The sequence below is a fragment of the Oxyura jamaicensis genome, chromosome Z, assembly GCF_011077185.1.
Source record: "Oxyura jamaicensis isolate SHBP4307 breed ruddy duck chromosome Z, BPBGC_Ojam_1.0, whole genome shotgun sequence".
Lineage (NCBI taxonomy): Eukaryota > Metazoa > Chordata > Aves > Anseriformes > Anatidae > Oxyura > Oxyura jamaicensis.
The window spans coordinates 8,813,688-8,883,299 of record NC_048926.1 but is presented as its reverse complement, the minus strand read 5'-3'; the positions used below and the strand labels follow the sequence as shown (position 1 = coordinate 8,883,299).

General features: G+C 51.1%; 2 protein-coding genes across 2 annotated transcripts in view; one reads left to right on the top strand and one right to left on the bottom strand.

Moving 5' to 3' along the window:
• UBE2R2 (ubiquitin conjugating enzyme E2 R2) overlaps nucleotides 1–9,266 on the bottom strand; it is a 52,317-nt gene extending 43,051 nt beyond the window's left edge. Inside the window, exon 1 of the mRNA XM_035310043.1 lies at nucleotides 8,974–9,266. Coding sequence (XP_035165934.1) covers nucleotides 8,974–9,150 — 177 coding nt within the window. The 5' untranslated portion in view covers nucleotides 9,151–9,266. The remainder of the gene's footprint in view (nucleotides 1–8,973) is intronic.
• Nucleotides 9,267–24,744: 15,478 nt separating this feature from the next.
• On the top strand, nucleotides 24,745–54,124 carry NOL6 (nucleolar protein 6). Its single transcript, XM_035310556.1, has 26 exons — nucleotides 24,745–24,766; nucleotides 24,857–25,069; nucleotides 25,965–26,081; nucleotides 26,350–26,529; nucleotides 27,139–27,307; nucleotides 27,609–27,743; nucleotides 27,867–28,030; nucleotides 28,184–28,304; nucleotides 28,497–28,555; nucleotides 28,682–28,783; nucleotides 29,293–29,408; nucleotides 29,777–29,954; nucleotides 30,334–30,456; nucleotides 30,902–31,050; nucleotides 31,763–31,838; nucleotides 33,759–33,899; nucleotides 34,182–34,299; nucleotides 34,524–34,678; nucleotides 34,907–35,070; nucleotides 35,499–35,651; nucleotides 36,580–36,677; nucleotides 38,498–38,622; nucleotides 38,768–38,857; nucleotides 44,321–44,518; nucleotides 52,412–52,513; nucleotides 53,740–54,124. Exons 1-26 carry the CDS (start codon nucleotides 24,758–24,760, stop codon nucleotides 53,887–53,889), a joined length of 3,405 nt encoding a protein of 1,134 aa, XP_035166447.1. The 5' UTR covers nucleotides 24,745–24,757; the 3' UTR covers nucleotides 53,890–54,124.
• The last annotated feature ends 15,488 nt before the right edge of the window (nucleotides 54,125–69,612 follow it).

Genomic DNA, 69,612 nt, shown 5'->3' with positions numbered 1-69,612 from the left:
CCCAAATACCCCAAGACAGATTAAAAAAAAAAAAAGCCTGACAGCATCACAGTAGTCTGTTGTAGCCAAGCACACTTAGATGCCTCTGCCATTGAGCAGATCTGACATTAACACAGCTGACCTCACAGTACACAGCATTTCCTACCTGGACAGCAAGGAAGATTTCAAGCATATGCCAAAAATTGTTGAGGAAATCCTTACGTGCTATTTTATTGTATCCCTGTCAGGCCTGAGAACAGGCAGTGCCATGCTTTGGGATGGTTACAAACAGCCCTTAGCCCAACCTGGCCTGCCTCACCACTCAACAACATGCCTGCACCAGCCAGCTTAGCTGCAGCCTCCAAGGATGTTCCTATTAAGCAGCACAGCTTTGTTAACTGCCAACACACTACTTATTTGTCCCTTGAAGGCCAAATATGGTCCCCAGTTGAAAAGCCCCAGCAGAAGCATATTGCTCACAACACAGAAATGAACGGAACATCTACACACTTAGTAGGCACCAGATAATCTTACAACTTGGATGAAAGTTCAGTTTGTCCAAGATGAACATTATGCGGGCTGCTTCAAATCAGTGAAATCCAAATACTACCTCTAAGAGTGCTAGAAGCCAGACTTACTCCATAACATCCAGAAGAAAGCAGCCAAAGCCAGCAACCTATTGATCTCATCCCTCATCAACAGCAGCCAATACAACTACAACCTCTTTCCAGCTGGAGAACAGCCATAGATATACAGGTCCAAGATGCAAACTGCGCTGTTATTGACACTTGAAATGGAGCTCCAGAGTGACTTTCTACAATGACCCTGACTAGGCTAGTGTTTAGCTTCTGATGAGCTTACCCATAATCCTCTGAAGACCAAAACAAACTTTATTAATGAATTTTCAAAAATAATCCAGCCCGTTTCACAGATGTTCGGTCTTGGTGAAGCCTATCTTACCTATCCAGCTTCCCCTAGTAGTGCCACTATCACCATATTTCGGTCCAAATGCAGCCAAGCTCGTTCCACAGAAATGGAAGACTGCTCCCAGCAGGAAAGGAAAAAATCAGTTACATTTCACAGAAAGCATATTAGTCAAATTTTGAAGCACATAAGCCTTCAGGTTTCTGGCAGTCATTGAAAAATGGAAATCATTCCATATGTTGGTCTCAAAGCTTTCATTTTTATATGCTTCATACAGCAATATGAAATGCTTAATTTCATTTAGAAGTTCACTAGTCTTTCATAAGGGAAGTGACAACAGGTCCCCTATAGAGGGCTGTTTAAACATGACTGTGGTTGACTCAAGAAACAGCTACTTGATGCTTACAGAATTATACAGGAGAAGAAATGTTACTGTCATTCACAGAATTTTAACACTGAAGCTTTCAGGAAGAGTTGAGCCTCAATGCCTTTTTTGCTTAGCATTTTGAATATCTCATGGCCACAATCTGCTTTACTGCCAGAAAGCCATAAAAATTGGGTTAGGCAGATCCAGCAAAAGTGGCAGTATCATGACGAACAGACAAGATTCTATAACTTATCCAAGAAGCACCATGCACCTTCATCTGAACCATTTGGGCATTTCATTACTACATGAATGAAAAATCAGCAGGGATCCAGATAATAGCTACAAGACATCTCAAAGGTCCAGAAGAGATGTTAACCTCTCAAGTTATCCTGCTTAATGCACTACCTAAAGGCATTCAGCTACTAAGTGGGTGGACGGTTACTATTCTGCAAGAGAAATAATCAGGAGCAACATGATGAAATCCAGTTTCCTCCAATACACTCTGAGAAGCTTTTATTTTAATAAAAGGGGAGTGCTTTTAGATATAGTTATTCTAGCCCCAAGATAAAGCAAGCACTCACACACCAGTGTAGTTTACATCTATGAATTAGAAGTGTAGGCCAGCGAACTTGACAGAAGAACAAATGCACCTACTCTGAACATGCTGCAAGCTGCGGCTATGCCACTGCATGGCTCTGTTTTGACAAGGCCAGTGTGCTGCAAAAGAGAATCTCGTTCCAGCCCCTGCTTGTTCTGACAGTGAAAGGTCTCCAGTTGTAGAAGAATATAAGAATAATTTAAAACCAAGAAATTTTGCATAGTGGGCATCTGCCACAAAAGAAGTGAGCTAACAGCCAGTTAAACACTGGTCTTTCCACTATTCCAATACCCTGCTGGCAAAGTTTTTCATCTTAACCTTTCCAAAAATTTTGCTACAGTTAACATGAAAATGCACCTTTTAGATTCTTGAACCAGGACATGTATCTTAGCTAGATAAGAGCCACGTGGTATCACAAAGGTGTCTCCACACCTATGATCTCAAAGTTGCAGCTCTGCAGTAAGAGCCCTTGACTTGAAGCTCTAAATGCCTTGTATGATTTTAAAAGAACAAAATAGACCAGTGGGAATACCATGCCATGCTTTCAGTACTAAGACCTTAAGGAGTAAGACAGCCTGCCTGCCAGCTCTCTTTGTTAATCACAATGATATCTGAAAGCATGATTCACTTACAATAGCCCCTGTATGAACCCCTTGTTCCCTGTGTGATATCCTCAACTAAAAAAAAAAAAAAAAAAGTAAGTTTCAGAAAGCCCTGGTTATATCACAACTCAAGCAGAGATCCCAAAGTACCCTACTCATAACCTAGTTCAGTAACTTTACCATTTTCCCCCATTTTGGCCAAATCCTAATGCATTTCAATTATTTCAGAAAGTTAGACAGGCTAATTATTGCTGCTACTGCTACTTCAGGGGCAAGCACACAAGGCCACTGTTAGCACTGTTGAACTGGCCTGGTTGGACTGGACATTCCCAGTAAGTAGCCACTGCTAAAGCTTTGTAAGATTAACAGCAATTCCTCTGACTGATACTGCTAGATACAAATGAAGTACTAGAACTGTGGAAGCAGCGAGCTAATTTTGTGAATACTCATATGTCTGTGCATGTACATCTGATCACATATAGCCCAAATTATAAATAACAAAGCCTCTAGTCCATCCACAATACCGTCCGTCTGTAACTTGGTTATATTTCCAACTGTAAGTCAGCTACATTCAAGTTCAACAGCAAACCTCTGCCAATTAGTCCACACCATTCATTATCACGAATACCTGAGGACATCCAAAAACCACACAGCCAAACTGCACGTCAAAAACACCTGAGTTAAGGTTCAAGAAACATTTTTTTCTGGCATTTCCTACCTTCTAGATAGGAAATAAACATCATGCAGTAGACTTAAAATGCTACTAAAAAGGAGATACTCAGTGTGAATCTATCCCCCTGTAAGATAGTGGGCAATGCAAGTGTGACTTAGAAACAGCAAGCTAAGAACATGCTTGAGCTTCTGAGGAGTTACAGAAGTAGTCTCACACTCAGACACCCATTGCACAGTGTCATTGCATACTGGAGAACTTAAGGATTTAATAGCTGAACAATGAACTAAGAACACACTCTTAACACTATAAAATCAAAAACTTCCACTAATCCCCAGAATATTAACCAAACCTAAAACTACCTATATGCTTTTAATTACCCTCTTGAACAGGCTGGCAAGAACTTTTCAGAGACACAGTTCTTTGAACTGCTATCCAAGAAAAAAAATCATGTTGTATTTTACCTTGTCTGAGGATCGCTCTGTGCAAACTCATGGAAATAGAGCCAAACAATGGAAAAAAATTGCAAGCCAAGAGCACTCAATCTTTCCAAGTGGAAAGCTTTCCATTTTCAGTCTCGTGGCAGAGGTGGGCTGTGCCACAGCTTTTCCTGTTGCCATACAACAGTGCCTAATTGCACGTAAGCTTGTATTTTCAGATAGCAACAGACTGGCAAATCATTATCTGCCTTCAGAGCATACACAAGAATCCCACCTGGCTGAGAGAAGCCCTAAGGGAAGAACTAGAAGCTGGCTGCCATCATTACCTTGCCTGCTGCCTCCTGAGGAGAGGCAGCTGCCCTGAAGAAAGTGGTCTGGAGGGGTCTATGCAGCCCACAGGTTTAGCCTGCCAAAAATCTACATGCAACAGCACAGCAAGAGTCAGTCAGGTATTTCTGAGGCCTTTGAGCCAAAGATCTTAACTGTGCTTAGTGTCAGTGAACCAGCATCAGGAGCAGCATCTTCCCTCCCTGCTTGCAGATGGCTTAGCTGTTCTTCCACTTCGGGGACCGCCAGCTCCACATGGGAGCTCTCGAGACCTGCAGCAGCAGTTGCACGTTCTGTTTGTAAGCAGTTCCATGCCCCTTAGTTGCAAACCTCTGCTTATTAGCATCAATGATACCTAAAGGCAACAAAAATTGAAAATTAAGTATACCAAGAGAAATTCTCTAGGAGCTCGCAATTCAGAGGCTTGTAGAAGTCAGCTTCTGTGCAGACAGTACCACATGTTTTTTTTTCTTGGCATCAAGTAATATTTTTGTGAAGTTAGAATTATGTAACTGGTAGAACATTTAAATGCTCAAGAAATTTCTATTTGCTTAATTTCAAGCTTTCTGGGCACTGGCCTACAGGACCAAATTTTTAAACATGGTACTCGTTCTTGCTATCAGCCAAGTGGGAGAAAGTTCTGTATTGATCTCCTGCTCTGAAAAAATTATTCCCACTATTGCAAATTGCTTTGAATTCAAGCAAATCCCTTGGAAGAAGCTGAGATCCAACAATACAGAACTCAGCACATGGTTAAAGACTTACAAAAACCATGGAAAACAATGCCTCAGCCCCCAAATTACTTGAGAAAACTAAGCATAATGCTTGCTTTCCCCCCACACCAGCTTATGTGTCAAGACTTGCTCATTCAAGTAGCAAAAATACCTTCTGAAATAAATTGCCTTAAGAAAAGAACTATCAAACAGCAACTCTAACAATACAGTTAATTTTGCTTGTTTCCTTTCATGTTAGGTATACTCATTTTCATCTACCCAGCCCAAATCACCTCTGAAGGAGCTTTTAATATTGACTCTTGCTCTACATTAAACATGCCTCTCAACACAGCATACTTGGTCAAACTGTGCTTTTAGGCAGGGCTACGTGATTAACAGGAAATTTTACACACAGAATCTGTTACCTGCACATTCACTGAAGGGTTTGCTCACAGCCTAAGCAGAATACTGTTCAACTATGAAACGAGAAGACTTGCCTTTCTAAGAGACAGAAGTTGTGCTGCAGAGATACAACTGCAAAACGTACAGAGTTTTAAGTAAGCCACCAGGAAGCATGTTCCAATAGTTCTGCTAGTGTCCTGAGAGCATCGCTTTATTAAAACCCTCAGAGGTTTATCAGTCCCCAGGCTTTGAAGCTAAAGCATTAAAGTATGACATTGATTTCAAAGCAGACTGAGGGACACATTACCCAGAGACCAACTGGCAACTGATATGGCAAAAGTTTCACCATACAAAAGCCTCAGCCACTGATATCTATCACAACTAGCACCTATCATCAGACTGCAGCTTAATAACCTCTGTTGTACTGCTTAAATGCAGCAGATGCAAAAAAAAAAAAGTGACTTGGTGGCACGAACAAACTGTTTACATGCAGTTCTGCAGACTACAGCGCAATCTGCTCCTCCACTACACAGTTATTGTCTGCAAAGCCAGAGAAACATATTCCCATAATTTCAAGAGCAATTCACAACTACTACACAGCTCAAGAGCCTGATACAGAGATCTGTTCCATTACACCATGTTCTTCCCAGCTGAAGAAAGAAACAACTCCATCTATGACCCTGGAAGGAAACATTTTATTCTGAGAAGTCTTTCCTTTGTCATTCAAAAAGCCTCAAGAGCTGAGTCAGCTGTGAGGAAATCACACCTTGAATATGCAAGGTAGACCCACCTCTCTCATTTAAGCAAGTTCTGAATAAGTCAGGGACCAAAAATCAAGTTCACCTACTGCAATCAAATTCCTGTAGCCCAATACAACCGATTTAGGCCAGAACACTGGCAGAAGCTTTGGTCCAACTGACAGACAACTCCTTGGGGACAGGAACTGAGGGATGGACAATTGCTCTCATCCTGGGACCTCTTTGGAGGACTTAACATCACTATGTGCTACTGTTATCTCTCCAGCAGGGAATGAGAGGTAACTGGTACATGAGATAGCTCAACTCCTTCCTCGAGGGTAATGTGGAATTTAAGCCAAGGGTTGCCCAAAACGTTATTCCCAGTCAGACTAAATAGCCACAGAAAGTCACTAGATAAGCCAGAGAGTGATGGGGAGAAGATAGCCGTGTAGACACACGTGGACTCATGACACAGCCTCTGCTGCAGATGTGCACCTTCAGCTAACTGCATAATGGGCACGTGTGGTTCAGGACTGCTCTGTCCCACAGCAAGCTCCACATGAAGCAGTCGTTTCCAAAAGCCTGCCCTACTCCCCCAGCTGAGAGGTCCTGAGCTAAAGACCTGCAGTAGAGCTAAGCAGAATAGAGCAGCTGATGATATAAGCTTAGTAAGAATCAGTTGTTAAAGTTTTCAGAAGTCACTGGTTTTATTATGGTCCACACTAAGGTATTGATAATTTAAAAGCACTAAGGTGGGCACGTTTTCTGCTTAAATTTATCAAATGATACAGTTGCTGGATTAGCAACTGAAACTAGAGTCGGTTGAAATGTTAGACCAGCTTTGAACAGCAGCAGCTCCTCTCAAAGAGGTGCAGAGAGAGCACTTCGCTCATTTCAGTTTATTCAGCTAGTCCAACAACCCATAGAGAAAGGTCGCATTTCTCCAAGAATAAACGAGGTGCCAAAAGCTGATGTTACCAGTTCTGAAAGCTTCATGACCATGAATCAAGCATTTGTATTCCCAATCAAGCATCACTAACACTTCCTTTATTAAAGTCACTTTAAATGCAGGTTTTCCTCAAAATATTTGAACTTAAGTTTAATCAAAAGATTTTGTACTTTTCTTCCAGTCCCTGCCCTCAAACTACACCTCAAGCAAATGGAAGAAAATTCCCAAAGCCTCATTGCCATGAAATTCTACACAATTACACAATGTAACTTCTTATTTTTGCTATTATTTCAAATTCTACTTACCTAATCTTAGAAAACTAAATATATAGAACAGGATAAAGGTAAAATATTTAAATTATCAAGCCAAGAAACCTTAAAGATAAGTCAGATGCTGATCTAAAGTAGCCTTCACCTCAAATATATGAGTATGTCATGATGTTAACCCCACCAAATAAAGTTTCAGTCTTGCCAGTCTCATCTCTAAATGTTCACTAAGCCAAGGCTAACATACCCCAAGGCTTGCCTTAAAGCCTCAATTCAAAGAGAAGTCAGGAACTTCACGATCACAGCAACGGGAATCCTTCTCTCTTGGGAGAAAATTTGGGTCTAAGACTGCTTTTTGAGGAACTGAGAATTCAGGATGCTACCAAAACAAAACAACCAGGCACGGTTCCTCATAGAGAAGGTATCAGGAACTTGGTATGACAGGCTCAGGTCACACTGCCTGAAGAGAATTCTCTGCTGCAGAGGGAAGAAGGCATTGTGACCACTCTCAAATAGGAGAATAGTTCAGAGTAAAGGCCCTACAGTTCAAGGACACCAAGCAGCAAAAGAGCCATCGCAGTCACAATTCTGGGGTCAGGTAACACCGGCACTCGTGCCAAGATCTGCACTTGCTAGAGGCACATCCTCAAAACATTTCACTGTCTGCTTCAGCTTTCTTTCCAAGAACAATTACAAACGCATGGGCCAGGCGACTCCTAAACCAAGTATTTTGACCCCTTCGTGATGTCTCTGAAAATAATGATGACTAATCCACGTGCAGGAAGAGGTGGCCAGTCCATTCCAATGTAGAAATGGCCCAGTTACCAATCCAAGACTGCAGGGACTTCCTGACAAAGTAATAATGGAGGTGAGTCTAAGAATATACATATCACACCTACATGAGTAAGCCAGCCAACTCATTACAAAAGGAAAGCCTCGTGCCAAAACCTTCCCTTCCTTCCAAACAATGAGGCCGAACTGAACGTGACTCAAATCCATTATTCCCCAAGCTACAGGTTATTTTGGTTTTGTGGGACAGAGTGCTTAAACCCTGGTCCAGAGAGGCCAAGAGGCACCAAAGATGCACGTTAGCTATGCAAAGAGATCCTCTGAGCTTTTGTTTGGTTTGACAGAAGCCAAGGGGCTGGCTAGCAGGACAGAGAAGATGTTAAAGGTACTGCTAAATTGATAACTCCTGGGAGATACAACACAAAGGTGCAATGGTTTTGCCAGAGCCCAAGTAGCCAAGAAGCACAAAGAGAGATGCCCAGCACAGTGCATCTTCTGCTTCACCAAGGCTTTTGTTTCTTTAAGGAAAACGTGCCAGCCTTCTTTAAGTCCTGTTACTTTCGGGCAAGGAGGTGCCAGATTTCTTGCTTTCTGTATTTACAAGAGGGGAAATAACAACCACAAAAGTTTTTTTGGACTAACAGAAAGATTGAGAGGAATTGAAAGCGGTTATCTACCTTCACCCACAGAGTGCTGCCGCAGAGGGCCGTCCTCTGAAGTTTGGGGAGGGAAGGGAGGACAACCAGGGGGACAAAACCCCCCACAGCCCAAGGCACAGCGCTGCAGCACCGCCAAGGCCCGACAAAAAGCGCAGCCTGGCAGGCCGGCACCCCCAGCTACCACCCCCCGCGGGTGACCACGGCCGGGGAGGGGAGGGGCGAGGGCTCACCTCGCCACGGGGCCTCTGCTTTAACTAAAAATATGGGGAATGGGTAAAAATAATGGGGAAAAAAGGCAGAAAATAAAGGAAAACAAGGCCGGGAGGCCGCGGCTTCGCCCCCCAGCCTCATCCCAACCCCCCGGGGGCGAGGCCCCGGGCCCCAAGGGCTCCCAGCGGCCGCCGGGGGGCGCGGCCCGGCCCCCCCGAGGCCCGGCGGGGGGAAGGCCGGGACCTGCCGGCGGCGACAAAGAGGCCGGGCCGGGCCGGGGGGGTGTCGGTGCCGGTGGTGCCGGAGGCCCCGCGGCCGGCCGGCCGGCCGGTCGGTCGTACCTTGAAGTACCCCCCCTCGTAGAGGGTGTTGGGCGGCCCGAAGATCGCCACCTCCCAGTTGTAGAGGTCGGACTCGTCCACCAGGGTGATGCGGAAGCCCTCGACCGGCTCCTCCTGCAGCGACTTCAGCTCCAGCATCAGCGCCTTCTGCGAGCTGCTCATCTGCTGCTGGGCCATGGCGCGGCCCCCGCCGCCTCCCCGCCGCCGGCCTCTGCCTCCTCCTCCTCCTGCTGCTGCCGCTGCTCCTGCTCCTCTTGCTCTTGCTCCTGCTCCTGCCCCGCCGCCGGGCTCCGCCGGGCTCCGCCGCTGCCGCCCCGCTGCCCCCCGCCCCGCCCCGCGCTGCCGGCCCCCGCCGCCGCCGCCACTTCCTTTTGTGACGGCGCCCGCTCGACGCTGACCTCAGCGCGCCGCGACACGCCCACTGCCCCTCGTGGCCACGCCCACGCCGCTTATAGCCACGCCTACCCCTGTAGTCACGCCCGCCCCCTTGTAGCCACGCCCACCCCACGTAGCCACGCCCCCTCCCCTTGCAGCCACCCCTTCCCTCTGTACTCACGCCCGCTCCCCGTACAGCCCCGCCTCGCCCGCTGTAACCACGCCCCCACCCTAGTTCTTAAAGGGACAGCACACCCCCCGCCCCCCCCCCCCCCCCCATCTCGCCTGTGTCCCCAGCATGTCCGCCATGTTCTCGGTGGTGGCTTCTGGAGGGGGGCGGGAGCGGCCATAGCAATGTGTTCCCCAGGCCTGGTGGGCAAATGGTGCTGGGTGACAGCAGGAGCACCACTGGGATAGGGACAGGGTGGCTGTGGTGGGTGGCCACCGTCCTGGTATGGCTTCTCCAGGACGTCCTGTTCCGTGGTGCCCCATGGAGCTGCTGTGCTGAAGGGGACATGGAGGGTGGTGGTCCCAAGGCCATTTTCCTACAAAGGCTGTTGGGCATAGAGGCAGTGGTCCAAACACGGAGGTGTTCTGGGAAGCGGCCAAGTCTGACCCAGCACCCCATAGCAATCCCCAAACACCCAACAGTGACATCAAAACAGCACTCCAGTAGGCATCGGCACTGTTCTCACATAGCTCCACAGATGCATGAGAAAATAGTTGGGTTCCTTCCTCCCATCCACCCAGGGAGGAAAGAAACCTCCAGGGACAAGGTGGTGCCCACCACAGCCCCACACATGGTGCTGTGAACACAAACGCAAGGTTGAGACCTCAGACGGTGCCTGCGAGCTCGTATTCCTTAGCAAGTCTTTATGGAATCAAAGAACAAAGTGGTGATCCAGAAGGAGGACAAACAGCACAGCACAACTGCAGATGGCACAAGTCTGGGTCTCACTTCTGGAAGCGTTAATGCATGCAGCTGCCTGTCGGCATATGGGGCCACTCAGCTGCTTGCAGCGTGCCTGGCACAGATGCACGTGTGAGCTGGAAGTCTTTCCTTGGCCAAGACGAGAGAAATAATGAGGAGGTAACACGGTACTGACAGGGAAAAGTCGATGCATATTACCTGATATGGAATTAAAGGGGTTCTAACGAGGCTAATTTTAATAGTAAAATGCTATGGTGAGTTCTGAATTATTTGGAATGTCCCCAAAAATGTCAGTTACTAGAAGGCTATTTCTGCTCTCTGTGTACTTGCGGTCAAATAAAAACTGGATGAATGAAAGTAAAAATCATATAATGCCTTGATGTAAATCTATGGCATTGGATTACATGGAGTCCAGGGATGAAATGGTAGAGAACCTTGAGATGCTGCAATATAGAGAGATCGAGGAGTGTTTACTTTAGAGATGAGATTAATTAAAAAGATCAAAGCAGTCACAGGCACCAAGAACTACACGGCACTCGACAGGGACTGTCCAGAAAGTGGGAACTGAAAACAGGGAACAGTTACTTCACTGGACCATGGGACTCAGTGCTGCATGACGTTACTCTGTCCAGGACTCGGTCCTTTGTCCATTTCTGCTAGGCATTGCTTTCAGCATTCTGCACATGGCAGGGTTTCTTCACCTTGTGGTGGCCCAAGCTCCTTGGACAAACAGCTTGGAGAAGCTGTGCCTGACCATCCCTCCACCCCTGTGTAGCTTCAGCCCTCTGCCTTTCCTCCACCAAGGGTACAGGCCCTTGCAAAATCCCATCTCACTCTGGAAACTGTCCCCGCCAGGACTGGCACAGGTTTGCAGAAAGCTGTTTAATTCTGCTCTCAGGCCTTCAGCCTGTGGGCTGGATATCTGGGTCAAAAACACTTCCACATTGCTTGAGTGGCTGCGAAGCTGCTTGTTGGCGGAGCTCTGCAGAGGTCAGGCTGTGTTGTGCTGGGGGTATTTTCTGCCAGGAGCTCGGTCACATATTATTTACATTTTGGGTTGATGGAGTTAACATTTTGACAATACAGGATCAGGCTGACTGGCAGGACATGTGGGCCAGGAGCCAAGTGCTCTCCAGGTGGTAGGTGCTTCCTTCACTGTTGACTCTGGCCACCTTCTTAGTGCCTCAACATCTGGGCCACATCTAGAAGGGCTGCAGGCACGGTGCCCTCAGCAGTGAGAGAAAGTACTTCAGCTCTGCCTGTCACGTCCCATCCATCTGCAATGAATCTCTGGCTTCATCCCACCTCTTCCCAACCCAACAGCCCCCCTCCCAGCTGCCTCATTACATCTCCCTGCACCCCAAGCCCTATCAGCCCCATTCACGCCGCTGTCCCCACCTCCCAAATTGCCAGGTTTAATGTTATGGACACTATCATTCCCAAACGCCTCAGCACCCACTTCCAGCTGCCCCTCCACATGCCCTGCTTTCACTGTGGATGAGTCCAGGGAAGCATCCAACCCAGAGGGCCATGCTGTGCCCTTTCCCACTGATATTTCACCACAAGGATTTTCCTGCTCTGCTCCATTAACACCATGTCCCAGCTCCTGAAGAAACATGGCTTTGCACAGAGGACAATATAGGGTTGATCCAAGCATAGGGTTGAGCCAAACCCTTTTGGGACTGTGCTTGCCACTATTTCTGTGATAATTGAAGGAGCTTTCCTTGCAGCCAGCCTCCAATGCAGGCTGAAGCAGCCCAATGGTGGGAAGGATGGGAGAAGCAGAGTTTGTCACTATTCAGGAGTTACCTCCACCTGCTGCCTGTCTCGAATGTTAACGAAAGAGGTAATCATGCAAGGCAGAAAGTAAAGAAAACCCTGGTGTATTCAATAGGGCAGGCTGAAAATTTTCCCTCAGGCTTTCTTTTAGAGGGAATGCTGATCTTTTTCTCCCAAACTTTTTTTTTTTTTTTTTTTTTTTTTTTTTTCCTGAAGGAACAGCTTTGCTCTTTGGCCTTGGAAAAGGTGAAATAGGGTCTGGTGTAGGGAAGTGTAGCTCTAGGAAGGAAACCTCAGCAGCAGGGGAGAAGGCTACACGTTCCATTTAGCCAGCTCCCAGACGAAGAGCTGGTCTCTGTAAACTGGACCTCGGATGCCACTGGTGCCTTATGTAAATCTGAGATGAAAACTTCTCTTCAAGCCCTTTCTGCTTTGTTCTCATCATCTATTTTTAATATCTCTCTTCCTCTTCTCTTTTCTCCTTCCTGAGCACCACGTTCATGAATGATGACAAAATGAGAGTTAACTCCTCTGCTTAGCAACAGCAGAAGTCTGCCACGGGAGCTTTGGGAATGCAAATACGGCCTTGGTGTCACACTGGAGGGTTAGTGCCCCGTGAGCTGGCAGAGAGAGGGGACACGAGGTGGGATGACAGGGCAGGCCCCACCTACGCTGCTCAGGTCCCAGGGCACAATCAACTCACACGATTTTCTACAGAGCTTTATCCAGTTTATTTCCTGAGTGGCTCTGAGGATGATACATCTGCTCCTTCCTCCAGGGAAGAGGACCAGACTAGGCTAAAACACGAAGCCATCTCCTCTCCTGCTGCCTCCTCCGTGCTCCTCTGCTCTGGCAAGGCATTGGCAAGGCCCCTGGTGGCTCTGGGAGCCCAACCTGGACTTAACACCATTAGATGGATGCTGCTGTGACAGAGAAGATCAGGCAGGGGTAAGAGCTCTGCTCTGCTGCCCTAAGAACCACTTGTAGCCCCCCTGGGAGCCATTTGTAACTCAGACTAAGGACTTGGGGACTGCAAGACTTGAAAACAGTGCAGGACACCTGGAGGTCCACCTTGTTGCCTTCCTGCACCAAGGCAGTATCCGCTTGTCCTAAGCAAGCCCAGACATGTTTTTCCAAACAGTGCTTCCATATTTGCTCAACCTGCTCCTTCAAACTCCACAAACTGGGGGTCTGCTTGCTTCTAGGCTCACCTCACCTCCCAGTTAGCTTCCTTTCTTGTCGTTTTTAGGTCTCCCTCACCTCAACTTGTACCTTGTTTCTTCTCATCCAGGTCACTGTGGGTAAAAATAAGACAGTGAGGGGACTAGATTATTTCCTCCATCTCTTCCCTGAAGTGCTGTCCGCTGGTGCAGATTTCCAGCTGTGCTTCGCAGACTGGTTTCTCTGTCAAGGAGAAATCAGTGATGGAGGAATATGGAGGAATATGGAGGCATCATCACCTACATAGGGCCTGGGTTTGGAGAGCAGGTGCTCAGGGGAAGCGACTGTGAATCTCTGAGGATAAAAGCCTGTCCACAATTCACCTTTTGGCTCTGTTTCACCTAAAAATGGGGCAAGCGAATCCTCAGGCAGAACTCATTGCAGAGATGAAGAGATGCTTTCAATGGGCAGTCAGCAGCATCTGGGTTAACAGGAGCCTCATGCATCAAAGTAGCCACCAGCAGGGAAATGCAAAGTTCGAAAGATTCAGAACAAAGCAAAAGAAAAAATGAAGGGAAAAGAACATCTTCAGTATTTTTTTTAACCTATTTGATTTGCCCTTTCTCCTGCTTGTTTAAATTTGAATGGAATAAAGTTGCTTTTTTTTTTTTTTTTTTTTTTTTTTTTTTTCCCTTTCTAGTCTAGTTTGTTCTTTTAAAATGGATGAAGTCCATCACAGGGGTTTGATAAAAGAGTGCCATGAAAATGCCTGCTGCTGCTCTCATTCAGCTGATGAATAAATTATAAGCACATTACAATGCTATTTCAGCTGTGATTCCCAGGCCCGGGGGTGGGTGCGTGTGTGACGGCTGTGACCTTATGCCTGTCAGACGGTGGTTTGCATTTCCAAAGAGTTTGTGTAACCCACTGTTTGGGTTATCTTACACCTCCTGTTCTGGGCTTGGTGTGCAGAAATAACTGAGTCTTCTGGACCTGCTGGCTGTGGGGACAGTCCTCCAGCTGTGGTGGCACGTGTTGTGGTCCACAGAGTTTCCTGATTTGATTTCTGCCCTCCCAGGCAGCCAAGTGAGGGATGAAACATTTTGTTGATGGGAATGTAGTTGAGGTGTCCATGTGGGTCAGTTTCTGTGCTGGGGGCTGGCCTTTAAGGTTCCTTGAGGAAGGACTGACCTTTCCTCCAGGGCAGGTGGCCATCAGACCTGGCTATCCCTGGTCCTGGGGATGAGTGATCTGGCCTGGGCTGGGAGAGGAGGGAGAGGGGCCAGAGTCCATGGGGTAGCTGCTTGGTGTGCTTCTCAGTCTGTCAGACCCCACTTCCACCTTCAGAACAGCATCAGTCCCACGCCTGTGCTGCAGCACGGCAATGCACCCAGTATCCCAGAAGTTACAGAAAGGTGTGGGCAGGATCAGCTCAACAGAACAGCAGGTCAGGATCCAGTGCTGGACTTCCCTCCAGTTTAATGACCTCTGGTTTTCTTTGAATATACCATGGCTTTTGCTTGGCCATCCATACTTTATCAGCTGCAGAGCTTGAAGCTGATGGCAGCTGCAGAAGCAGGAGGTGAGAGGGGTGGGTGTGAAGGCACAGAGGGGAAGATGGGGTCATCTTCTGCCAATAGCTCCATGAAAATACAATGCCAGTCAGGCTTAGCTGAGAGTGCACAGCTCAGGTCCTGCCCAGGACCTTTTGGCCTTTTCATGACCATTGTCACAACAAATATGAACAGATTCAGAAGAAGGAAGGCAAACTGCAGCATAAGCACCAAGCCCCAGGCACAAGCAGCAGTCTTGGGTGGCCAAAAGTCTGAGAGACTCCCTTGGGCAAGGAGGTCCAGAGATGGGTCAGGAGGTGTTCCCATAGAGACTCCACCTCCTAATTCCTGAAATGAGAGGTATCTCTAAACAATGTTCGCAGGGCTCATGTGGCAGATGCAATATCTCACTTGTATGCATCCATGAGCAGGCTGTGAGCTCTGGAAAACACTGTGGGGGGTGTAAAGCCCTGCTCAGAAGCATTGGGCTGGAAATAGAGGAAAATCATTGCAGTGGCCCTGCACACTGCCCTGTGCATCCATGTGTGGCTGGGAGGAGGCTGTACGTTCCCGCAAGAGCCTGAATCACCACTAAGATAATTAATGCAAATTTCCCAAACAGGCGAACAAGTCTGGAGAAGCCTTGCTGCCTGGCCTGAACGCGCTGAACGGTGCAGTCATCTTCACCCCAGGGCCTGCAGTCCCTTGGAAATTTGGGAAGAGCTTCTAAAGGGTCTGGAAAAAACAAACAAACAAAAACAAACAAACAAACAAACAAACAAACAACAACAACAACAAAAAAAAACGGCCAGAAAACCACTGGTCTGATCTCACATGGCCTAAACCCTCCAGTGTTGTCCACTTGGGAGAGCAGTGCTCACGCACCCTCCTGGAGATGGGAGGGCCATGAGGGATGGGGGCCTCATCACAAGCTTGCAAGGCCAAGGGCTCAGGAGGCAACAGATGGAGGTTGAACCCTTGGCCCCACCAGCTCCCCTGCACCCCAAGTGCCCTACAAACACCTGTTGCTGGTGGCTGTAGGGGATATGGGGTGTCTGTCCAACTTTCTCCACCAGCACTTTGGGCTCTTGCAGACCTTGGGGACACCCCTGTTATGTCCCTGCCCTGTTTGTCTGGATGTGGCTTGGGGATGCTACAAGAGGGTCCCTGGGGGAGCTGTGTGTGGAGCAGAAGGTGGCTGTGCCCTGTAGGTGCATTGCTACCTCACTCCCCATCTACAGCTGCCCCCAGGGGCAGGTAAATCTCCTCCAGACTTGCTTTCCTGCCAGGACATTTCCATGAATTACCACCATGGTTCTCCATCCTGCAGGAAACTCTTTGGCTGCACCAACTCCAAGCTGTCAGTGCATGGCGGGTTTTGCACATCCCATGTCCTTGGCCCACCTAGCACCTCTCAGCATCCTCAGGGTCCTCTTCCTGGCCTGCAGGATGGGTTCTTCTTCGTCTGTGAACCTCTGCTGTGGATTCAAGGGCTGGCAGAGTGTGGAGGGAACCAGTGCCAGGCTGCATGCCCAATCTGGCTGCTCACTGGGACCGGTCCCCTCCACAGAAGCACCCACCTTTTAAAGGAGGAGAAGGCTCTGATGGTGCCAAGACTATCAGGGTGAGGATTTTATCTCAGACAGCTTTGTTTTATCTTTGCATGGGTGTCCCGAGGGTGCGGAGGAGGGAGCCAACCCAAGCCTTTGCATCCAGACTCTCATTTCCGCAGCCCAGCTGCTGCAAGCCCCAGTGCCCTTGTTCTTGCCTCTGATGGAGGCTGGGGAGCAGGTGAGAGAGGCCGATGTGTTCCCTCGCGCCGCAGGGGAGGCGTTCAGCTGGCGGAGCTGGCTGCAGCCCAGCCCTGGCTGGTCCGCACTGTTCTTGTCTCCGAGAGCATCGAGGGGCCTTTCCTTGCTCTTGCCCTGGGGAAAATAAAACACCTCTGAATGTACTTGCTGGCTGGCAGGAGGGACCCAAAAAAAGGCAAGCAAACTGAGCGGGGGGTGAAACTGCACCGGGCAGGGGCTGCAAAGAGGGAACCATGCGGAGCGGCGAGCATCTCGCAGGGACCGAATCCCTCCTGCTGCAAAGAAGCAGCTAAAACACTGCAAAGGGCACACAACTTGGAGAAAAGCTTTTCTCCATCTCAGATGTGCTCTTCTCTTGGCATCCATTTTTAATAGAGTCCCCCCACCTTTTTTTTTTTTTTTTTTTTTTTTCCTTCTTTCTAAGTGCAATGATGGTGAGCATTGCCAGGGCACTCAGTTCCTTCCCTTGGCAGCACAACACGTGCTCAGCTTCAGAAAAGCAGAGATTTCCCTAGAGTGAGACATATTTTCATCTACCTGATCAATTATGAGCAACAGAAATTGGGGGGGGGAGAGTTTGGTAACATCATGCCGTGCTTGTCCTCTAACGGGATAATGCTGTTTCTTCCAGAGCCATCTCCAGCTGAGCTTGACATAGTTATACGACATTTTGCTCTTTTTGTCTTCATACATGTGAAAATATTGTCCCATTCATTCTTCTGTTTGCTTCTGCCGCCTACCCTCCATTTCATTTACCCTCATCAACATCACATCTTTCTTATAGTGTAAAATATGTATACATGCATGCTTCTCTCATGTCCTCTTGCTGGCTAAAAATTCATGGTAGCTGTCAAAGAGTCTGATACAAAGGCACAATGAAAATACCTTCCTATTACTCTTAATATTCTGATGATTAATAAATAATAGTAATAAGAAGCATTTGTATCATACCCTCATCTCCAGGCTTTGACTTCTGCTTAGCCCTCAAGTGCTCAGGCACTTGCACTCAGCCGCCTTGGTAGGTCCCTGCCAACTGAGCCATTCAATTCTATTCGATTCGATTTGATTCGATTCAATTCTATCGTGTTCTGCAGCACAGGAATGAGAGGGGAGATTTGGAAATTCCCACTGCCAGGTCTCGGGCTGGCCTCCTTCTGCTCTCACCTTATCTCATGGCCTTCAGGCTCAATGTGTCTGCAGCTGGTGCTCTATCAAGGCCCTGCACTGAGCGATTTCCCCCATCGCCTTATCTCTGGAGCCTGTCCGAGTGGCTTCCACGGGCGCTATCTCCTCTCCCCACCCTTCGGGAGATGCTTGCACAGCTCTGCAGCCAGATCGTGTCCTGGGCCACTCTGTGGTCCTGGCCCTACTGCTGGGGTTTTGCTGCTGCACAAGAGAGTCCCTCATCCCTCAGCATCCCTTTGCTCTTCCAGCTCTTCACCCCTCACAGAGCATCTCTCTGTCCGCATGCCCTGTCTATTTGGAAAGGCTTCCCTTGGTCATCCCCATGGGCTCTGTGCCCCACACAGCCACGCTGGGCTGAGCTCCAGGGCCAGATTCATGCAAGTGGATAACAAACTTATCAGGACCGACGTGGTGTTTCAGTACTGGGCAACTGGGACCGCTTCACTGCCTGCAGTTACCTGATCCCGGCTCCTCTTACAGAGGCAGAGAAGTGGGGAGGGAAGGGAATCACAACCAGCCCCCCAAAAATCACCTTAATTTCTTGGCTATAGAAATGGTCCATCAAAACCAGTACATGGACAGCCATGGAAGGATGTCAGCAGATGTGATCCTTCCCCAGAATAGTTCCCTGACCTCTGACAATTATCTGTGACTCAGAGTCCCTGAGTCAGGAGGTGTCTTTGTATGTAATGGTCTTCAGCAGATTTTTCTCCTGTGAATTTATTTGCTTATTTTCAAAGTTGAGTAAATTTTAAGCATTTGCAACATCCTGTGGCACACAGCTTCCCAGTCTAATGGCCTGTCTGGGTGCAAAATCATTTCCTTTGGCTTGCTTTGATCCTGCCACCTACTAGGTTTTTTGATGCCCTTAGCCTCACACTGGAGGAGATGATGACCAGTCCTTTTCTACCCAAGTGCTTTCTGCCCTTCATTATTTTACAGGCTCTACTATGTTTCCCATGCACATTTTTGGGAGACAGGAGAGTCCCATCCTGCACAGCTGTCCCTTCTATGGATGCTGAGACCTTAAGCTGTTAGGATCACCTGAAGACGGCTTCCCTTTGGTCTTCATCCCTTTCATGACAAGCACAAGTCTCAGGTGCACTTCCACAGATTGCCTAAAAGATCAATCAAAGGAAAATGCCCCAAAATGAGATGTCACCACCAAGGTGACTTCAAATTGTCCCCTGTCTGTATGTACTCCCTTGGGTGCTACTGTGGTCCTAACCTAGACTGCAGGACTGGGGGAACCCTCTCTTTGTGTTTGCTCACACACGAGGGATGCAAAAAAATCCCTGAGTGGCAGCAGAGCACACAGAACAGTGGCACTTGCTGTCCTGGGGGCTTTAGGGTTTCTGTGGGGAACCTGAGCGAGAGCCCAGGACAACAGCCTCCACACCCACAGGACTTCTGCCAGCTGTTTCTGCAGAGGCAGAGCTTTCACGCCTGGTCTCTGCTAGCACCCTCTTGTGTGGAGTCTCCAGTGGCTAGTAATGAGTCTGGTCCGACTTGTGTCCTTCTTCTCCTCTCATTTAAGCCACCTGATCTCATAAAGCATCTCCAAAATGCCAGCAGCTGGGGGTGAACCTGCCCCCTTGGGTTCAAAGCCAGGAACGAGGCGGGATCTGGCAGGGACAGGCAGCGTGGTTGCATCATCTCTGTTTCCGTGGGAAGTGAGAGCAGAATGGGAGCTGCGAGGGAGCCGCCTGACTGCCCGTGCCAGCCCTGGATCAGCTCTCCTGCACCCTGGCAAACCCTGCCACTGCTCTGCCTCAGTTTCCCCACGGGGTGAGCGAGGAGGATGGACCCCAGTGGTCTTGAAGGGCCACTGGGAGCTGGGACAAAGACAAAAAGAGGCAGAGTGGTTAAATCTGAGCTAGATGTGCCTTCTGCTAAGCAAGTCATCATCACCCTCACCCTGCCAATGTTTTTGCTTCTTGCCCAGGTGATCCCTTTGCCCTGGCACCGTTCGCTCCAGCTCAGCCCCATTTGCCCTCCTGTCCCCGTGACAGCCAGCACCACATGAAAGGGGGGAGGGGGGGGGGGGGGGGGGGGGGGGGGGGGGGCACCGGGTGCCTTGGCACTGGGAGGTTTAAGCCATGGATAAATAAATACCACATTAGCATGTTCCTGGCTCTCTCCACTACAACCAGTCTCAGGAGCTGCCTTGGAGATTGATTTTTATTTTTTATTTTTTTAATGGAGCAATATTCTGCTGGAGGGAGATTGCCAGGGGCATGTTGTGGGATCATGGCAAACAAACCATCGCTGATAATGCATTGCACTAGTGTGAGAGGTCCGAGCTTCACAGGTCCCTCCCCTCCCTTGGTGTCCCTGGTGTGATTTTTGGAGGCTGCAGGTTGTTTCTTGGGATCAGAAAAAAATAAAAATAAAAATAAAAAATAAAAATAAAAAAAAAAAAAAAGAAAAGGTTTCTCCTTTTCTCCTCCCTGTTGCTATGTGTAAAGCCCACAGCAACAGCAGGGAAATCAGGCAGACTCGCTCTCTAGCCTGTCACAGAAAGCAAGCCAAAAGCAAGCAGAAAATAAAAACAAGGACGCAAAATCATCTATGCAAAAAGCAAACCAGCAATTTAAAAGGAGGCAGATGCTGCTAGTGTGCTATGAAACATGTGAGCTTCACATCAGCTCTCTGTGCAATTCAGGTCACCCAAGTTTTGCGATAAAGCTGTCAGAGCTGCTGGCTTCGGGCAGTCACCACCAGTACGTATGGATTATTTAAGTCCTCTCTGATTTTATGACCTTTTAGGGGATTTTTTTGTTTGTTTGTTTGTAAGTGGAGCATGCAACACACTCTCCCAAAGCACAACACACTCGGGAAGGCTCTGGATGTTGTGGGATCCTGGACCCTGGTGCTGGGGACCTCGTACAGCTCTGGCACTGCTGATGCTGAGATCTGCAAAGCGTGTGCTCCAGCAGAGCCGGCAGGTCACCACCCTGCCATGCCACGTGTGACCACTGGTGCTGGTGAGACACAGCAGGGGACCAGTACCCTGTCCTCCCCATGGGGACCTGAGCCCTTCAGCCTGTTATGGGAGGGGGACCCGGGGCTGGGCACTTGAAATGACTTTAAAAAGGCATTAGATATGACTTCAGAAAGAAAAGAGGCCTGTTTAATCCTACAGTGAACTGCAGCTTCTGCTGGGGTGAAACAGACCCCACCTGTCCCCAGGAGAGGAAGCAAAGCCCTTGGGTGGCCAGACCATGGCTTTCTGTGGCCATGGCATGGCCAAGGGGGTCAGGCTGGATGCAAAGCTCTGGTGGGGAGTGCCCCGGGGCAGGAGCTGGCTTTGCCTGTAGGAAGCGTGGGACATCTGCGGGCGATGCTTCCCCCAGGTCCCAGCCCATTCGGTGTTGGCGGGGGCCCCGTCCCCTTTCTTGATGTCACCTCTATGTACCTGCATGCTGGTGGCAGGAAAATGTGGGCACTTGGGTCCCCTTAAAAAAATAAAATAAAATAACCTTAGGAACCGTGGCCACAAATAAGCACCAGGCTTTTTGTTTTGCAAAGCGTAAAGGTATGGTGGGCATCAGCAGCCCCCTTTCATCTCCTGCAAATCCCCCTTTTTGGACACCAGAGATTCCTGGTGTGGATCGGTGCTGCCACTGCCCTCCTCGCAGCCCAGGGGAAAGTCACCGTGAGAGGACAGCCCTGCTCCACCGGCATGGGTGAACCCAGCGAGAAACAGGCGGAAACAGACATAACCCAAATAGGCAGGGGGGGGAACTCAGCCCTAGTTATTGGTCCCACCAGTGCTGTTATTTCATGGGAGGTATTTCTGGTACCTCCTGCTTCTCCTGGCGTGTGGCAGGAGGCTGTGTGCCCCTGCGCAGTTCCTATCTGGGTGGAACAAAGAGATGTGCTGTGGTTGCCCTGGGAAGGGCTGGTGGCCACGGACCTTCTGGGATTTGGGGTAGGACACAGCGTCAGGTATTTGGGTGACTGGGCCGAGAACAGGTGACGATAGCCAGGGGCTGTCGTGGCTTCTTTAGTGCAATTTAGCTGTTTTTAAGGAAGTATGCATGTTGTCTGGGGGAGTTCTGTCATTTGTAAGATGCCATGCTGACTGCGGTGTCCGGACAGCTGCTGGTGACGAAGGATTTCCCCAGGGGCATGCTGACGCTGGCTCTCCATCCACCTGCACTTCCTAGGAAAGCATCAGCTCAGGGATACCACACCAAGGAAACTGCCAGGCTCCAGGGGATGCAGCCAGGGGACAGATCCTTCCCATTCCTGGGTGTGGGGCCGGGGCTTGGCCAGACACAGGATCCCGTGGCTTTTTGGGCAAGTGGGAGGTGGTGGTGGAAGGCGAGCAGCGCCTGTGAGGGCGGGCACAGGGAGTGGCATGCTGTGAAGTAATTTTTGATGATGATTATTAGTATTAGCATTTAAGAATGGGGCGTAATTAATGACTCGCCAGGTGCTGAAATACTTTGTTAAATAGCCTCTTGCAGGAAAGGCGTCACCGACACTGCTGCAGGGCTGGCTGGGCCACCCCAGGACAGCATGTGTGTACGTCTACGTAAGTGTATATGCGGTGTGTGTACGTGTGTGCTTTCAAAGGAAGGCTGTTTTGGGGCAGGTGTTACAAGGGGATGCCGAGGCACTTCCACTGGTGACACCCGTGGGCATCCCAGACGCACACCCAGAGCTGCTGCTCGCTCCCTGATGGCACAGTCCCTCGTCCCCTGTTGCTCTCAAGAGATGCAACAGAGCTTCTCAAGAAGCACAGAGATGTGACCTTGTGGGCAGTGATGATTAAACGAGTTTTACCAGCCCTCCTAAAAATCCTGAGCAGGGCTGTAATTACCCTCACCCTGAATCAGAGGGGGCCCGACCCCACAGGTATGCCCACAGCAGGCAGAGGTGTCAGGAAGTGAATCGTGGGGTTAGGACACAGTGAAATAGAAATCTGGGAGAGGAATTGAGCTGGACCAGGGGACCCTGGCACATCAGGGATGGGAGGGAAGGGGAGGAAGGAGCACTCCTCCAGATCTGTTTCTTTCAGGAGCACAGAGGATGAATTCCTGCTGAGGCAGGAGCTGACGCCGTAATTCACACTCAGCAGAGTCACGGGGCCAGTCCACAAGAATTACTTGCAAAACTGGCTGGGATTTAGGCATCCGTGCTAGCTGGAAGTCATTCTTTGCAGGTGATGTTGGATCCGAGGGAGTGCGGGGGAGCACGTGCACATGGATGGACAAACAATGTTTGTGTACTCACCATCGGGGCAAACCCAGGGGACCTGACCTGGGCTGACAAAATGGAGGAAGATGTGATTTGGTGTTATAATAAGCAAAAAATGTCTCTGACAATGGGCATGTGAGGGATGCAGCCCTTTTACCAGAAGGAAATGATGCCCTGCTCCAGGCAGGGACTCAGCACTGGGGTTTGCTGGGCAGAGATGCCATGCGGTGGTGGCAGGAGGAAGTAGAGCTCGGCAAGGCAAAAATCGGGCAGCTGTGGGCACTGGTGGAGGCCTGAGTCCCAGATCTGTGACCTCCCACTAGGGGATGCACATGGGATGGGCCTTTAAATACCCTGACAGCCCCAATCTAGCTGGACCTGAGGTTTGGAGCTGTTCCTGCAAAGGCACTATCTTAAAGGGAATATCTCTTCTGCTCCAGTAACCCACTTGTAGGCTGCAGCCAGCCCAGCCCAGCTGCCCTTGCTTCCCCAGCCTTGCAGGAGCTTCCCCACGCAAGCTGGGGTCTGCAGTCTTGCCTTGTGCTCTCTGCAGGTTACACGCAGGATGCCCACCCTGACAAACTGTGAAGCAGTGCACCCCTGGCTGCTCAGAGCTCGTCCTACCTGGGAGCACACTGGCAATGCTGCCTGGCTCCTTTGGGAAACGAACCTATTTTCTCTGTGTGTTGAAAACTTCAGGCACAGTATTTTTGCAGTAACTCAGTCTGGTCAGAAATCCTCGTGCCAGAAGCCATGCTCAGCTCCTGCTGAACCACCTGAGGCATCACTGGGTAGGACAGGGCTGTTACACCCAGCCCGTCCTCACCGACAGAGCAAACCATCTGCCAGGCAGAGCACTGCTCAGGGTCACCCCTTGTCTTTGATTTTGGGGCTGTTTGGGGACCAGGCTGCTCAGGTGCAAATGTTACGGGGCCTCCTGCTCCAGGCTGGGTTGAAAACCGCCGTGGGCTGACATTTACGAGGAAGGGCTGGCCGTTTTGCCTGGCAGTTAGGAACAGGCGGAGAGCTGCAAACACCAGCTTGAGCGCATTAGCAGGATGTACTAGGAGCACAAAACCAATTATGTGAGAAAAACACCAAAAACCCTGTTCTGAGAGAACTTTGGAGATGGACAAAGCTTCTAAAGGAGGCAAATGGAGGGCTGGAGCCCGCCTGGGGCTGCCCCATCCCACGATGACCATTAGGACCGTGGCAGTGATGTGACGGGGGGTGGTTTGTTGCAAACTATGTAAGTTTATGAAAATTTAAGGGTGCGCAGGGGCATTAAAGGTTTTAATTTAAAGGCTGGACGTGGTGGTTGGGGACTAGCGGGTGACTGTGGGGCAGGGCGATGGCTGGAGATGATCCTGGAGGTCAACCTTGAACACCTTTCGTGACTCTGTGGTTCCCCCGTCTGAGGGGCAGTGGTGTCTCACGACCAGACCACGACATCCCCACAGCTCTGCCCTCAGCCCCGTCAAACTCAAAAACAAACAAACAAACAAACAAAAAACAAACAAAAAAACCCTTCCCCACTTTGCCCCCCCAGCCGCCAAGCGCGCCCAACTGCCGCAACTCCAACCCCCGAGCACGACCCGCCGCAAAGCAACGATGAGCCCCCGCCGCCCTCTCAAACAAACTTACTGGGGGGCGGGACGGGGGGAGGAGCTGACCAATCGGGAGCCCGGAGTGGTGCGTGCGGACCAATGGGCGGGCGGTGGGCGGGTGCTAGCGGGGTGGGCTGCGCCACGTGGGGCGGTGGGGAGAAGGAGGCGGCAGCCATGATGGCGGTGAGGGGGCGGCATGAGGGGGCCGAGGGCGCCCGGTGGGGCTGTGCTTGGCGCCTCGAGCCCTGGAACCATGCTGTGTTCTCTCCGCAGGGCTTTAAAGAGCCGGCAGAAGCTGCAGAAGCGGAGCAGGGCTTGCAGCCTCCCGGGCGAGGCGCTGCGCGCGGTAGGAAGAGGCCGGCCCCGGCCGCGGTCCCGTCAGGGAGGCTGAGCAGGGCCGAGCTGTACGAGCCGCCGAGCAGCGAGGAGCTGAACCGCCTCAAGGAGACGGAGGATCTGTTCCACTCCAGCCTGCTGCGCCTGCAGGTGAGATCTGCCTCTCCTTAGGGCCCGGGGGGGGGGGAGTTTGAGGGGATTTGGGAGGATTTTGGGGCTGCACCGGGCTGTGAGCAGGCTGCGGAGCCCTGCTGGCCTGTCCCTTGCAAGAGGAGGGCTGGGGGACAGCAGGCATGGGGTGGGGACAGAGCCTAGGCTTCCTGAGGCTTAAAGCATGTTCTTGGGATCTCGGCCGCAGTTGTTATTGCCACCCCATCCCACGCCGGGCTTTTTGCTTCATTTACTGCTTTAAAATTGCACGTTTCTAGCAGGTGGTTGCAGTGTGTTGGGAGCATGAGTGCTGCATCTTGCCGTGTGGTGACTTAACTGCTTGTCAGTGTCAGGGGGTAACATCGCCACGTGCACCTGTCTGCTGCAGGTCTTTTGAATGGGACAGGAGGGTTTTTTGTGTTCTAGGAAAACAAGCAGCCTGTGTTTGGAGGGGGTGCTATCTAAATAGCATCTGGTGGTCTTCACATCTGTGGGTTTTGTCAGGAGCAGCTCTGATTTCCTGACTGCTTCGTGATTTTGGTAGAAGGATCTCTAGGACCTCACCCATGATGTGAACCTGCAGGGCTGCTTCTCGGAGCTGGCACTTTGTCATGCAAAAACCTTTCTGAGAGCAATGCCCATGACTGTCATAGCATTTTTTTCGTGGTTGGACCTGACACAGAAGTCAGTGGAATGGAGCTGATTTACATCTAGCACTTCACAGGAGAGGGCAGGAGCTCCTGCCTGTGGGCTGACTGTTCTCCCGGCTCTGAGATGAGTTTTTGGAGAGACCCAGGCGTTGCCCAGCTCAACTTGCTGCCTTCTTTGCCTTCTCACCATCAGTTGTGCAGTTCTTGTGTTGTAGCTGCTTTTCACGGTCCGCTTTCCCCTGCAGATTGAAGAACTTCTGAAGGAGGTTACACTGAAGGAGACCAAGAAGAAGAAGATCGATGCCTTCCTCCATGAAATTAACGGCCTGCTGAGCGCCATCCCAGAGACCTCAGGAAGTGACGTAGGTCCCAGGGGGCTGGAGAAGGCAGCGAGGCCCCTGTGCGGAGCAGGCTCTGCTGATGACAGAGCTAGTTCCCCATGGGAACCTCCCGTAGGGACAGAAAAAATACTGCCTTGCTTTGTGTTGGAGGGGTCTTCAAGGTCTGTGTGTGGGTGCCTGCCAGCTCAGGCACCCTGCAGCTGCCTGCAGCGCTGTGTGGGAGGAAGGGTCTTGTTCTGTGCCCCTCTGCTCTTGGTGATGCTGACAGCCTTCTCCTGCCTGTCCCCAGCTCACCGACCAGACGTGGCTCCCCGGGGATGTGAAGGTGCCGTTCCTGCAGGTGCCTTTTGATGTGAAGGGCAAGTTCCGCTTTCTGCCGCCGGCCCAGCTGAGTGTGGTGGGCAGCTACCTGCTGGGCACCTGCATTAAGCCTGAGATCAACGTGGATGTGGCTGTCACCATGCCACGGGTGAGTCTGGCTGTGCCTGAGCTGAGCCCCATCTCCTCCTGTCCCCTGTGGTCCTGCCCCTCTCCTCACAGTTCCTGACACAGACACGCAGTGTGGCAGCTTCTGTGAGGAGTTGGGATGGGAGGCTTCAGTGCTCACACTGTTTGGAGTTTCAGTGGCTTTGGTTTTAGCTCCTCGTGACGATCTTTGTGCCCTCTGCCTGGGCTGAACTTCTTCCATGTTGCTGGGGAAGCAGGACGTGGTCTGGCTTTGAGTGCCATTGCACTTCTGTCCCTGCTGGCAAGCCTGTGCTAGAGGGAGGCTGACGTTTGCAGGCTGTTACCAGCCTAGAGCTCCCTCCTCTTGCCATCCAGTGTGGCTCGGATCACAGAGAGGAGCCATGTAGCCTAACAGGGCTTTGGGAAGATGCAAAGCCCTGTTAGGCTACATGGCTCCTCTCTGTGATCCTACTGCCTGATGAACCAGCAACAAGGAAGCGTTCCTCACTGACCTGGAGCTCTCTCGGGCCGTAGCTGTGTGTTGGAGATGGGGGAGCTGTATGTGTGCCTTGGGCTTAATCAGGCTCTTGGGTGCAGGAGAGCTGAGATTCCCCTGTCCCTCTCCTTGCAGGAAGTCTTCCAGGACAAAGACAACCTGAACCAGCGCTACCACCGCAAGAGAGCTCTGTACCTGGCCCACATTGCCCACCACTTCTCCAAGGAGAAGCTCTTTGGCAGCGTGAAGTTTGCCTACATGAACAGCAACCATCTCAAGCCCATCCTGCTCCTCAGGCCCCAAGGTAGGGCTTTCCCCTTCCTCCAGCAGAGGGATCCTTGCACTAGGTGATAAATTTTGGAGCTTTGCTCCCAGTTCTACTTCCCCTCATCACTCACCCGTCCTCATCCTTGAGGTTTCTTCCCTTCCTTTGTTTCTTGAGCCTCTTCCCCAGCTTGGCTGGACTTCCCAGCCTTGCTGGCTTTCCCAGCCTCAGGGAGCAAAGCAGACCCTACAGAAACATGGCTCTGTCTGGCACTGTCCTTTCTGTCCAGTCTCCTCACCCCTGCTCCCCGTTATCTTCTTCCTCCCCTTGGTGCCTACAGGTAAGGACGAGAAGCTGGTTACTGTCCGACTTCACGCCTGTCCTGCCCCGGGTTTCTTCAAGCCGAGCCGCTTCCACCCTAGCAAGAACAACGTCCGGACAGCCTGGTTCATGGAGCAGAGCGCCCCCAAAGAAGGTAGGGCCTGGGCTGGGGGAACACGAGGCTGCTTGTTGCACCTGGAGCTGGGCTCGCTGCAGCCCTTTTCTGCGAGTGGGAGGTTTGTGGTTGGATCCAACATGTTACCATCTCCTCGCACAGGAGCCCCTGAGCCGCCCACCCCACACTACAACAACTCCATCCTCTGCGACACGGTGCTGCTGTCCCACCTGCAGTTCTTGTCTGCTGCCTCCACCGACTTCCCGGGCATGAAGGACGGTGTTGCCCTTCTCAAAGTGTGGCTGAACCAGAGGCAGCTCAGCAAGGTAAGGGCTGGGCTGGGCTCTGTTCGTGTGGCCACCGTGCCCTTGGCCTCTCCCCCCTTCTGATGGAAGGGGACGGTTTTTCCCCACGGGGTGGTGTGGTTGGCTTGTGGTGCCTCGCTGAGCTCTTGTTGGCTCGGACGCTTGTTTCCACAGGGCTTGGGGTGCTTCAGCGGCTTCCTGGTCTCCATGCTGGTTGCGTACCTGCTGATGAAACGCAAGATCGTCAGGGTGATGAGCGGGTACCAGGTGCTGAGAAATGTCCTGCAGTTCCTGGGTGAGTTTCCAGGGGCTTCTCTGGGCAGGGGCAGCCCGGTGTCAGCAGAGTCTCTGCACGAAGCCTGAACAGTGGAGGAGCTATGGCTCTTCTCTCTCTGTTGCTTGGCCCCTGTGGGGGATGGACAGGAGTGGATGTGAGAGAGGGGGATGAAGAAGGCGATGTGACTTGTTCCTTCCTGTTTGCCCACAGCCACCACTGACCTGAGCGTGACGGGGATCAGCCTCGTAAAGGACACAGATGACTCCCTGGTGAGGAACTGGCCATGCTGCTGGCACTGCTGGGCAGGGAAGTGCCTGCTGTGGGACGGCAGCGAGGTGATAGTTGGTGCTCTGGTGTCTGTGCTATGGCTCTGAGGGCTGTCTCTGCTCTTCCAGCCTGCCCTGGCCGACTTCCACCAGGCTTTTGAAGTGGTCTTTGTGGATCCCTCCGGGCTGGTGAACCTCTGCGCGGATATGACTGCTAGCAAATACCACCAGGTACCGGCAGGTTGTCAGGGCATCCTAGGATGCTGTCTTAGGAGTGAGCTGAGGCACGCAGAGTGGTTGGGTGCCTCAGAGAGGGCTGGTGGATGCGTGGAGGGGGTTCAGTTCTGCATTTCAAGCTTTTAACACCTCTCCTTGGCTCTGAAGCTTAGGAGTGAATTTTAAGATTTGGATTTACTGCTGCCTTAACTGTTGCACCTGAATGGTGGAGGAAAGTTCTTTAACCATGTATGGGCACCTTCAGGTGAAGCCAAACAGTTGTTCAGCGGGGGAAAAAAATGTTTTGGAGCAGAAAAACCCACTTTGATGGTAGGGACATCAAGGAGGGGTGTCCAGCCAGCAGCATAGTTGGCAGTCAAGTGACCAGCAGATAAGGACAGAGGCCATCTTGCCTCGGGTTGTGCTGGGGACCACAGAGCTGGGGGGCACTGGTGACCGCTGTTGGAGGGATTTGCTTTCCTCCTCCCCTTCTGTTCATGCTCCTGCTTTGTCTCCTCGCTCAGGTCCAGTTGGAAGCCAAGCGCTCCATGGAAATTCTGGATGACAGGATGGTGGATGGCTTCCAGGCGCTGCTCATGACCCCGAAGCCCATGCTCAGAACCTTTGACCACGTCTTCCAGTGAGTCTCCTCGTGCTGCTGGGGTGGTGCTGAGGGAGGTGGTGTCTTCAGGGAGGAGTGGGCTGCTTCTAGTTTCTGACCGGGGTGGATTTGGACCTGTTCAGCGGGAGTTGGCCCTGCTACCTGTGGGATAGATGTTGGTGCCTCTTCCATTTGCCCCTTCCACTTTTACTGCCTAGATCACTTCCCAGGAGGAGGGTGGCAACGCTTTGGCCTGAGATGCCAAAGTGCAGTGCTTCTTCTTGTAGCCCCCATCCTGTGCAGGGGACCCTCTGCTCCTTCACTTTACCGATCCTCTAGCATCTCTCTCGCAGAAGGGATTTGGTGGAGGAGGCAGAGGTGGGTGACTGGCTATTCTCTTCCTGTAGCCTGAAGCACGTCTCCAAGCTGCAAAGTGCCTGCAAGAAGATGGAGCTGCTGAACGAGCTGATGGATCGTGGTGGGAACTACGTGGCCGCAGCCCTTCCCTTTGTTGTCTCGCTGCTGGCCCGCGGGCTGGCTGGAAGAGCGCTGCTTGTGGCACACTCCTTGCCTCAGACCCCTGAGGTAACACAGTGGGCTGTGACACTACATCCTTTGCTGCTCGTGGGGTCTTGTACATCCCTTGTGGCACTGCTGGGTGCAGGGAGAGGATTTTCACTCACGGGAGGAGGTGGGCCTGTCCCCTTTGTGTGGGAACGTAGGATCTGGGGCATGAGGTGTGGCTGGGAGGCTTGGTCTAGGCAGAAGTCGTGGTCCAGCAGTAGGGCAAGGTGTAGGCAACTGGCTTTCTCACCAGGAGGCCTGTTAAGACATTCCCTATCTGTGCCCATCTTGGCACCTCTCAGCTGCATGTCCTGTGTAGCACGAGGCTTATCTACCCTGGCAGAAACTGCTCCAGCAATGTCATCTCTCCACGTGCTTCATGTTCCCTGTTTCCTCTCAGTGGCCAATCGATGCTGAACCCCCAAAGCACAAGGATGTTGGGCCCCTGACGTTTGGGCTCCTGTTTGTTCCTGAGTTTGCTGCCAGCACACTGGAGAAGGGACCACAAGCGGATCGCCCTGAGGTGAGGGGAGTTCCCTTTGTGTGGGGTGGTGGTGGGTGGGGAACACTGGTGGTTTTGGGGATGCCACACGTGATGCTGGGTGCCTGCTATGGAGAAACCATTATGGGTCAAGGATGAGGGGACTGCTGAGCTGCTGGTGCTGCTTGTGAGATGTTGGTGATAGGACATCCTGGCCCCTGGGATGCTGCTTGGTCTGGTAAGGGTGATGGCTAAGCAGGGATGAGTGCAAAGGGACTGGGTTGTGGAAGAAGCAGTGGGAGACCTGAGCTTGTTGCTCTGCACACCCTGGGGCTTCCATTCGGTTAAGGGAACCGAGAAGTGGAGCAGACCTGGTGCCCTGCTGTGACTGTAGATGGTGCTGGCAGTTACAGGACCACTTTGGCCAGTCCCTGTGGTGGTGGTGGCCCATGTCCATGGACTGTTTTAGCCAATCTCTCCCTTTTAGGCTGTGGACTTCCGGACCTTCTGGGGGGAGAAGTCTGAGCTGCGGCGGTTCCAGGATGGCACCATATGCGAGGCAGTGGTGTGGGAGGCCAGCACTGCCTGTCAAAAACGCCTCATCCCTGAGCAGATTGTCAGGCACCTGCTGAAGCTGTAAGTAGCACTGAGCAGTAGCAGGGGCTGAGTGATGTGTGGCTGTGTGGGGGGCTCCTGCTGTTTTCCCTGTTCTCTGCCATGTCTGTGGTAATCCCATTGTCAGGCTTGTGCTTTGGGGGGAGCTGTGGGTCACTTGAGCTCAGTGAAACGTGGACTCATTTCAGCATTGTGGTCTGGATACTGCTGGCTGCTTCTAGGAGAAGATGCAAGGAGGCAGTGATGTCCTGCCTTCATGTCCCAGCATCCATCTGAATATTTGTTGTTGGCAGAGCTGCGAGGTCTCAATGGCTTCTCCTCCCTCGACATTTCATGAAATGGTCTGACACCTTGTGGTAGCTAACAAGGTTGGGTCTCCCAAGAGCACTTACCATCAAATTTCAGACCTGCTAAAAATGAGACCTTCTTGCATAGGAAAAAAACACAGGGATTGCCTGGGCCTCTTATTCTGACTCAAGGAGGGGTTTTGCAAGGAAAGGCTGCGTTGGCAGCTTTACCTCTGAATCCAGTGAGGAATCCTGTGAGGCTGCACATGTTGCTGTGCTGCTTTGAGTTGATAATTTGGGCATAGGAGGAACACAAAGATACAGGACTGTGGCCTTTCTGTGTGGAGGGATTGGACTGACCCTTGCCTGTGGGCACGGCCAGCAGTGTCAGGGTAGATGGGGTGAGGTGCCCCAGCTCTAATGCTCAGTTGTGTCCCTTCATATAGGCACGCTGATATTCCTGAGTCGTCCATCTGCTACACAGGAGCACTGCTGGACTCCGTGATCAAGAGTGGGAAAGAGGTATGGTTGCTCCCCAAATGCAGGGAGCATTTCCTTCTCCTCTCAGGGAAGGGAGGTATGGGAAGAGCTGTAGGGAGGTCATCTCTGCTGCCTGGACCTGGGGCACCTGGGTGCTTCCCAGGAGATGGCAGCAAGTGTAAGGAAAATGTCCGTCTTCAGGCTCTCAGACAGGCCTTGTGGTTGGTCTGCAGAGTCCTTCCTGTGAACACAAAGCATAGCTGCTGGAGTGTTCTTGCTCTGGCAAGCTTCCACACTTCTTTCTCCCCTGCAAGCATCCCTCTGGCCTCCTCTCTGCTTGCGTGCACTACATCTGCATCATCTAAGGGTACATCACAGTACCACTGTGCTCTGGCTGCACCTCTTCACCTCCTGCATCCTTCAGGGCACTGGCCAGGCTCTCCTGTACCTTCATCCTGCAGATCCACCTGGGAAATCCAGGAGAAAGATCTTTCCTGTCCTGGTGCAAAGTCCTGATGATGCACACCTAGCGCTCCCTAGTGCTGCAGCTGATTGTGCACTTGGAACAAAGAATGTCACCGAGACAGAAAAAGATGGGTCTTGTAGGCTGGGAAATGTCTCCACCTGTACTTCTCTCCAGCTTGTGGAAGCTTAAAGCCTGGAGATGAGCTGTGGGCACTTTGGCACCACTTTGCTGGTATTTGGTTAAACCAGGGACTTTCACCTGGTTGTTACATGGAGGAGGAAACTTTTCTTTCCCCTTCTGAGGAGTTCAGGGGAACAGATAGGACCAAAAGAGTCTCTTGCACGGGGACCATTCCTAAGTCCAGCTTGGCGATGTGAACTTAGCCTCAGCTGCAGTCTGGGCAGAGCCACTTGTCAGATTTTGGACAAAATGCTAGTTTGCACAGCTTGCTGTGTAGTGAGGCAGCAAAATCTCTGCACCATGTGCCTGCAGGCTAGCCTGGGATGAGCAGGGCTGATAAATCCAGTGGTGAGAGGATGCAGTTTTCAGATCCTGAGGGCCTTTAGGAATCTGATTGTAACCAGTCCTTGCGGAATGAAGTAGTAATTTGCTCTTGCATGCAGGGTTGTGGGTAGGGGCATCTCTGCTCTTCCAGCTGCTCATGTGCAGGCAGCTCGGGGAGCCTGGGGTGGTCGAGGGATGTGGTGGGTGAGGGGAGATGGATGGTGCACCTAGCTCTAGGGATAGGCAGCCTCCGCTGGACCAGGTTTGTCATTTGTGGTGTGCCCTGCAGAGGGTGCTGCTGCTCTGCTGTAAAGCCTGGGCAGGCCAAATGCACACAACTTGATTCAGCTGTGTCTGAACTGAGCTGTTTGGCATCAGTGATGTCTCTTCCTCATTTCAAACTTTTCTCCTGTGATTCGGGGTGGTGGAAGCTGCAAGGGCAGCAGCAGTTCTTCTTTCGGGGCTTTTTAGACGTGCTCCCCAGGGTTCATGAGATGATCTGGATATATTCTGTCCTTGCTTTTGCCATGCTTCGCAGCTCTGCCTTGGCTTAGGGTGTAATCAGAGCAGCTTTCTGTTAATTGCCGCCTCTGCTGACATTGCAATAACAGACGAGGCAGCAGCAGAGCTCTCGCCTTGTCAATGTGATCTCTTTACCCTCATATCACTCCTAGTTTCTCCCTTTCTAGGCAGAAAGTTGGTAGTAGAGCTCTTGTGCAAGACACTAAGGCAGCAGCAGGAAATCATTTCACTTCTCTCTTGAAATGCATCTAGGATGCCTGCAGCTGCTGGGGAGCTGTGGGCAGATTTGCTTTGGTCTTTCCTCTCTCATTTACCTTCCTGTCTTGCTGAACGCCTGTGCCAGGTGCTGCTCTCTGGGACAAAAGTCCCAGCTCCTTGACCTCAATGCTAGCTGCAAGCGAGGCAGGGTGGGCACCTGTGCTACAGAAGTGGGAGAGGCAACTGCAGAGGTGATGTCCGTGTGTCCACAGGAATCGGGGACAGGCGAGGAGGCCATGGTCAGCGTTATCTGCTCCTACGATGACCTGAGCCGCAAGCTGTGGAACCTGGAGGGGCTGCCGCTGACGGTGACGGCAGTGCAGGGCATCCACCCGGCCCTCCGGTACACTGACGTGAGTGTCCCTGGGCACGGCCCACTGGGGGGTGGTTTGAAAGGGGTTTGGGAGAGTCTCTGGCCCTGTTGGGGTTTGGAGCAAGAATTAGTGTTTTTTTTCGTAGCCACTGAGAGCCCTCGGGGTGGTGCAATGCCTCTTCTCTGCTGTCCCACCCCTAGGGCTGAGCACATAAGTTGCTAAGCAGTTTGTGTTGGGGCGGGAGATTTGGGGGCTGGGGTGTGCAGTGCCACGGGGTTTCTGCTCCCTGTTCTCAGTGCCCTGGTGGCTGCTCTCTCGCAGGTCTTCCCTCCTATTCCCATGAAGCCGATTTATTCCTTCCATAAACAAATCAGGACCAAACGCTTGCTGCTTCCTTCGGAGGTGAAGCCCTGCCCAGCCTACATTGCCCCTCTGAAAAGTAAGTGGGGAGAGATGTGAGCAGGAGATGATGGGGGGGGGGGGGGAGAAGTGGAGGGAAGCGACGATGCTGAGTGCGTCACTGCTGCATTTGTGTCCCGTTGGTGGGACCAGAGCTCCAGCTCCTCCTGCTCCCCCGCCATAACCTCTAGACCCAGCCACCCCCAGCGAGCACCCCGTCTCTGTGTGGGGCTCACTGACCTCCTGTTGTCCCTTTGCCTCCAGTCATCTGCCACATGGAAGGCAGCGGCCGCTGGCCACAGGACAAGGAAGCCATCAAGCGCATCAAGGCAGCTTTCCACCTCCAGCTGGCTGAGCTCCTCCAGCAGCAGCACCAGCTCCTCTGCAGGCCCGCGGTCACCCACACGGACGTGTACAAGGTAGGGGGGCGTGGGGACTTCCTCCAGAGCTGTGGGCTGAGGGTGATACGGTACTGGAGGGCTTCAGGGGGGTTATGGAGGTGATCAGAACCAGGGTTCGGGTGCAAGGCCTAGCAAGAAGAATGGGAAGACTGCAGTGATGCTGGGCTGCTGCTGCCGTGTTCCTGGGGCACAGCAGCCTGGTTGTATTGCAGCCAAGCCTGACTTGTGCTTCCCTCCCCACCCCAGGATGGCTATGTTTTCCGTCTCCAAGTTGCCTACCACCGAGAGCCCCTGATCTTGAAGGAGGTGGTCACCCCAGAAGGGATGCTGAAGTACCAGGACACAGAGGAGTCTCAGCAGCTGGAGCTGGAGACGTTGCATCGGCCCTATCTAACCAGCTCCCTGCACGGGTATGTGAGGCAGAGGGTATGGGACAGACAGAACGGGGCCAGGAGCCCGTGTGGAGATGCCCTTTGATGATGGAGGGTGGTGGTGTGGTGTGGAGCTTGCTGTGGGAAGTAGTTTTTCAGCCTGCCTTGTGAGCTGGTGGGGGAGGAGAGGGGAGAGCTGGTTGTCCCTGTTGTTACATCAAAGGTCACCAACATGGGGAGACAAACACCAAAGAGCAGTATGAATAGAGGGGAACGTGTAGCAGCATTTCCACTTTTTTCCCTCTGAAATCTCAGCACCTACAGAATGCTCTGTGCTTGTGGTGCCGGACGTGCTTTTCTAGCAGGTGTTTATCCTTGTCTTTTCTCCCACTGAATGTGAAAAGGGTGTTTTGGATCCTGGGGTATGTCTGTTGAACAGTCAAAGGTATTTATCTGCCTTCTTGCAGGCTCCAGCAGCAGCACCCCGTCTTCGGCAGCTCCTGCCGGCTGGCCAAGCGCTGGGTCAGTGCCCAGCTCCTGAGTGACTGCATCTCTGAGGAGTGTGTGGACCTTCTTGTGGCGTCTCTCTTCCTCCACCCAGCCCCCTTCATGCCGCCCAGGTGAGGATGAGGAGCACGAGCTGGCCTGGTGGGGACTCGGAGCCTTTTTCTTTACCTGGGGTGAAGGAGGTGTGGGGTGGCCTCTGCATGCTGGTGGTACAGCTGCTGTGTTTCCTGAGAGTTGTCAGGGCTCCTTGTCCTGGGGGTGATGGTGGGAGAATTGGGGTGAGGGCTGTGTGGTGGCCGCCAGCACTCTGGCCCTCCTGGGTTCCCTGGGAGGGAAGTTACAGCAGTGCTGGTGGCTGCGGCTTGTGTTTGTCCTGGAAGGAACTCCCGAGGGAAGGGCAGAAGGTCAGTTACTGAAAGCTGAACGGAGCAGTGTGTTGGTAAATAATCCCTGGGGGTCAATTGCTTGCTGGCCTCTGGCAGGTGGGCTGGATATAGCTCGGAGGGAGTGAAATGAAGTTAAAGGCTGTCTTTGTGCTCTGTGTGGAGCCAAAAGGTTACGCTAACCTGCACTCAGGATCCGGCTTCCTTCCCCAAAAGAGGAGGGAGTAACTGCCTGATGCCTGGAAAGCTTTGTCTCCTAAAATAGCCTTCCCAGATGTCTCACTTTGCGAGCACGTTGTGCTGCAGCGAGGCAGGCACAGAGCGAGCTTGGCCAGCATTGCACAGAGCTGCCCTGGAGATGGGAGCAGCCCTGTCTCTGGTTCACCCTTGCTCCGTTCCCACCTGTCCATGTTTTGGGAGATGCAGGGACAGTGTCTCAATTTCTGCTGGTTTCTTTTGCATGGAGAGGAAGGAAGAAGGGTGGAAGACTCCTCAGGGCCCTGGAGAAGGGGAGGCACCTCATACTCTCACCTTGAGCATCCCTTCCTGGGCTGTGTGTGGCCTGGGCATCACTAAATCACTCCCAAACCCTGTTCCTGCTGAGGTGCCAGGCTGGGGGAGCAAATGCCAGTGTTGAACTGTTCTGTATTGTCTGCAGCTCTCCCCAGGTGGGGTTCCTGCGCTTCCTCAACCTGCTGGTGACCTTTGACTGGAACAACAACCCTCTCATTGTCAACCTGAATGCCGGCCTCACAGGTGAGCGGGCAGCACGTGGGCCAGGGCTGTGGGAGAGCTGTGGTGTGAGGGTGCTGAGCCCTCCTTTGGTCAGCTCCTGGCTCCAGGCTTTTTGGATATGTGGGGACTCCCAGGCTTCTGCGTGGAACACGGAGATTTTCTACTCATTTCCTCTTCTGCTGTGTTTAACCTGGCTTCAGCGTTGGGTTGTGGCTTTGAGAGCCCCACTGAGCAGCCTCCATCACAGGGGCTATCTGCTAGTTCCCAGCTGTGAGACATGCAAGGAAAAGGGGCTACAGTCCTCTACTGTTTGTTACCTCTTGAGCTTTGAGGATTTCCTGGTAAATGTCTCTGGTTTCCAGAGGAACATCTTGGCACTTCCAAGTGGACCTGAGGCTCTACACTCTTATTATTTTGTCTGCTGATCATCTTTTAGGTACCAGCTGTCTCTTCCTGGGAGCCAGAAGAGACCATGGGATTGACGTAGCTTTGCTGGGGTGCCAGTGTGGGTGGGACAGCAACAGTTAGTGTTTAAAGCTGACTTATAGGAGAAGGAAGAGCTGCTTGGGAGTGTGGGCAGGCTCATGGAGGGAGCAGCTGTTTCCGTGGGTTTCAGCACTCCCCCAACTTTCTCCTTTTTGGGAGAATGGGTTTTGGAACCTCAATTTTTTCTGCACTCCAGTTTCTTTCAATGAACAAAATGGGAAATGTTTTTGGCCAAAGAGCTGTTTTTTCCACTGAGAAAGCAAAATAGAAGACTATTCAGGTGCAATCTCTCTTGTAAGCTTATAATATGAGCTCCCAGCAGCTCTCAGCCCTTGTTAGTCCCAGTGACTGCAGCTTGCGTTGTGTCTAGGCCCATGTGAGAGTGTCTAGATGAGTTCAGAGCCAAGGTCCACCCAGCCCTGCATCCTGTCTCCAAAATTCCTTGCTGGCAATGCAGAGGGAAGTGCTAGATCAGAGCAAGTGCAGAGCTGATGCTCCCCTTGCTTCTATCCCAGCTGCTGGCAGCGTGCGCTGGTGCTTGTTTCTCTGCTGCAGAGGTCTGTTCTGGAGGGCTTGGTGAGAGCCACCCGCTGCTTTCCCTGCAGAACCGCTGGTGGGGCTCAGCCCCAGGATCATCTGGCTCTGTATGGCAGCAGAGCAGGGCTGAGGCATGGTGGGAAGGGACAAATATAGGGAAGGGACAAAGGACTGCTGGGCTCGCCACCTCTAAACCTTACTGGGCTGCAGCCACCCTCATAGCATGCCCTAGTTTTATTTGTGGAGGGATTGTGTGTCCCGCAGCCTCTGGTCCGGTCTCAGGCTGGCATTTTTGCAAGCCGGCAACGTGCTGAGAGCTGGGGAGATGCAGGCAGTTGTGTATCAGCACCCTTTCTGTTTAGCAGACAAGAAAAAAGAGCAAATATCCTGACCCTAGTTTAAGATGTGCTGGGAAGTACCAAGGCTGGGCTTGCAAGGAATGAATGTCTCACTGAAAACTCATAGAGAATTAAAAAAAACCTTGGGAGCTTGTTTGTATGACGGATCTATCTGGTGGTGTGGCTGTGGGGGATGAAAGGTGATCTGGAGAGTTCATCTCTTCAGTGGCTTCCTGTCTCTAGATAAATGGCTGTGATTTTCCCCTCATGCTTTTACACACTCTCCATGGTCAGCAGCACATCCCTCTGCACCTCGCTTTGCAAGGTCTGCAGGGCACTGAGGTCTGGAGTTGGGATCAGAGGGCGGGAAAGGTTAAAGCACATTGCACCACCCTTTTCTGGACTGTTATGTGGGCAAGGAGGCTGGTGGAGGGCTCTGGGTGCAGCAGAGTATCTCACCCAGCTGCCTGCCCTCTGCAGACTCTGAGTGCACAGAGATCAAGAACAAGTTTGTGGCTGCTCGCTCTCGCCTCCCTGTCATGTTCATCGCCACCCCCAAAGACCAGTGGAGCTCGGTGTGGACCCGAGAGCGACCATCGGTGCAGGTGAGCTGGGGCTCCTGATCCATGCCTTGTGGTGCCTGGGCATTTCCCTGCTCCCAGTGTTGGGGGGAGCTCTGCCAGCCCCATGGGTGACTGGGGTTCCCCCTACATCCAGGAGTTTCACCCGCCAGTTCTCTTTCCTCCCCAGATCCTGCAGCGCCTTCTTGTGCTGGCCGCAGAGTCTCTCCGAGCCCTGGAGGAGCAGCTTATGGACCCGCTCGGCAGCCAGGATGTGAAGGTAATCCCTTGGGGACCCACATGAGGGTTTTTGGGTTCTGGCAAAGCAGATGGGAGAGGAACTGGACATGGAGGAGTTCCAGCCATCATCATGTGGGCTGGAGGCTGCCCCTTCCAGTCCTGCTCCTGTGTGCAGGCGTGTGTGCGTTACCTGAGCTCCCAAACTCCTGCCCAGTTGCAATTTAATAAATCCTCTGTCTCTCCCCACCTCGTGCAGTGCGGGAATGGCTCATCCTGGCTCCCAGCTTGCCTTGGGGCTTTGCAAAAACATCATTTGCTTCTCCCAAGCCTTGACCCTTCTGCTTTAACATGAGCTGAGCTCGGCAGCAAGCACTGTTGCAGGACTTCTGATGGCATTTAGGTTTGGGTGAGCGTGCTGGTGTCTTGACAGTGGGAGGGGAATTGAAACCAAGTTGGTCTGAGCTCTTGTCGTGAAGCAGTCTCAATAGAAAGTGCTGGGAGGCAAGAGCTCTGGGAAAATCCACCTAAAATCCAGCATTTCAGACTGTGTCTGAATGTGGGGTTTTACTTCCATTTGGAAAAGATTATGGAGGGAAAGGGAAGAAAAGTTAGGTTCCTCTGTATACCTGGCCTGCGGTCCTTCAGCAGCATTGAAATCCAAGTCATTGCATCTCCCCTGTGTAGGGAGCAAGCCGAGATGTGGAAATCGTGTTTTCTTCCTCATCTTTCAGGTGTGTTAGTGTCCTTGTCTATAAAACAAGAGCACTGTTTCTGTCTGCCCATGGGACAGACAGTTCTTTCTTGGGATTTGGTTTGTATAGCACCCTGAAGTTGTTGTCTGTTGCCAGCTGCCCTTGTTTCTGCAGTTTTATCCCCATTTGTGGTATGGAAATTTCCCGTGGTGGCTCTGTAGCCTGTCCTGTGACCAGACCAGTGACCCTCTGAAGTGCTGGGACTGGGGTGCTGGTTTTGGCGTGCCCAGTCTCCTCCACAAAACACAGGTGCTGAGACACCTTTCTCCTGCTCTCAGGTCCGCTGCGTAGTCTGTGTGTAACTTGTGGCAGCAGGACTTGTCACCGCAGGGTCTAGCACCGTGAGGGCCCTTGATTTGTGCCCGTGAAGCCGCAGAGGAGCACAGCTGACGTGTGAAGGGCTGTCGGGCCGTGCTGATTTTGGCAGTGCCGTTCCATGTTTAAGGGTGGCAGGTGCTGACCAAGAACCGTGAATGGCTTCGCTTGTTCTACCTCCCCTCCTGGCTGCTGGCGCTGTTGCAGTTGGGCTCTTCCCCAGGGGAGGATGGCAGTGACACGAGGGAGGCAGGTGGTTGGAGAAGACCCTTGTGTGCAGTTAGGGGCAGGGCTCAGGGCTGCATCCTGCTCTCTTCCACATCCTTTTTTTCTGCTGACCCTGCTGGGCATTTGGGTGCTGGGATGCTCTGGGAGCCTTTTTCATTGAACCTGACAGCTCAGGGGAGATGAGGGAATAAAAGGGCAAGGGCAGAAGAGCAGAGGCTTGCCTCGGGGTACAGCTTGATTCCTTACATCCAAGGGATTTGCTGCTTTCTAGTGATGAGCTGCGCAGCCTTTCCACACTCCCTTAGCCACGTAACTGCGCCATCTGCTCCTTTTGGGAGCCTATTGTGGGACGGAGGAAGAGGAAGATGATAACAGGCAGAACAGCCGGTAACTACTCTTCCTTTCTGTGTCATGGCCAGGCCAAATCCAGCTTGAAAAGGATCCAGGATGTTGTGTGATGGGGTGATTATTGGCTGTCCTCAGCGTGAATCTGCAGCTGCCTGCCACTTAGCTGCCGGGTGGGATGGGTGGGACCTCCTGCTCCTGCACACCAGGGACAGGGACCTCGGGGTGCTGTTGGTCTTTATGTCCTGGGGAGACAGCCTGTGCCTGAGCTGGAGGCTGAGAGGGGTCAGGGCTGAGGCTGCAGGGATGGAGTGCAGCCTTGGTGGTTATGTTTCCTATGGTGATTGAGAGGCGAAGCTGCAGGGCTGGTTTGTTTCAGGCTTTTATTCATCCTTGTGCTGCTTTCCACCCAGATTTGCCTGGACTCTTGTTGTTCCTCTGCGTTCCCTCCCTGGAATTTGCATTATGGCCAGCTGTGATGTTCTGGCAGCCCTTTGTATCTTTATGGGATCTAATGTCCATTTTGGTCACGTTCCCAGGATGGGGTGGGTGTCTCTGAGCAGCCCCTTGGGGGGAAGCCCTTGCTCGTAGCTTCTTGTTCTTTGCATTATTATTTATTACTGAAGGAAACAAACCCCCTGGCTCCCAGTGTCTTTGAAAAGATGGGTTTGTCTGCAGCACTCCCTGTACTATGGAAAACGTGGTGTGTGAGTGATGTTAAATAAGAGGAGAAAAGAGCTTTTTGGCTTGTCTGGGAAGTGGACATGTCCAGTGTAGTGTTTCCAGTTCAACAGCGAGTGTGAGGCCACTGATGATGCTGTGGCCCATGTCCAGCCACAACAGTGACACTTTAGGTTTATTTTCTTCAGTGTAGGATGTCATAGGGTGTCCTGAACCCCTGTGTGTGTAGGGACCTGCTTTTGGCTGAGGTTGGGTTACCAGTTCCTGAGGAGAGCAGAGGGGCTTGAGGGAAAAGGTTTTGAGGGGGCTAAGAGCTGGGGTGGCTTAGGGTCAGTTCCTGGTTGTACCACTGGCTTCTGCTTTCGCTACGGCCACATCACTTAGGCACGCTATGAGAGGAGGCTGCTCACTCTTGTTGAGCTGCAAACTGTCTGTGTGAAGTGATTCAAATGACAAACGCCACAAAGCTCCCTCCCTCCTTCACCTGCCAGCTTGGCTGTAGGGGAGTGTCCTAGGAAGTACAGGTATACTTATTCCAACTTCCTCCCCCTCCTAGCCGCAGCCCCTGTGTGTAGAGTTCCGTATTCCAAACACGAGGCTTTTAACATCAGGCTTCATGCCCGGTTAAACTGCTCAGGGTAAAATATGCAGCTTCTCTGTGAGCCAGGTACTGTTGTCGATGGAGGGAGCTGCAGCTCTTTCAGCTCCCTCTGCAGAGCCTCTGTAGGTGCTGGGCCCACTGTGCCAGGAAAGAGGGCTGGCCTGTGGTGAGCAGAGCTTCAGCCGTAGCCTGTGAAGAAGGAAATAAACTTGCTATTTAAAAAAGGCAGAAATTCCTGGTCTTACGGTAATGTCCAACAGCACCTCTAAGTGACTTTGGCTTCTGCACTTGAGTCTGAGACTGAACCCAGGGTGGTGGAGGTTTTGGTAGGATGCCAGCAGCTGCTTCAGGAAGGCTTTATTTTAGTTTGAGTGGAGGAGAAAGGCCATACACGTCTTATCCCTCTTCATTTTTTGTGTTTTTGCTTGTTAGGTTAAAACATCCTTTACTCAAATGGATGAGGGGAGATCCAGGCACGTTTACCTGCCCTTTGAAGGGAGGTATGTCGGCCTCTGAGGGGAGCTTGTTCTGGTGTGCCAAGTCCTCACTTAAGCAGCTGAAGCTGAGAGGACTTGAAAAGCCAAGCAGTGGTTAGATATGATAGTCACATTCAGGAGGGACTTTTTTTTTTCCTGTGCAGGCAGTGAAAAAAAGTATTTATTGACATGGCTTTCACTTCTGCTGTGTGTTTTGCTGGAAGTATTACAGGGGTGAGATCTACTTGTGATCTATGGTGGGGACAGTGTCAGCTACAGCGCTGTAAAATGTTTATTTCTTTGCTGATCTCACTGCTTTGTTGTGTGAATGCTCCCAGGCCAGCTGAAAACGGCAGGTTTGTTCAAGCAGCCTTTACCTGGGTGTGTGGTGAAACAAAGCAGTGCTGCCCTTCGGATGGCATCATTTGCTTGGAGGCTGGGAAGTGGACTTGGAAAAAGTCTCTGGGGAATGCTACTTCCCTGGCTCAGACTCACCCCAGCCACCTGCTGCCTGTCAGGTATGTTGGGCTCAATCGAGTTGAGAAATAAAAACAACCCAGAGGTAGGGGGAGGTGTCACTGCAACCTCTGGTCAGGCCCAAAGCCTTTTTCTGGGTGGCAGCTTGGCCAGGTTTACCTTAGGCTGGGCTTAGGCTGTGCTGGGGTGGGCCTGAGCTGCCCTGGGGCTGGGCTTTGCTCAGACCTGTGTGTCTGAGCCCTGGTGTGAGGGGGGGAGGAAGAGGAGGAGGAGGGCTTGGCTGTACGGGTGAGAAGTGCCTGGTGTGCTGCAGTTGCAATGGGGACCTGCAATCAAAACTGCAGGTTTGAGGTGAGCCGGAGGGCTCCAGCTCCCAAAAGGAGCTGTTGCGTGACCATAGCATCCTCCTAACTCCTCACCTCGACCTCCCTGTTCCTCCTTCCCACCCAGTTCTTCTTGTTCATTGCAGCAGGATCCTTTCTTATCCCTCTGGCCTCTATAGCTGTCCTTCATTTCCCTTAGGGTTAAACTTGGGACAGCGTTTCCAGAGCTGCTAACCATTTTGTAAGCAAAATGTGGGGCTGGGAGGAGGGGAGAGAACTTCCCAAGGTAACTTGGAGTTGCTTCTCACATGTGTACCAGTGTGCTCCAAGGCTTTTCCTTATTTGCCTTTTTATTTGGGTCACTTGGGGATGTGCCTCTTCTCATGTGGATGCAGAGATGAGTTGGTGAGCTCCATGTCTGTGCTCTCACAGGGATACAATAAGCCACAGGCTTTGTCTGGGTGGAAGGGCAGCTCTGGGTGGATTAGAGCTGGGATTTGATGCTGTTCGTGTGTGTTCCCTAACCAGGTTATAGGCCAGCCCCAGGCAGTGGGTTTTCTGACAGCGCTGTGCTGAGCAGTGTCCAGTGGCTCTGTTTGTGTCCCCATGTCACTTACTCCACAAAAATGTACAGGCAGTTTTAAGTTTTCCATTTTAAAACAACTGCATCCAGAGTGCCAGATCCCTCGTGCCCAAATACTTATGTCTGGGACTGTTCTCTTCCATGAATGGGGCCTCTTCTCATCCTCTGCTTGCGGGAAGATGCTGCTGCCCTTTGGGACAATCTATTAGACAGATGGGACTGTCCTGCTCTGCTGTCTGCAGCTCCTTGTGTCCCTGACTCCCTCCTTCCCAGGGTCTGTGACTGTAGCTGGAGGGAACCACCTTGCCCCCTGGAAAGCTTTTCTCTAGGGACTGTCCCTTAGTCGCAGGGACACCAGTTAGCTTTTTCTGCAGACCTGGGAACCTGGTGGGGTAGAAAAGGCAACCCTTCAGGCTGGGTGTCCGCTGTGGGTAGGGAGCAGCTCCCTTGGCAGAGGGCTTAGCTCTCTGGACGCTTGGGCTGCAGCAGTCAGGGGCATCCTTCCTGGTGCACTTCTCTGGTGCAGGGAGCACGTAGCCCATCCACCAGATGGCCACAGGTGCTGCCACCTTGCTCTTGACAGTGTCCTGGTTACAGCTTTGATTTTACTGCTTTTAGGAGAAGGGGATGAAACGCAAACGTTGACTTGGGAAATCTGTTATATCTCCTGCTTGCCTGTGCTCTACCTTAAATAGCACTGGTGTTTTTTTTCTTCCATGCAGATTGCCTTCCGCCCTCCTTTGGATCTCTACGATGTCCTCATCCACCTGAACTCCAACCAGATTCCTCGGCACCTGGAGAGCGTGGACCGGCCGGTGAAGTCGTTTTGCCGGGGGGTGGTGAAGAACAGCGCAGGAGTGAATGTCCTCTTTCCTGTGGTGGATTACGACCCTGTACAGTGCTACCTCCAGGAGCTGAGAGTAAGCATAGTCCTTTGGGGAGGTACAGGGGGTTGTCTGTCATTAATTCAGGTCACTAAGTGCCTGCTGTTGCAGGTAGATTTAGATTTTTAGGAAGAAATTCTTTACTTGGGGTGGTGAGGCACTGGCAGAAGCTGCCCAGAGAAGATGTTGTAAGGCCAACAGGTGCCAGAACCATTGAGGCCAAATGCTGGTCACTGATTTGTTTCTCCGGGGCTGGTCCTCATGTGATGGCAGGGAAAGTTCAGTAAAGTGGGTAAACAGTGAACGTGAGTATCCAAAAGTCATCAGACCAGTACTCTTCCACCATGTGGTCTTGCCAAAGTCTTGGCAAGCTGGGGTGAAACCCAAGGAGCTGGGTGGCAGTGGGATCCACACAACATCTGGCCAGCAGATGTGCAGCCTCTGCCTTTTTGGGGCTTTCTGGATGTGCTTGCAGTAGCTGAGTAAGTGTGAATGCGTGGAGATGGGGGGGCAGAGATGTCCTTTCATCAAAAACTGGCTTGTGATCACTTGGCAGTGATCTCCTGCCTGCAGAGGTGTTGTGAGCAGTACTAGAAAGCAGTATTACAACACAGGAGCCATAAGGTTGCTTTGTAAAGAAGGTGCTGTGCAGATCTCTGGTCCTGTTCCCCACTCATTACTTCTTACAACGTGCATTGATTGCTGGGTCCACCATGGCAACTGTGCTAGGGGCAGCTTGCTGGAAGGCAGGTCCTCAATTCAAAGATGCTTTGAGTAAGACATGAAAATCCTCCCCCAGTTCTCCTGTAAGTGGCACTGCTTGTTTGCCTGGAAGGATGCAGAGGAGAGGGAAAGGAGGTGCCCAGTGCAGGGTGGGATGTCTCCTGCTTCTGAGAAGGAAAGTGGTTGAGAAGCTGCAAGTCCCACAGTCAGATGGCAAGAGACCACTGGGAGACTTTGTGGGATCCAGGATGTGTGAGGAGGAGGAGGAATACCCTGCACGAGGAAGCCCAGTGGCTGGGAACAACTTAGTATTTCAGTCTCTCTGCTGGTGTCTGGTTCTGAGATAGAATATCAGGGCAGGCTCCTCTTCGTTCTCTAAACAATTAGGGTTTGACCTGCCACTATGAAACCTGGACACAAGGTATATCCCTGAGTAGGAAATGGAGTTTAAGCCTGAAATCTTTCTCTAACCCATGCTGGAAGGGAGGATTAGAGCTGAATGGAGTCTTCCAGCAGTTGCCAAGATGCTGGAGATGCCTGTGTGCATGGGGCCAGAGCTGCTGCATCTCCAGAGAGGTCAGGGCTGAGCGACTCTTGTGGAGACCTGGCAAGAGGCTGACTTCTTACTCGAAGGGGAATTGGAGACTCCTGGCAGAGCCAGTGGGGAAAGCAGGCTCCCTGGGGAGGCTGTTAACAGACCTGCAGCAAATCTGGCAGTGTAATGAGGCACTTGTCAGGAAACTCATCAGGGTGTGTTGCAGTTAGAGCACTTCTTTGTGCTTCTACTCAACTTGCTGTCTTCAAAGCGATGTCAGCAATGACTCCAGAAGAGAAGACTGCAGATCTTTCCTGGAAAGCAGTTTTAATTACCCTAAAAAATTGACTTAATTGATCCATTCAATTACGACATCCAAACTGTCTGGATTTCTACCGCCTGTTTTCTCTAATGCAGGTAACAATAGACTTCGAATAAGGTTTGGTTTGGGTTACAAATTACAGCTGGCCCTAAATCCAATATAGTAACACCCCAGTGAAGAATGTGGGTACATGCACAGGTCATTGTGCCTCATTGGAAGCAGTGTAATGCTCCCAAAGAGGAGCATGCAGTCACTGTATCTTTTTCTTGGGCCTGAGGGTGCATGGGAGGTAGCGGAGCAGGAGCTGGTCACAGGTTTCTCAAAAGAGCAAGCTTGAGAGCCTGAAATCTGCCTCGGCAGCCTTTTCTGGGGGACACTTCCTCCTGTTGAAGGCTCTGAGGTAGGTATGGCTGAGGTAGGTACAGCTGTGTTTCCCCCATGGCCATCGTGTGGGAGGTGTCCTGCAGTGCCAGTGCACTTGGCTCTTGTAGCTTCCAGTAACAGGCAGATCTGAAAGGACTGATGAATATCTCTGGGTAAACAAGTATTTTTTCTGGAAAAATCAGCGGTAACAGCTGCATGTGAAGGAGTTGCTTCTGGGCACCTTTGCTCTCGGATTGCTCAGCCATGTCGGAAGGCCTCAAAAGCAGACTTTGTACTGCATGGACACCAACAAGCAGATGATGCAGAGCTGTTGGTAGAATCTACCCCATCAGAAATCACCCAGCCCTGTGTCTTGGGGTCCTGATGCAAAGCCTTTGTTGTGCTTTCACCTGGCTTCAGTTGGTAGCCTCTCCAGCATCCTTTTCTTCTCCCTCCCCTGGTTTTTACTGCTCAAAGCAGTGTTCAGCTCCTTCTTGTCCTGGAGGCTGGGAGCCCTGGGGCTGATCCAAACACAGCAAGATGTCGGTACTGGAAAGGAGTGTGGCAGCAGCTGAGTGACAGTGGCAAATCCTTACAGAAGATTTTTGGATGAGAATGCCTTTGGACACAGAAGTGGCTGGCTTTGACTCAGAGTAATTTGCTCTGCCTTAATAGCACAAACCACAGAATTGAGCAACAGGGTTGTAGCCGTGGTGGTTTTACAGCAACAGAGGGAGGCATCTGCCATGCAGCGATGCTGTGGGATTTTGTTCTCTTTTTATGGGCGGAAAAGAAATACCTTTTAATGTGGCAGGCTTAGAAAAGGTCAGATTTTTAAGTGTCTGGGCATGCTATTGAGCTGAGAGGGACAGGGAGTATCCAGTGGCCTTGTCCCAGTAACCAGGACACCCACTTCTGTCCTGTCCAACCTGTTTGTACCCAGAGATGCCCTGTTGTACTCAAATCAAAGGGGTAGGCAAGGCAGGAGTGCTCTGGAGCTGGAGGATTGCTGCATGCCTTCCCCCAGTAGGAGAAAATAAAAGGAGGGGAGGTGCTAAGCCCTGACTGCTTTAATTTTTCCTGCTTCAAGGAGATGTGCTACAGGAACTGGTCTGATTGAATTGATCTGGTGCCTGAGAGGCTCTGGGTAAAGATGAAAGCCTGGTCATGGCATTCAGACAGTGAATTCTTAAATTCCAGGACAGATCTGATGGAAAAGGCCTGTTCTGGGAGTTGGTCCAGATGAAAAGGCTTTGCAGACAGACGCTTTTGAAGGAAAGCAGGTGCCAGACATCCCACAAAGAGGGCTTCCCTTGCACCTCAGCCTGGAACCAGCCTCCCCAGTGCCTGCCGTCCCAAACACCTTGGTGAACAAACCCCAGGTCAGGTCCTTGGGGATTCTCCAGCAAAACTAAATCATGTTTTTAAGTGACTCAGCCAAGGTTTCCCATCATGACTGCCTGTTGGAGTCGTGGCTGCCATCGAGCAGTGCATGCAGTTCTCCCTTTGTTGGGAACGTCAGTCAGCACAGCTCTTGCTGCAGGGTGGCTTGGGTCTCTTTCTTCAAGGAAAGGTCTTTCTGCCTGCATCCAGTGAGCCCCGTGGCTGTGCTTATGTCCATCTGCATCCCTTCAGCAGCTCAGGAAGCCCAAAGACTCTGGTTGTCTTGCAAAGGTCTAGAACTGTTCCTTCGTGGAAGGGAAAGCTGAATGAGTCAGTCCTTGTGTTTATAATGGCTGTTAAGACTTTTTTTTTTTTACAAGGTCTTTGGTCTTACTGGATACGAAGCACTCTGAGATTTAGCTTTCTCTGGTTGCACGTGCCCGTTAGAGAGCTCATGTCATCTTGTGCAGAGGAGATCTTTCCTGTGTGGACAAGCAGGAGTATGTTTCCTGCTTTACTGTAAACATCCCTTCCTCTAAAGCAATGTTTTGTACTTCTTGCACCTTTGGACAAGACCTACCTGGAAGACTTAGAGCCCTTTCCTTTCTTCCTCCCGCAGTGTAGGAATGTGTGTCTTGCTAGTGCATGTTGAGAAGGAATTAATGATACTAAAAGTTCTCGTCTCTTACAGCATGCCAGTTGTGGTTATGGGATGTAGCTGGAACTGGGGAAATCTTTTTAAGGTCAGATGGCTCCCTTCCTGCTTTGACTGACTGGCCTAACTCCTCCTACAGCATCTTTCAGAAGAAACAAAGACAGAATGGAAAGCTTTGGTTTTTGTGGCACAGAGGAAACATTCCTGACTGGACCTCTACAGAGGTGGCAGGAAATTCCCTGCCTTTACAGCTGCAGAGCAGCTTCGTGACCCTTACCACAGTGCCCAGGGTCAGGCTGCGTGTATGCACATGGGTACACCGGTGTGTATCAAAGCATCTGTTCCTCGTGCTGCTCGGCTGAGCTCAGAGGGTGCCTTTGGTTGGATTTCTTCTGTGTTGGGAATGCTTTCCTCCTCCCATAGGAAGGGACTTAGGCTTGGTGGACCAGTGCATGAGGCATGTTTACTAATACAGCCAGGAGATTGAGGGTGTAGGGTTTTGGTGGTGGTATGTTATTTTTTTTTTTTTTCCCTCCCCACTTGCCATACCTACTTGCCACTAACCTGAACCCCCAGGAGGGGGATGCTCATGTGGCTGTGATGAGGTGCTAGGAGGTGGAACAGTTTGAAAAACTGTTGAAAAAACATCTTACCAGGCAAATCCCAAACCTAATGCTCAAGTTTCTTTTTTCTTTTAAAACTCCTCTGATTCAGAAGTAACCCCAGCCTGTTTGGTTGTCTTTTTTGACAGTACTCCTTGCTCTGTTTGTGTGTGGGGGCTGGCTCCATCTGTATCGTATACTGTGGGTATTGGGGCCAGGTTGTGTCAGCATGACACAGACTTTAAAGCATTAACCATACCTGTAGTTTGTTGGAAGTAAGCAGCTTTTAACAGAGTTTTATACTGTCAGGTCCTTCACTGAGAGCACTTAAAATAGTTCTAATCACTGAGCAAAAGTGGCTAATGCATTCATCAACTGCATGGTACCAGGAGAAACTGCCAGGCCTATCTCATTGACCTCCCCAGATGGCTCCTAATTTTGTAGCAGAAGTGGTGCAACGAGAGCCCGATCTCCAGGTGTAAGCAAGCACAGTGGAAAAGTGGGTGGATAAATGATTAGGCAAAAAACCCACCCCTAAACAACAATAAAGTAGTTGCTTAACTAGCAAGTGCTTACCTCATAGCTAAATCCGTGCTTCAGCCCCAGCTGCTTAATCCAGTAATCCCATTTCAGATGAGGGTATTGTTTTACTTGCTGCATTTCTGCATCCCTTTGGTCCTCCTACCCAGGTGGCTCCCTACAGACCTTGGGATGATCTTCTCCCAGGCACTTTGCCCATATAAGAAGGCCCCTCTCAGGCACAAAATACAGATCCCTTGTACAAACTGGGAATCAGGTATAGGGTTTGGTGGTCAGGATCCTTCTGAGCAGGGAAAGCTTTCCTTGGGCCTTTAAAGCTGACTTGTGACCAAAGATACGGCTCCCTTGAGAAGGGAGCAGGGGTTCAGATGTGGTCCCCACCTTTATCCATTTTCTCAAACTTTCCCTTGAGGCAGTTGTCTGCAAGCCGAGGCAAGCCCAGTGGCACTGGGCATAGAGTATGGGATGTGGAAAGGGAGGTGAACTCTGTTTGCTTTTACTTCCCAAGCCTCTGTACAAACAGAAGCACAGTGACTAATGCACCAGACCCTTTTAATGCTGCAGTTTCCCAAGAGTTGGACGTGTATCTCTGCAGCTTGGGGAAGCCAGCCTGAAGCGCTGTCACATGGACCTTGCTGGGAGCAGCACAGGAGCAGAAGCTTGCCCTTTGTTGGGGTTTTGAATTGGATGCTGTGGTTTTAATGTCAGCCCTCTGCTCCCTCCTGGATGTACAAAAGGTGCTGGGTATCAGGCAGAGCAGCGGTTTTATTGGGAAACGAGCTGAGCCTTGGAGGGTTCCTTTCCTGCAAATGCTCCTGGTTCCGGTCCAATGAAAAAATACTTTTCTCCTAAGGAGCATCACATGGTGCTGAAGACCTCACCCTGTAGACTAACGGGGCTTTCTCAGGTTGTAGCATGCTCTGGTCCCCTTTGATTCAGAGAGCTGTGCATTGGCAGTCACTGTGCCATGTGCTTTGCCCTTTGCTAAGGTTTCCTTCCCTCCTGCCATTTGCCTTTTGGCACAGCTAGGAGTTCTTCTTGTTGACCGGGCTCTGGGCATTGCCCATCGCTCTCAGCTGAGAAGCACCAGGGCAGGTTGCCTCCTCCTCAGTGTATTTTTAGAAAGTGGCCAAACTGTCTTGAAAAACCAGATAATGCCCTGGCCAGCCTTGCCCCCTTGAAGGTCCTGTGCAGTGGGATGAGCTGGCAGGTCTCTGGACCCTCCCAGCTTGCTAGCCTAATCGTGTCGCCCTCTGTTTGTGCTGCTTCAAGTCCAAACTCATAAATCTGGTTGTGAAGGTTGCAGACAACACTGCCCCTCCCTGCTTATCGGCTCCTTACACTTAAAATGCCACCCCTCCCTTAGGGATCAGTGTTAATACCAACTCAATCCACTTTTCCTCCTCCTTCTGCAATACTGCTATGTCCATAGATGGTGCCTTCCAAACTTGCCTTTGGTGTTTTTATTCCGTGCATCTCATCACAAAAACCTCACGATACAATGATGCCAGAGGAGACCTTTCTTTGTAAGAGCGTGACAGACATGAAGCTGGGGAAACCAGGGGAATGCAGTTGCCATGGTCCTGTTGACCATCAGAAGGAGGGAGAGGCAACAGAGGGACTGCATTTCTTGCAGTGGGTTGCTCCAGAACTAGCAAGGCCATGTGCAGAAACTGGCTGTACACTGGTGTTGCAGGGGTGTCTTAGCTCAGCCCATTAGGCATGTGTGTTGCCTGATGCAAGTCTACACCGTGGTGAACAGGTATCGGGAGCAGCTTCTTGGTTGCTTGCTCAGCTGCCCTTGGGATGTGTATCTCTAGGGATGTTGGGTGCTGAGCTCCTGGGACAGACCCTTGGGTTGAAGTTGCTTGTACGTAGTGTTGTTACTTGTTCTGCAGTGCTCATCCCCTGCCTCCTTGCAGCGCTGGGAATCCAGCTCATGTGGGCTTGGGGGAAGCCAGGCTGTGGGCTTCAGGCAGCTCTTCTTGCAAGCTCCTTTTGAGCTCTCCTGCTCAGCACCATCAAAAGAGGTTACTCATTGACACAGCTGCTGAAACATTGGGGCAAGGAGAGCAGATTCCTTCAGTGCCTCCATCAAACATTTATTTGCACCTTATAGGGCTTTGCGTAACTTGAGATTTCTGCTAAGTGTCCTTTTGGGATGCTGGGTATTGACAGCTCACGTGGTGTTTGTTCTGGGGGAAGAAGGAGCTTTGATGCTTTGGTTGCACGAGATTGCAGAGCTCTAGATGCTGACCTTCAGGAAGGCCTTTGACCGGGGTTTGTCTTTGCTGCCTTGTAGCGAAACTTTCTGTGGCAGGATCGCCTGCTGGGCAGGACCTGCCTCTTGCCATCTGCTGCACTGTGAGGTTTGGGATGTGCTGGGCCCTGGACCTGGGCAGCTTGATGATGACAGGTCCATCCAACTGCTGAGGGGGCCGTGTTCATCACACCCTGCTTGGGCTTCCACCCAAGGGATCCAACTTCCTAGATCTAGTTGTGCTCTCTGGGTGCTGTTGCAGGCCTGTGGGGGGTGATGGCTTATGTTTTCTGCTCTCAGGGACAGCCAGAGGTAGCTAGTGATCAGATCTGCATGCAGAACTGAGGCTCAGCACATCAAGGCCGAGGGAGAAGAGGCAGCAGGAGGCACTCAGGACTTGTCCTTAGGCTGCTTTCCTTCTTGGAAATGCACTGGATGTGTTGCAGGTTTGGTCTGTGCTTGTGCAGAGCTACTGTGTGTCACTAAGGGATGGGCTCTGGCTCTGCCTCTGGGCTGTCTGGCATAACCTCTTTGTTTTCTCCCCAGGATGCCTTCAGTGATCTCGCCTTGTTCTTCTATGACAAGCACGGTGGGGAAGTGATTGCGGTGTTGTGGAAACCTTTGAGCTTTCAGCCTCAGCCTTTTAAGGTGAGTTTTTGATTCTGCTAAAGGCATGTTGACTTTATAACCTGAAAGCTTGGAGAGCTTTTTCCTGTAATTGTTGCGTCTAACTCTCATCAGCCCAAAGCCCTTTGAGAAATGGAACTAATACTTCTGACCCTGTCTTAAGAAGGGTGAAACCAGGACAGGGATGTGGCCACAGTCCTGTCCCCACAGAAGTCATTAGCAGAGCTGAGAAGGGAATGTGGCCTTGGACAAGCCTGGTACCATGCTCACTAGGTCAAAACAGAGCAAAAACCAAAAAACCTCTCTGTCCCAGGTTCTGTTCCCTGATCCCCTTCTGGGAGGTGGGCAGTACATTTGTTACTGGAGATGTTTGGTGTGTGCAGCAGGCTGTCCCATTCCTCTGGGTGTCTCTGAATAGAAACACCTGGTCTGCTAGAAGCTGGGGTGGCAAGCCCAGATTTGAGGTGCTCAAGTTCCATTGCTGTACAGGGATATACTCCAGCAACAGTGTGTGGGTTGGCGAACTCTAGAGGGTGGTTAAACGAAGCGTGAGGCACACTGGAGTGATTCATGCTGCTTTCTATGAAGGAAAGACGCAGAGAAACTGGTGACTCACAGCTCAGAGTTGGCAGCCCAGGTTTTTCTGCTGTCAGTCTCTGGGTGATTTACCGCCCCTCTCTTCATGGCCAGGGGGCATTGGCCATTCAGCCTAGCTGCAGTTGTGAAACCCAGTTATTCATGGTGGTGAAATGAGAGGAGGAGATGCTGGCATCTGAGTTGAGCATGGCTTGATTAAACATGAGGTGTATTTCTTTTTTTTTTCCCATCCTGGTGGAGCCAAAGATCTCTTCTGTCTCGAGGTCTTCACACTCAACAGAACAGAGCACAGCCAGCTCTTAATCCAGAGTCACGGTGTGGTGCCCGGTGTTTTTGAATACTGTCTGCTCTGTTTGCTTCTCCATGTGCCCGTGTGCTCTTTTCCAATCTCCACCATGCCCTGGCAGTTATTTCTTGCAGTCTTTGGACTGTGGCTACAGAGTATATCCTAAACGGGACAGGAAGGGCCACTCGTGCACTTCATTATCTCTAATAATAAGAGATGGTGGTGGCAAGAAGTGGTGTCGTGGTGTGACAGGGGCTGGATGTGACGAGGCAGGAGGGCGATTTACTGCTCTTTTGGGGCTTATGAAGGTTGCAAAGCAGCTCTGAGCAGGTGCTGCCACTTGTACAATGTTTGTGTCCTGCAGGTCTCCAACATGAAAGGAAGGATGGTGTCAACCGTGAACAACGAGCTGGTCTGCGTTCCCAACGTGGAGGCAATTCTGGAGGACTTTGAGGTTTTGGGAGCAGGCCTGGTCAAAAGAGTGGAAGCTCGAACAGAGAAATGGACTATCTGACACTGCGAGGTGTAAGAACGACCTGTCCTGAGACAGTTTGTTTACTCCAGGACCGTTCCATTTTATAAATCAGCCCTTTTAGGAAAGGGCTTAGGCTTTTTACATTTCAGAACTGTGCATCTGACTCTATTTATCTTTGTATGGCTTGTCCAGAAAAGCAATGGGACCTATTGTTTTTAAGAATGCAGATGTCTTTTTATTTTGAAAAAAATATAAAAATGGGTTAGATTTTTAAGTGTTCCTGTTCATTATAGGAGACAAAGCAGTGTTTACATGAAAACATCAAGGCCTGAAAATTCTGTCTGGGGTGTCTGTTAGGAAAGCAGTTTTCTGGTTATAGCAGCTTCTTTTACACTCATGGCTGGCAAAACCAAAGAAACTCTGAGCCATCCAAAAATGATCAGATGTTTCCCTTCTACTGGGCTCTGCTGAGACAGATCTGGAGCCCTATGCCCAGTGCTGGGCTTCCTGGTAAAAGAAGGGTAGGGACACTGGAGTGAGTTCAGGGAAGGACAATGAGGATAACAAAGGGGTTGAAGCATCTCTGATCTGAGGAGAGGCTGCAAGATCTGGGGCTATTCAGCCTGGAGAAGAGAAGGCTCGGGAGGGTCTTACCAATGTCTATAAATACCTGGTGAGGGAGGAAAGAAGATGGGGCCAGAGTCAGTGGTGCCCAGTGACGGAATGAGAAGCATAAGCTGAAATACAGGTAATTCTATTTAAAACACTTTTTGAAACCATGAGGATGATTGAGCATTGGAACAGGTTGCCCAGAGAGGTGGTGAAGACTCCATCCCTGGAGGTAACTCAGAACCCAACTGGATGTGGTCCTGGGCAGCCTGCTGTGGGTGACCATGCTCTGAGAAGCAGAGGTTGTTGGACTTGATCTCCAGAGCTGCCTTCCAGCCTCTTGTCTGAAATGATCGTGGAGACTTCTGATGGGGAAAGAGAGAGAAGTAAGAGAATGCACTGGTCCCATTCCCCTCTTCTGATCAAGGCAGTGCACATCCTGACAGCAAACTGCAATGAAATCGTGTGTGGGGTGAAAGAAATCAACCTGGTGACAGCAGATACTACTGAAACCAAAAATAGATCAAGCTTGGAAAGACAAATGGACGTTTAGGCAGTCTGGTAACTGTAGACAGTTTTTGCTTGATAAAGGAACGTTTTGGGTGGGTTGCCAAATCTATTACTTCAAGACCTACCGGCCTCTCCAGCTATGAGAAGTGAGGATTTGTGGAGGAGATCATTTTTTTTCTTTTATGAATGCTTTATCCGAAGTATTTGAAAGCAGGCTATGGCAGAGACAGGGTACTGGGCTGATATTATATAGCCAGTGCCTATTTATCTAGTGTGTGGAGCACAGTGTGTCACGTGGGACGTAGACGCCTCTGTGCAGCATCCCCAGTCCTGGGCTGTGGGTATATAAGCTCCATTAAAATCACAAAAAGCAGTTTTTGCTCTTCTCTGTGCCAGCAGATGAGGGAGGCTGTAGGTGAAGCCTTTTGCCCATCTATTGCTTGCAAGATCTTTTGAGAATGCCTGAACTAAAAACATCTAAAGCACTTAGAGGGCAAAGCAGGTATCAAACATAAGAACAAAACAGCACTTTCTATTGCTACTGTGACCCCTGGAGATGCTGACAAGTCCATTAGTTAACGTGATGCAGGCAGTGATTTCGACAGCTGGCAGAAAGTAGTTAATTAGGGATTATTTTTAAAGCTGCCTTTTGTTTTACCATCCTCTAGATATTTGAATCGCCTGATCTGCCTTCAGTGATGGCTGTAATCTTCCTTGGTACTCAGATTAGTTTTGCTTTTTGCCCCTATCTGCCTTCATTCTGAACGTGCAGTCTGACACGGATCCTGTAAATTTGCCAACAGAACTGTTGGAGAACCCTTGGGTGGCTGCACTGGTTCTGTGTTCGCTACCTCTGCTGATCTCTCCACACTCCATCCTGCCCTTGCTTTTCCCCTTGCTGTATGCTTCAGGTGTAAATGGTTTGGGCTGGGGCATCCTCTCCGTGCTTTTCCCTAAGGCTAGAGGCATGCGCTGAAGCTGATGCTTGCAGGGGAGCAGAGCTCTTCCAGGTGGCTGGAAGTCCCTGCTCCCCAGTTCCCTGGGGCCATCAAAGGATGGGGCACAAGGGAGTGCTGCCCCTTGCTGGCTCATTCCCTGGCCAGGAATATTTATGGAGAGTGGTCTCTGCTTTTGCAGCTACTGGTAGTCTTCTCTGTCCTCCCCAGTAGGGCAGCTCATGGGACATGTGAAGGATGTAACCTGTAGGGACGCCCTGCAGCACTGCTGCTTTTATCTGCTTCTGTTCCCGTGTCACGCGTTGCGTTGCTATTTCCTTTCTCTTCTGCCTTTAAAAAGATGTAAAGGTATGTGTAAGGAACTATGTGTACCATACTATGTGTACCAGGTATTGGATTCCCTCTCTGCTCCTCCATCCTTTGGCAGCACTGCCATGTGCTTTGTCCTCTTTGTTTTTGGGGAAAACAGTGCTGTTTGCAAAGGGCCAGGAAGTGCCCAGGCTAGCCTCCTGTAAAAAATAATGATGCCAAGTTACCTGATGATAAATGAACTCACTTGTAACCAACCCCTCGTGCGAGTACCGACCTGCTAATGTTTCACAAGCTTATGCCAGGGCTCAGCAGCCAGCTGTGAGCTTAGGTCAGGCCTGTGCTGCTGGATTTCCACCACCACCAAAGCTTCTTAGGTACAGCCCTGGTGCAGAAGGCATGCGCTGCATCCCCCTCAGCTGGAGGGATGGAGCTGAGGAGAAGCATGTTTTAGGGAGAAGGAGGGACTGCTTGCAGGGGCAGCCGCTTTTCTTGCTTGCTTGAAGTGATGAATGAGGCTCATTTACTTGACAAAATCAGCTCTGAAGTTTTGGGAAACCTCATTGTTATCCAGAGGGGAGCTGCTCTGATAGGGACCCAGTGAAGCTAAATGGTCTTGGCTGCCATGGCATCGTTATCTGCAGTGCTTTTAGGGACTGGACTTTGGTGCGCCCTCATTTTTTGGGCAACAGGTAAATAAGAGAGGACAAATGAGGTCTCTCTTGCAAACTTTATCTCCTGTTGCCTGACTAACAGGAGTCCTGTTGACTCCTGGTGTACCGTGACAAATTTCCATTGTGAAAGCTGGGGCAGGGCCTGGATTATTCAGAGCATGCTTATTTAACAAACTGTTCTTGGTTTCCTCTTCCAGGGAAGTGAGTAGGCACTCTGCTTGCAGGATTGCCTCTTTGCTTAGCTGTGGTCCATCCACAAACAAGAGCTGTACAAACACAGAGCTGCCCTGGAGAGCCTCGGGGTGTCGCAAGAGGCAGGACTGGTGGCAGCTTGAGGCGATACCGGTGGGTTTTGACGTGTTGCCACCACTGGATGCGTAGGCGTTGCTGCCACGGTGATTTTGCAGAGCGATAGGAGGCCTTTGAAGCTCTTTACGGAGAGCCTGTTGTGCGTGGGGGGTGAGCACAACAGGGGAGGTGTTTCCAAATGTGAGGTTGGGCTGTGACGAGGGGATATTGATGCACTTAGGGAGTGGATGGGTCAGCTGAGGCAGGACTTAGCAGTATCTGCTTTCCAGCAGACCATCCCAAAACCTGCTGCGCCTTCCTGGGTCTTTATCTGAGCCACCCGTTGGGCAGTGTTCTGCTGAAAGGGTCAGCTCGTACAAGAAAAGTGGCTGTTGGGAGGCAGCTGGTGTTTGGCTTTGCAGAGAGGATGATGGGGTGAGCCTTCTTCCTCACACCAGACCTCAGTTTGCCAGGCACCCATCGTAGCTCTGGGCAGCAATCACAGGGTTTTTGGGACAAAACTGGGGAAACAAGTTGGTGAGATGAAGCTGGGAGGGGGGCGGATGATTTGAAAGATGATGGGATGATCAGAGCAGTTTGAAAGCTTTGGGGTTTGCCAGCCTGATGAGTCAGGGAAGCTGAGATCTTGAAGGAGCTTTGGGTTGCCGTGGCTTTCAGACTCTGGGATGACCCCCTGAAAGGGAGAAGCCTGTGTTTTCTTGAAATAAAGGCACACGCAAGGAACATCCTGCTTGGGCACCCAAAAATTACTGGTTGCTTTTGAAAACCTTTAGCCTAAATTTCCACATCTACCTGAGGAAGGAGCAGATGCTTGGTTTTCGGCACAGAAAAAAAATAACCTCCCTAAGGTTGTTGCGCATCTCCTGGACCTGTTCCTACTGCAGCCGTGCTGCTTGGGCCAGGGCTTCTTGGGGTTTCATTTCTCAGGAAAATGCTCTGAACCTGAAGCATTTTTCCTGGCCAAAGCTGCTCCTTTCTGGAAGTGCTGCTGACAAAGCAGCTCTGGCATACCGCAGCTTTGGAAGCGTGTGGGTCTGCACAGCGTGATGCTGTTCAAGAGGTGAGGGAGGCCTTCAGCAAGTATAGGGTGCTCCATGGGGACGGGAAAATCAAAAGGTTGGTGGTGGAGAATTGAAAAATGGGAGAAATGTGGTCCGGAAAGGAAAATCACTCAAATTTTGGCTTCCATTAAACAAACAAAAAGTTTTGCTGAAAAAGTAGGAAAATATTTTCTGTAGCTCTCCGATTAGCTTTCCAAAAGGCTCAGCCATGTGGAATAATGGGCAACTCAATCCCATGCTCCCTCCCACCCCAACGTGGGGCTCCAGCAGGGCAGCCTCCTCCCGGGGCTTGCACCAGGACTTGGGCTTGGTGCCATCCCATGGCCCTCTCCTTCCCCAGAGCACGGGGGCTGCCGCACTCCATCCCTGCACCTCCTGCCTTTGTCCCAGCCAAAACCAATCCTCCCCGTGAGTAATGCTTGCAGCTCCTGCCCGGGATGGTGTTGCTTGTCATCAGTTGTTGAGATTTGTTTAGCAGCAGTGGAACTGGATATGTTCCTGCCCTGAAGAGCTGGTGGGTGGAGGTGAGATGTGATGGGGCATCCAGGGAGGGACAGCGTGGCACACCACAGCCCTGGGTCCCGCTGAGGTCAGAAGCCCTGGAATGACCCCAAAATGGGCGAGAGCTGTGGAGATGGATTATACTTAGGATAAGTGTGCAAAAATGTGTTTTCCCAGCTTACCCTGGTGCCGTGTTGTCCGTCCTGTGGGCCTGTGGCACTGACACCGTGCTGGGGACAAGCCTTTTCCCAGCCCGTGCTCCCTGCCGGGGTCACACTGTGCTCCCTGGGGCTGGGGCAAACCCAGCAGTTTCCCTGCACAGCTGTGCTCCTAGCCACCTGTGTGTGACCAACACCATAAAAACACCACATAACTGGGAGGTGGCCGTGCTGCCTTTATCTTCCCCTCTCAGGCAGTGCTGTGAGGCTCAGGGACGCAGTCACGGGGCGAGTCCCTGTGAGGGACGTCTCAGCAGGGACACGGCTCACACCGCTCTCACCCCCTCTTGAGAAGGACCTGGAGCTGCCTACGGGGTTTGCAGGCTGGGTAAAGCAGCACGGCCTCTCAAAAACAGCCCCTGCCCTGGCATGGCAGTATTTTATGTAATACCACTGCTGCTGCCCCTGCAGCAGGCCGCTTGCAGCTGCTGAGAGGGTTTTGTTCTGGGCGTGCAAATTGCTGCTGCTCGGGAGCTCCCTGAGATAAACTATCAGCTGCTAACACGTGGGGCCCTCCTGCCCCTCCGTGCACTGTCCTGTCCCTGCTGGGACAGATCCATGCGAAGGGGACTTCGTTTGCTGCCTAGATTGGGCTTTACAGCCTGCTGGTGCAAGGGGAACTGAGGGTGGATAAGCTGAACGTGTGTTATCCCTGAAAGTCCCAAGAGGAGAGTCCCACGCTCAAGTTGTGCCCAACCAGCCATGCCTGTTGGTTGGTGTCCACTTGGCTGATGAAGCAGCAGAAGGAAACCACCAGGATTTCAGCAGTAACGTGCCCAAGGGGTGTTCTCCCAGCAGATACGTGAATGCTCCTGCCCTCTGTATGCAGGCTTTTTCCTGACCCCAATGAAGTTGGGGTTTCAGAGGGACGCTGCTGGATGTCACACGAGATGTGTGGCCGTGCCATGGGACGGGGCTGCCAGGAAGCCCAGAGCAGGTGGGGAAGGTGAAACTGCAGGCTGGGTGATTGAGGTGGGGGCAAATTAGAAAGGTGCAAAACCCAGAAGGGCAAAATGCAGGGAGTCAACGGGTTTGTGGAGGGGATACCCCAGGGATCATGGCAACCAACTGATGGTGCCTGGCCAGCACAGGCTCTTTGGGCACTTTTTCAAGGCAGTGAGTGTGCTAGCACCTAGCTGAGGAGCTCCTGGCTATCTTTTCTCTGCTTGTGTTGGCCAATAAATAATTGCTTTATGCTTTCAAGGCCAAGCCCATTTTCTGCTCTTGGCAGGTGTGATTCACCCAGGCCCCTTCTAAGCCAGCTGAAGTCACGGCGTCCCAATGCTCATTTGCTCTCCCGTGGCCCCAAGCATCTTGTGCACCCTGGGGACCCTACCTGGGGTATGGGAGCCTGTGTGGGGTGGAGAGGAGGAACCTCAGCACGTGCTGGACAAGCAGGACTGGCCTCTGGGTGTTGTACCCCCGTGTTAGCTGGCTGCTAATGTCACAGCGACCCTGCCCAGCGCTGCAGCGGGTGGCACAGCCTTTCAGGCAAGACCTGGTGGTGATCTGACACCAAGACCCTCTCCGCCAAGCAGGAAGGACAGGCTCGGGGCAGGAAAAGCTAGGTGTGGAGCTCTTTGGCCTGGGTGATGCTGGAGGTCAGCCTGGATGGTTACGGTCCATCTGCCCTGCAGATCTTCAGATGACAGCGTTTGCCCCACAGGGGTCAATGGCAATAATGCCAGGAATGGAACATCACCGAGGCCTGGATAAGGAATCTGACCCTAGAGCAGGTTTTCCTGCTCATGCCTTGTGCTGCCCACGTTGTTGCTTCATCTTGCTGCCTCATTGCCTCACTGCTTCTCCTTGAATGATCCTAAAGCTGTCCCTTTCTTCAGCAATGCAGTGGAAGTGAGGCATAAGACCTCCAACTTTGCTCCGCGCCCTCTCCATCTCAGTACTTCCTACAGGAGCTTCAGGTGGCTCCCCGTGGCTCAGCTTCCCCAGGGTAAATAAAAAAATAAAGAGTAGGTGGGAGTGGTGGTGAGCAGTTATGGTGCTTTGAGAGCCCTGAAACCCTAGAGGTTTTTCTCCCACCCTTTTGTTAAAGGGACAGTCATTTTGTGATGTGAACCCCAAGAGATGTTCCCAAGGTGATGTTTGGATCAGCTGTGGGATGAAATCTGTGGGCTGGTCCTGCGCAGGACTGAATCTCTGTCTTGCTCACAGGGTTCCAGCTCTCCCCTTCCACATGCAAGAATGTGACAAGATAAAAATGCACGTTCCTCCCTAAGTACTTGCTGACATGCTGCTGCTCTCCGTGCTGCCGTTCTCTCTAATTTGAGGGTTTCCCACGACCCATGGGAGATCTGGGCCGTGCACGATGAGGCAGTAGATAGCAGTGCTCACACCCAGGTATGCAGGGGGTGGTTTTGGCCAGGGCAATCTGCTGGGTATGAGTAGGCTCAGCCCTTGGAAGAAGATCTCTGTCGGCTCCTGCTTGCAGTCTACAAGACGCTCCCTGGATGACTAGGTAGTGTTTGGACTTGGTCTGACAAGCCGATCTTTCTCAAGTTACTTGATTTATCCCTGCTTTTATCGCTGTCAACGTGAGAAGGAGCCAACCCCACATGAGAGAGGAGGGCACACAGCAAGATGAATGTGCAAGGAGTGCTTTGTTGACCTGAAGAAGGGGAGGTGAGTGCTCCCAGGTCACATCCATGATTTGTCTGCTCTGTCCATGGCTGTCTCTGTCTGATGCCTCCAAGAGAAAGTTGCCTTGTAACACTTCATTGACTTTGGCCGAAGAAGCTGTAAAGAGGAAGATAAGGAGGTAGCTGTGCTGTAAGTGATGCCCCAAAGCTCTAGCAGATGATGAGCTATAGATTAAAAAATGTAAAATGCTGAAAAAAAGAAGACAAAGAAGAGACCTTCTATTCTCAGAAGAATTTCCCTGCCTGGCTCAAGCCCCATGGCCAGGCATCACAAGGCTTGCTGAGCAGTGCTGCTTGCCTGGGCTCAGCAGTGGCTGCTTCTGCTCTGGTCAGACCCAGACACATGACTTCTTTTTGCTTAGTGTCTGCCAGGCAGTGGGTCCCTATAAGACACTATTTCTGAGCACCAGGAGTGGCAGTAAAAGCAGATGGCTGTTGGTTGAGTTGGACCAGGCAGCCAAACTCTTGCCTGGTGTGGATCTCGTGGACAGAATCTCTCCCTTCTCATGGTGAGGACCATTTCCATCATGGCTTTACAGGGTGCGTGAGCTAGTGCATGTAGATCAGAGCTCCCAAAATGCTGTAACATTTGTGGTAACTAATAAAGATAATGGAAAAATGCTGGCAAATAGTGTGGCAAGAAGTACACAATGATGTCCATGTAATTAAGTTAATTGGTAACCATTAGTGTGAATATCGCTGTTATGTCTCCCAAAGCATATACATGTGTCACTTTTCATTGCCGTGCCGTGGCCAGGCAGTGGATCCCAGAATCAAGGGGAGAAAAAACCAATTTATTTTGGTAGGGGCTTCTAGGGGGTGCAGCTGGTCCCATGCAGAGTGTGATTTTGGACTCTCAGCACAAGTCTGAGATCTCCCCATAGGTCACCCTGGCTCCAATGGGCAGCTTGAGCCAGAGCTGTTTTTCACAGGGCCGTGGGTGATTCCAGTACTGCCATTCCTGTCCCTTGCAGCTGTTTGTGACCCCTGCACAGCCCGTGGCACTGCAGTGCTGTCCTGGAGATGTCCTCCAAGGCTTGGAGAGCCTATGCCAGGCCCCCATGGGACACCTGGGGAAAGGACCTGCTGTGGGACAGGGTCTTCGCCAACCCCAGTGGCCTCCTCCATCCAGGAAGCATGGCATTAACTGCCCTGACCTGTGTACAGCACACAGCAGGGTATTCACAGCATTATCCCAAATCAGAAGATGCTCTGTTTTGAGCATGGCAGTGTTTGAGCCAAAAGACCACCATTTCCAACCATTTCCAACCTCTTAACTCCAGGCAGGGTATGATGCCTAGTCTAGCCTGATCTCTCCTGCAGTTAGCTTCCTTTCCTTCTCCTGCTGGTTCCTGTTTTTACCTGTTCACCTCTTTGTACCACCCCTTGATTCCAAAAGAGCCAGGTGTAAATCCCTCCCTACCTACACAGACCTGAACCCAAGCCCCTCAGGAAAGCTTGGGTGGACCTGAGAGGGCACCAAGCTGAAAGGCTGCCCCCAGCTGTCCTGCTGAAGGCCCTGTGCTGTGTCCTTGCTGGAGGAGGTGACCTGAGCTTTCTCTTTCAGCCGCTGAACTATTTCATGCAAAGAGTGAAATGTTCCTGCCCATCTCACCTGGGGCTCTGACACTCAGGGTGTCAGCATGGGGGCCTGTCTCTTCACTTTGGGGCCTGATTTCTTCAGGGAGAGAAGGGGTTTGAGTCTGGATCCCCTGACCACCGGGAGAGGACCACTGGGTGCCGGGGGTAGGTTCTGGCTCTCCCTCTGAGGGCTCCTCTGCAATCGTGTGCTACCCATGGTGACAAAAAGCCCTGCAAGGCATCAGCCTGTGTATCAGGCAGGGAATCAGGATTACTTCACTGTCACTAAGGCTTGCCAGGACCAACTACGAGACTACGAAAATCTGCCTTCTTGTATTTGACTTTGATGGGAGCTTTGTGGTAGCAATAGCTGATTTTGGGGAAGAACACTTTATCAGGGGGTTGTAGGGATAGGATAAGGGGTAACGGCTTTAAGCTGAAAGAGGAGAGATTTAGATTAGATATAAAGAAGAAAATCTTCACTCAGAGGGTGGTGAGGCCCTGTCCCAGGCTGCCCAGAGAAGCTGTGGCTGCCCCATCCCTGGAGGTGTTCAAGGCCAGGCTGGATGGGGCTTTGGGCAGCCTGGGCTGGTGGGAGGTGTCCCTGCCCATAGTGGGGGGATGGAATTAGGTGGTCTTTGAGGTTCCTTCCAACCCAAACCTTTCTGTGTTTCTCTGATTCTATGATCTTAATGAGAATAGCGTGACTCTGAGATTGCCTCCTCTTGTGCAGGTCCCAGAGCAAAATCTCCACTGGTAATAAGTAAAGCTCTCCTGAATGCAGAAAATGTGGCTGGTTAAACTGTCTTTTTGGGGAAAGCATGAGTGGAAGTGGCTTTTCAATACCATTTCACACAAAGGGAGTATTTGGTGTAAGCACTGCTGCAGCCAGGTTTCCATGGTTCCACCTCAGAGCCAGTTTGCCAGACGGAGGAGCAGGAGGCGAAGCCAACAAGAGCATCCCATGAGCTGGCATCTCTTGTCTCCCTGGGGAACTTCACTTCGAGTACAAAACCTGTCAGCTTTCTGCCAGTCATCACTGGGAAGTGAGCACCTTGTGCAAGTTGTGCAAGAGCTCGCAGCTCCCTCCTTATCTCCTGGTGGCACAGGTTTGCTTTCCATCCAATGACTCAGCGAACTACCATTGGCCCAGAAAACCCTTTGTGTGCTGAATAATCTCTAGATAATACCCTTCTGGGAAGAAAGGGAGGATGAAGGTGGAAACTCAATTGCAATTCCAGCAGGCACTGAGTTCAGGCAGGCAGCAAGTGTTGGGGTTTTGCCTGGTGCCGCAGCCAAACTTTGGCAGGTGGACGTGTCCATGGTACCTCCACTCCTGAGGGCCTACTTGGCCCAGCCCACAAAGACTCTGGCTGTAAAAAGGCTGAGTTATTCTCACCATTCCCATGGCCCAAGGAGGAAAGCTGTCTCCCTGCCTGTGCACATCTGCATGCCGTGTCAGGCCTGTGGCAACCTCTTGACTCATTCACTCCTGCAGGAGACACCAGCGGGAACTCCCTCCCCAGGCTGGGTAGGACTGGCTGCAGGGAATGGGGAAATCACACCAGCTTGTGCTCTGGGTCCCTTCCAGCTCTCACAACTTCCCTTTGGATTTTATAGTGCTGGGCAGGTTTTCTGATTTTTTGCACCCCAGATCTGCTGCCAGCTGTTCTGGGAGGTACCACAGAGGTACAACTTCCCTCCAGATGGTTTTGGACATCTTGGTGTTCCCATATTGAAATCTGGTGCTTCTAGGACTAAAGGGAAATATGCCAGTGAACAAAATCCCATCTTCCCTCATGGTCTTTCTCCTGGAAAGAATTATTAGAAATCACCTGCCTCCAAGGCTCAGGAGTCCTCTGCACAACCCTTGGTATTTCCTACAATTTGATCTCCTTCCAGAACACTACCTTCTGTTTAAAAGCCGAGCCCAGCAGCAAAACCAGTCCTCAGAGAGGGCATTTCTTATCTCCTTGCAGCTTTCAGTCTCACCATTGGCACAAGAAGCTTCTCCTCTGCAGATCTGACACAATGGACCAAGCAGTTCCCAGCTTTTCTTTGCCTCTGGGCCTTTCCATGGTACTTCAAAGCACAGCTGAAACCTCACTGTTTATTTTCAGTGTAACATCTCCCCTATAGATTTATTGCTTTTCCTTTGTAATGTATTACATTATCACTAAAAACAACAGCAACAAATTAACTTCACTGAGATCCCTGCTGATTCAATCTGGCCCTGCTGCGCATGATGGAAGCTTTTGCAGACATCTTCTGTGTTGAAGTGCCTGCAAAATCCCATCCAAGACCTGTCAAACCTGACTGAAAGAGTAGTGCTAAAACCACAGGCAGTTTTAGGGATCTCCAAGAGTGAGGTTTTTCCAAGAGATGGAAAGGGTCCCTCCTGCCATCCCTATAGTGGGTTGATTGGAAATTCCAGGTCCAATTTAACAAAATTCTTTGGCTTTAAAATATGTGAATCCTAAATACTTTTCTGGAAAAGAAATATGAATATTGGGGCACAGAAAGGTCGTTTGGCCTTTGTTGCACATCTTGGGTACACCTCTCACACCAGAATGAGTAGAGCATTTCCACTTGGTTTTGGTTTCCACCCGCAGGTACAAAATTTGCTCTATTACTGTCAGAATTCAAACGTTCCCCATGGTTATTTCCTGCTGATTTGAAATCAGGAATTTTCAGAAAAGCAAACCGGGCCTTTCTGAACAAAACATTCCTGAGAAGTTTCTCATGTCTCCCCTCCAAGACATGTTAACAGTGGTGGATGGACACCCTCTCCCTCTGGGCTACCTGGTCGGAGCCAGATGAGGCTGATGGCGAGGTGGCAGTGACTGTGGGTCCGTGTTCTGCAGGACACTCAATCCTCTCTCCACTTCTGGCATTCTTTGGGCAGGCTCAGAGCCAAAAAGTAAGGGTTTGGCAGAGCGCTGCTCTTCTGGGGCACTTGGTGGGCCTTGCCATGCATATGCCACATGCCCACTTAAAAGAGGAGCATCCTTCTCCTCCTACCTTTGCCTTCCTTGCTGTTCCTCAGATTACTTTTTCTTAACGTAATGGAGCTGGCTGATTGGGACGTGACCTGAGCTTTATATAACGCATTGTGCAATGCACTTTATGTAATCAGGGTTTTCTTATGTAATTTATTTGCAGGGCATTTGCCGAATCAAAGACCAGGCCTGATTGCTCGTATATGGGAGAGGGCTAAGCGGCGGGCCACAAACAGGTTTACCATTTCTGGTCTGCTCGCTGCCCAAGAGAATAGAGTTACAGGACTAGGAAAGCATGCAGCTGTGGGTTTGGTGGCTTTGGTCCACATCCATCTCCAGAAAGTTCTCCCTGGGATGCAGCAAACTGCTTTTCAAGGATGTGGAGTGGGGTGCCAGGTCAGGAGGTGTAACCCACGCTGCCACTGCTCCTGGTGTGCACTCCCTTCTCTGTAAGAAGAGAGACAGCAGACCTTGGGTTCACCCTTCTGAGGGCCAGGCCTAGAGGAGGCTCAGCTGCCCCCATTTTGTGCTGCTTACAGTGGGAGCCCCAGGCATGGCTTTCTTCTTGCATGCCTCGGTGAGGCCTTTGGAGTTAGCCCTCACCGTTCCCTCTCTGAGACGGCTGGATTGTGCTAGGAGCAGGTCAGGAATGTGAGGTGGGTGAAGGAGGATGTGATTCAGGCTGTGAGCGGAGGGTATGACCCCCCGTGGAATGAGATTAAAACCTGGTTCCTCCTGGCAGCAGTAGCCTGAGCACACAAATCGTGTCTGCTGTTCATGTTGCCCACTGAGGTGGTTAATCCATGAATGGGGCCTCATCCTAGCCTGAGGAGGGGAAGCATCCACACCCATACTGTGGCAGAACAGCTAATGGGCTGGAAACAGCAAATGCAGATGCCAAATGGAAAAAAAAAAATAACTATGGGGCCCTTGAGCTCCTCTCACAAAACATGCTCTGGCTCCCCATGCAGATATGCGTGAGTTATTCTGGGCCAGAAGAAGGGACCAGATGGGGGAATGCAGCATCCCAGAGCCTCCCTTGTAACACCATTAGAGCTCTCCAGCCTTCCTCCCCTCTGGTGAAAGAGGTCATGTCCCTGGTGAGACCACTGGGGAAGTGTTGAGAGCCTTGGCGTGGTGTAGCTCGTACAGCCGAGTGAGGTGGGGCTGCCTCATCCCTGGCACTGGGCACCAGGGCCCTCGTAACACTCTTCCCTGTTGCAGAAGCTGCGTGTGGAGGAAAACTGGGTCTTTAACGTTCTTTTGTATTCCTTTAAATTAGAAGTATTTCACAATGGCATGGAAGGTGAACCTGACACCTGGCTGTACATGAGCTGGGAGGATGACGGGATCGTCAGGCATGAGAACAATGTCCTGCATGAGAAACTGCAGTGTGGAGGGCTTTAGGGCTTTTGAGTGCTAAAGAACTTGTCCCACAGTCAGCTGAAGTCTAATTAGCACAGGATGTTCTGGTTATTATGGGAAGCTAAGAGAGCAAAGAATATAGACAATCTGATGGACGTTTGCTTTGCCTTAATCTGTGACCTGAACTATCTGAGAAGCTTGATGAAAGTTAAAATATTCTTCAGCATGAAAAGAAATTAAAGAGGGAAATTTCTTGAAATGGGCATTACAAGATCCTTCATGTCCTCACTGCTTCTGCAGGAGGTAGAGTGCTCTGTCTCACTATGGAGCGTGGTGTGTGCAGGAAACCCCACCTGAGACACCCCACATAACTTGTCTACTGGGCATTTCAGAGTAAATATGCTCAGTCAGAAGTCTCCAAATTTAATTATTTTGATAAAGATGGAAGTCCTGAGACTTCCCCTTCATCCATCTTAATTTCTTGCTACTGTTTTGTTTGGAATTTCAGCTCTTGCTGAAACATGTATGAAGTACCAAGATGACCCTGGTTGGTTCTCCTGGTCACTCTTCCTGAGACACCATCACTTGTTTTGTCCACTTTACCCATGAAGCAGCCAAGGTGTAGAGCCTCGGGAGGATGTTAAGGCTCCACCCTCCTTGGAGCTCACAGGGTCACTACCCTTTTATGGGTGAAATGTTAGGTGAAAATGAAAGTTGAGCCTAGATCAGATTTCTGAAGTGAGTTCTGCCATGAGGCAGGTTGTGCTGGGTAATGGCTCAGGCATTAGGAAAGCTATTCTTTTCTCTTCTGCTTCTGGGAATGTCTGCATGAACTTCCGTGTTCCCTGAAGCTGCGTGGTGCCAGCATCACAAACACACACTTGTTTGTGTGGGTTGTTATGAAACATGGGCACTTTGGGCTTAATCTTCCAAAGATGAAGGAGTCAGGAGGTGTGGAGAGAATTTCCCACTTGGAAGTAAAAAAGTAAATGAAAAGAAATTATGTGATTCACTGCTGATGGAATAGAGGTTGTCAGTGAGCCACTAGCTGTGGTGGTCAGGTCTCTCTGTGGAGTGGTGTAGGTAAACAATATTTTAAATAATTCCAATGCTATTTTTTTTTTTCCTCATAGATGTCATTATGAATTTCAAGCTGCCTTTCTAAGAGGAGTGACCATTGTACAGCTGCCATACCCAGCCTTGTATGCTCTTTGCTCACCATTTTCATTTGCTCTGACTGGAGAGAAGGAATACAGTTTGAGGAGGATGGTGCAGGGCTGAGTACGGATGCAAAAAACATTTTCTGAACAAACAGGGGAGAGGCAGACAAACAGTTGGGAAGACTGCAGCTGTACAGAGAAGGCACTGCATGTGGCTATGGCAATTATCAGCTGACCATAAGTCAACAGAGTCATGGTGTTGCAAAAAAGAAAGGAAAAGTTAAACATCCCTGGGATATATAAACAGCAGAATTGTTTTAAGGACACCTGAAACAGTTCCAACAATCTGTATTGTAGACAATGCCTACACCATAGTAATGTGACCAGCTCTGGACACAGCCCTGCAGGAAAGATATGTACCAGTGGGAGAGTGTCCAGGGGAATGCAACTGAAGTGATTGGAGAGTGGGAAACATGACACACGGAGAAGGACTGAATAAACAGGTTGTTTAGTCTAGAGAAGAGATTTTTTGTTATGTGGTCTGTCATCTTCTCATCTATTTTTAAAGGCTCTGGGAGAGGTGACTAAGAAAAGTACATTTCTATGTGCTATAGAGCTGCCTGCAGATATAACGACTCCAAAAAGGTCTGCACTTGCAGGAGAATTTATTAAGCGTCCAACACTGAAGTGAAAAACTGCAAACTATTGCTGTTACAGAGAAGACTGAAAGGGGCCCAGTGTCAGTTTTTGAATGTATGAATTACAATTGAAGAAAGAAGTTCTCTCAGTTGGAGGTGCAGAAAGTTAGGAGAGGGCACTGTAGCAATGGAGATGTGGGGAGCAAAATCTTAAG

What these genes read in the sequence shown, in the direction of transcription:
- NOL6 (XM_035310556.1), top strand. An exon ending in ACCTTTGACCACGTCTTCCA is followed by an intron (nt 29,409 to 29,776) that starts GTGAGTCTCCTC and finishes CTCTTCCTGTAG; the next exon opens with CCTGAAGCACGTCTCCAAGC. An exon ending in CCTGAATGCCGGCCTCACAG is followed by an intron (nt 36,678 to 38,497) that starts GTGAGCGGGCAG and finishes TGCCCTCTGCAG; the next exon opens with ACTCTGAGTGCACAGAGATC.